At 53.1% G+C, this 68,893-nt stretch overlaps 3 protein-coding genes across 7 annotated transcripts in view; all 3 read right to left on the bottom strand.

Moving 5' to 3' along the window:
- Nucleotides 1–8,708, bottom strand: part of TNNT2 (troponin T2, cardiac type) — a 12,359-nt gene extending 3,651 nt beyond the window's left edge. The window contains exons 1-9 of the mRNA XM_054690686.1: nt 8,671–8,708; nt 7,611–7,621; nt 5,225–5,257; nt 3,357–3,431; nt 2,989–3,027; nt 2,319–2,352; nt 1,186–1,246; nt 795–911; nt 1–10 (exon numbers count right to left, since the gene is read on the bottom strand). The exon at nt 1–10 is cut by the window's left edge and continues 68 nt beyond it. Of these exons, the coding sequence (XP_054546661.1) occupies nt 1–10; nt 795–911; nt 1,186–1,246; nt 2,319–2,352; nt 2,989–3,027; nt 3,357–3,431; nt 5,225–5,257; nt 7,611–7,621; nt 8,671–8,708 (418 nt within the window). The remainder of the gene's footprint in view (nt 11–794; nt 912–1,185; nt 1,247–2,318; nt 2,353–2,988; nt 3,028–3,356; nt 3,432–5,224; nt 5,258–7,610; nt 7,622–8,670) is intronic.
- Nucleotides 8,709–19,291: 10,583 nt separating this feature from the next.
- LAD1 (ladinin 1) lies at nt 19,292–34,740 on the bottom strand. 5 transcript variants are annotated; one of them, XM_037496617.2, is made up of 10 exons: nt 34,585–34,740; nt 25,803–25,943; nt 24,155–25,028; nt 23,548–23,655; nt 22,697–22,740; nt 21,220–21,346; nt 20,982–21,119; nt 20,609–20,695; nt 20,300–20,368; nt 19,292–19,972 (listed from the first exon to the last, which is right to left on the bottom strand). In XM_037496617.2, the coding sequence occupies exons 1-10, from the start codon at nt 34,650–34,652 to the stop codon at nt 19,967–19,969; spliced, it is 1,662 nt and encodes a 553-aa protein (XP_037352514.1). In that variant the 5' UTR covers nt 34,653–34,740; the 3' UTR covers nt 19,292–19,966. The 5 variants fall into 5 exon arrangements, with proteins under 5 accessions (XP_037352514.1, XP_037352515.1, XP_037352513.1 ...); XM_037496618.2 differs by lacking the exon at nt 34,585–34,740 and adding an exon at nt 33,989–34,100 and having other exon boundaries at nt 20,300–20,400; XM_037496616.2 differs by lacking the exon at nt 34,585–34,740 and adding an exon at nt 33,989–34,100.
- An 8,236-nt stretch (nt 34,741–42,976) lies between these two features.
- On the bottom strand, nt 42,977–49,423 carry TNNI1 (troponin I1, slow skeletal type). Its single transcript, XM_037496866.2, has 6 exons — nt 49,326–49,423; nt 48,639–48,770; nt 46,413–46,502; nt 45,093–45,269; nt 44,071–44,180; nt 42,977–43,335 (listed from the first exon to the last, which is right to left on the bottom strand). The coding sequence occupies exons 1-5, from the start codon at nt 49,332–49,334 to the stop codon at nt 44,073–44,075; spliced, it is 516 nt and encodes a 171-aa protein (XP_037352763.2). The 5' UTR covers nt 49,335–49,423; the 3' UTR covers nt 42,977–43,335; nt 44,071–44,072.
- Between the last annotated feature and the right edge of the window lie 19,470 nt (nt 49,424–68,893).

Below are 68,893 nucleotides of genomic sequence, written 5' to 3'. Positions count from 1 at the left end.
GCCGCTTCTCCTATGGGAAAAATGGGAAGCCTGCAAGGCTGCCAGGGGGACCCCTAGTCACGGGGTGCAGGCACCAATCAGGGGAAGAGTGGCAAGGGAACCCAAGGCCTGAAAATGCACTTCCTCCAAAGGTTTTGCTCTTCACCACTCCCAGACAGGTGCAGACAAAGCTGCTCCGGGAAAATACCTGCCAGCACCCAAGCCTGTGCCCCAGCACTTGCTGGACATCCGTCGCTGTGGGATCATCTCCAACAATTCAGAAAATGCCAGGCAAGCTGCTCCTGTCCCCCCACAGCACTACCCTCTGGCCCCACCCTGGCAGCTGCTGGGTGCTCAGACAGGTGGCCAAGGCCCAGCTGCCAGTCAAGCAGCAGGCCCAGGGAAGGGCAAGTCGGTTGGAGAGAAAAAAGAGGAATGGAAATAACCTCCCTGCTCATGACTAGGAGCTCAACGCATCCCCCTTCGTCAGTGGGGGGAGTTGTGCTGGCTGGGAAGGAGGCCAGGGCAGAGAAGGGTCACAGGCATCAGAGTCATCCACAGCCAGGGCTTGGGCATAGAAGCGGGTGGGGTGCCCAGGATAGACAGGTGGTTGAACCAGAAGGAGAGACAAGGCAGGAACCAGGAGCCCCAGGGCAGGGCCTTGGGTGCAGCTGGAGCAGCAGGGTCCTGACGGACAGCCCACTTCCAGCGGTGTTAGGGGCTCCAGGGAAGGCTGCCTGGAGAAGGTGGTTGAACACAGAGGGGAAGCCAGAGAGGGGGCTTAGCAATGTTCCCCTGGGAGACTGGACACCTACGATTCTGTCTTTGAGGGAAAGGAGCTCCTCCTCCTCCTTCTTCCTGTTCTCAAAGTGAGCCTCAATCAGCGTCTGCAGCTCGTTCAGGTCCTTCTCCATGCGCTTCCGGTGGATGTCCTGGGGGGCACCACCAGGTCAGAGGTGCTTCACCCCTGAGCTCAGGGCAGAGATGGGTGAATAGAAACCACCCTTCTCGATGCAAAAGGGATGTGCAGTGCCAGAGGTGAGGCCTGCCCACAAAAGGGCAAATGTGGGCTGAACCCAGAGGTTGCAGCCTGACCCAAGGGGACACCACCTGCAGCCTCCCCTGCCCACAAGGTCACAAGGTCTCTCCCTTAGGCGCTCTTGAGTCCACCCCAGGTAGGCCTGCTCCCCTGAAACCAGAGCTCACGTCAAAGTCCACTCTCTCTCCGTCGGGGATCTTGGGTGGCACCAAGTTGGGCATAAACGGTCTATTGGAAAGAAGGAGTCGCCAGCATCAACACTGCCCAGGGTCTGGGGTGCCGAGGGGCCTGGGCCTGGAACATCCTTCCCCTGCAGAGACAGCCTCCCCGGCACAGCTGACCCCATCCATGACCTTGCTGTGCTGTCACAGCCCAGCTTACCCTGGGAACACCCAGAGGGCTCTCGCTATGTGTCATTTCTACTCACAACATACCACAAAGCAGGTACCATTCATCTTATTTCGGAAAACTGAGACTCAGGCAGAGACTTGCTCAAAACCGCACAGTGAGGGCAGAGAAGCTTATCTCAGTCTGTGGGTGGACCCCGCAGAAACTGCCCTGAACCCTTTCTAGCAATTTGGCCCCTTGCTGTGTGTCACCGGCCCAGTGTGTACTGGTCCTTTGTTTCCCCATCTGCCCTCAGACTTGTGAGGAGCTGAAATGAGACACTGCAAAGGGAAGGTGCTGCCCTAAAGAAGCAGCCTGGATGGTCCCTTCTGGTCTGGGGTGGTTCAGGAGGTCACCCAGCGGGGCAGAAGCCTAAGCTGTGCTGAGGCGCCATCTGCTGGTGGGTGCAGCACCAACAACAGGAAGCCATGTGGCCCCTACCACACCAACACCCACAGTGGTGATTTTATGTGTATGGGACTAAGCACCCCACCCCACCCCTTTGCAACTCATTGCAAAGCCTAGGCTGGCATGGTTTCATTGACGGCTCCCCCAAATTTTCTTCCCTCCTCCCCCAGGACCAGCCTCAGATACAAAGGCAGGCTCTCTAACCATCTGTGGATAGGAGGGGGTATCTGCCCAGTGCAATGACCCATCTCTTTCCTCTAGGTGAATACAGTGCCGCTGTGCCAGGGTGTGCAGTTAGTAATGGAGTGTGGAATGGATTTCATCTCCTACTCTCTCCATCAGGACAGACCTTTGTGCAGTACACAACCTGTACAACTGTACAGGTAGTCTGTGCCCAACACACTTCCAGTCCACACCCAGTGGGCCCTGCATTCCTGTCCTGTTCTAATCATTCTCCCTTGCTGGCTTCTGTTCCTCGGACTTCATGACAGGAGTGTCCACTCACCTAGGCTTGGGTTTGGACTCCTCCACTGGGCCATCTGGGGAGAAGAGAAGCACATAGTCACAGGGTCAGGAGGCCCCAGATCTGGCCCCAGCTCTGCCCTCACAATCTGCTTAAGTGTGGGCTCCATTTTCTGTTTGTACAGTATCCCCTACAGCCTGGGGATCCCTGCCATGGCCTCCTGGGGCTCCAGATCCCCTCCCAAGTATTCCTTCCTTGGTTCCCCCAGGATTTCATGGTAGCCACAGGTCCAGGAAGCTGATGGCATGATTCCAGACCCCCGCTGGGGACCCTCCTCTCCAGAAACATAGCTAGGACCCCCTGGTCTCCTTGTAAAGGCTGCAGCATGGCTGTATTCCAACATAAACCCATAAAGCAATTTTGGGAGCTCCAGGGAGCCACAGGTGTAGACGTGACTCCTGAGCACCCCACTCAGCAGGGGCCAGGATACTAGAACTTTCTTCCACTGGGTCCCTAAAGCAGCTGCTCCAGAAGAAGGGCAGAGGCTTAGAGACCCTCATCCAAAACCAGCATCACCATGAGTTCTCTCCTTCCCTGAGCCTCTCTCCCATACCTGCCCAGAGGAAGCCCTGTTGGCAGTCTCCCCCCAAGGTGCTTGGAGGGGTTCATTTGTCATCCCAAATCTTTTCTCTTGGTGTCTAATAGTCCTCACCTTCAGTCTCTTTAGCTTCTTCTTCTTCTTGTGCATCTCCTAAACAGAACAAGATTAGTCAACAAAGATATTTCTTCTGAGCCCAAGTCCCTCTGCCAAGGGCCAGCCCTTGAAGAGGTCCTAACTAGAGTGCACCCTGCTGGATTATGAAGCCAGGGAGCTGTCTGTCACATGCCATGTCCACATCCATGGAAAGGAGCACACGGTTCTGGCTCATAGTTAGGACAATTTCAGGTCAGACACCACAGTCGAGCATAGTTGCACTGATCAAAGAGAATGTCCCAGGGGAGTTCTTATCACCATGGCAACGGCTTTGAGAGATTGTGACACCATGAAAGGCCCCCCACACCCTCACCACAGAGCCTTACCTTCCACATTGGTCTCCTCAGCTTCATCCTCACCTTCAGCTTCACCTTCGGCCTCTTCTGCTTGTTCTTCCTGCTCTGGAGAAGCAAACCAGACATAGTGAACAGCCAGGCCCTGCCTATGCCAGCAGACATAGAACAGAGTGGATGGGGATATCCGGGTTCAAGATGAACATGGGCATAACCAATGCGAATGCTTGGGACTGCTCAGTTCTGGGTTGAAACCAGAAGTCAGCAAACAATGTTTGACCCAGGACCAAATCCGGTCCCCAGATCATTTCTGTGAATAAAGTTTTATTAGAATACAGCCACAAACATTCATTGATGTATGGCCTTTGGCTGTTTTCATGCTACAAGAGCAGAGACAAGTAGTTACAACACAGACTGTGTGGCCCACAAGACCTCAAATATTAGAACCTGTCCTTTACAGAAATAGTCTGCTGGGCCCTGGGAAACCGGGTCAGGAGGGCATGAAGGCGTTTTGTTCTAAATCTGTCTCCTTGGGAGTTTGGGATCAGAAGTGGCCCTTTCCCAGTGTGAAGACCTACTCTGCTAGTGTGATGAGGGTCTAGCACCCTGAGGCAGGAGTCCCAGGTTAGGGTTCGATGGGCAGAGGGCAGGCCCAGCAAAGGACCCTGCTGGGGGTAGGGGGAGTCCCTGACTTTCTCTGCCTGACTTAGCTCCCCTTTCTCCAACAGCCCCCCACCCCACTCCCCTACTTTCTGCCCAGTGATCAAAGCCTGTGGTCTGCTCAAGGGGAGGTGTCTGGGAAGCTCCTGCCCTGGTCATGCTAAAGACCCTTTTCTGTATCTAAAAGAAACCAAAAAGCAAGCTAGTGGGAGTTGGGTTGGGTGTCTAGAAAGCTGGCACGAGTTTCCATCTTCATATTTGTTTCACATACATGGCCCCCACAATGGTGAAGTGAGACAGCGCAGGGCTCTTCCGGGCAAGTTCTTGGTGGAGGCCTCCAGGCAGTGGGAGGGGAAGGCCTCTGGCTGAAAGGAGCCCATAGGCCAGAAACCTAGGCCCACTCTTTCTGCCCCCATCCTTCTTGTTCTCTTTCCCTGAGTCTGCTCTGAGGCCTGGAAATACCTCTTCTTTGATTCCTACAAAAGCCTTGCCTCAGAGAAGGCCCTTCTAGAATGGTGAGAGTAGAGAACAGGATGGCAAGGATATATCCAGTTGTGGAGTCCACCTCCAGGCCACCCTGTTAACACCTTTCCCCATCCCATCTGATGTTTCATTTCTTGTAGACACCCCCCTCAGGGACCCCCCAACACCCCCAATGACAGGGCACTGACTGCCTCCCAGGCCACCCACCCATCATGGGACATCACTGTGACAAAGCTCCTTCAAAAATTAAGCCTCAGTCTGTCTCCCTGGCCCCAGTCCTATCATTGGACAAGAGGACAGTCCCAGCTCTTGTCCCCAGCAGGACACCGCTGAAGGCTGACATCATGTCCTTTTTGCTCTGGCCACTTCCAGATCTCCCAGCTGCTCATCAGATGACTTTGATGCCAGGTCCTCATGCTCTACCCACCCTGCCTGGGAGCTGTCCAGCTCAGGAGTGTCCACTACAGAACACAGATTGGGGCAGAGTCAGTCACTCATGCAGACTCATGTGGTGTAGGATGGGCGACAAGCCATCCTGGGCCTTCCAACCCCCAGCCCAGGGTGGGATGGTAGCCGGGGAAGGAGCAGTGCCCAAAGAGACTCAGAGAAGAGCTCGGAAACGCAGGCCTAATCTCTCTGAAGATGGATGTGCTGGCCCAGGCCCCACCTACCCTCTCCCACCCCCACCCCCTACCCCTTCTAGAAGGTGCTCAGAGGACAGCAGGGGGGGAAAGCACAGAGCAAGCAGGCTGTACTACCATCGTCTTCGTCCTCTTTCCAGTCTTCCTCCTCTGAGGTTCAGGCAGCAGCAGCGGCAAGGGGAGAAGCAAGACAGGTTAGTCTGGACACAGAGGGATAGCGACAGAGTGGTCAGTGCGCGGTGTGCGGAGTGGGCCCTCCAGGCCGGCTGGGTGCTCACTGCCCAGCTACCACCGGAGCTCCATGGACAGCCCCCTCCCAGGGGCCTCCCTGGGTCTCAGGGGCCTCGTGAGTGAAAGGGAAATGCACTTGGCTTGAACCACAGAGGTTTCGGCCTCTCAGATCCACTTACACACATCTTTTTCTCCGCACAGTCTGTGAACTCACAGGCTCAACCTGCAGGCTCAGAGGGCCCAGGATAAGTTACATGTCTATTTTCGGCTGCGTGGGGTTCAGCTCCCCTAACCCCTTGCCTGGTCCCAGGGTCAGCTGTAATTGTCCTCACTACCCCTATGGAAAGATTAAGGGCTTGAGTAGTCTGTGGGGAGCAACAGGCCGCTCCTGCCCTGCCTCTAGACATGGGACTCTGCTCCCCTCTCACAACACCAGAGGCCCCAAAAGACAGAGTGGGCAGCAATTAACTCACATCAAGTGTCCCCCTGAATCATCCTCTTGGATATCACCCAAAATGTGTGCCGTTTGCAGGATCACAGCTCGGAAAGCCCCACAGGAGAACCAGCGCCAGGCGCTTTGCCTCTGTCCATGCAGCTGCCCTTCTAGGGGAGACCTGACATAGGAAGCAACTGCATCTAGAACACCCGCTCCAGGACGGAGCATCCAGCAATGGGCTCCCTCTCACTCTGGGAGGAGGTGACATGACTTGTCCACACCCGGGCTTAGGGGACAGGCACGCCTCTGCTGCCTTGGTCACTCACGCCAGGGGCCCGCGCGCAGGAGGCAGCTGTCGTCTGTTCAAGCAAGCAAGGCAGATGCGACATTGAGCCCAGCGGGTTGCTCGCAGCAGGGAATTACCTCGTTAATTCACAGCCAACCTCTGCTGGTGTAGCAAGCAGCCTGGTCCCCAGTCCAGATGTCCGCATCTCAAACCTCACCCAAAATGCCTATTGTGAGCTGGCAAAACCCTCAAGCAAGGGAAGACCCACCACACTAAGAGTCTTGTGCAGGGAACACAGCAGAATCTGGGGGTAGATTTTTGATCCAAAGTTATTTCAAATAGCTCTGAAGCGATTGGGTTTCCTGGGAAACCAAAAGGGACCCACAGCCCCTCTGCTTCTCCTGTGAGCTCCTCTTATGACGCCTCTTAAACCAGACGCCCCTGAACAGCCTGAAATGTGCAAGAGGTCCCCCATTTTCCCTAGAAGACACAGGAAGCAGGACCAGCAGCTACTGACCCCACCCCAACTCTTGCCCTGGACCTCTATGGTGTCCTCCCCTTGACGTTCACACTCCGAGTGCTGATGGGGTACTTCTGAGTGTCTGTGGGGCCACTAAGTCACTTCTGTCCCGCCTGGGGTACAGGAACAGAGGTGCTGAAAGCGTTTTGGACCACTTGGGGCCAGGTGAGGCTGGAGGGGAGCCTCTTCATCACTCCTGCATGACACGCTCAGGAGGAAGGAAAGGTCAGGGTCGGCTGCAGTGGCCAGATGGGCCATGCTGGGCAGCGCAGCTGTCAACATGGAAAAGCAGGAATCACAAGGACCTACAGTCCCACCCCCCAGGCAGGCAATAATAAAAATATAAATTTTCCTGCTAAATGAACAATTTTCTATTCAGAATCTTACTTGAAAAATTACAAAATTGATTGTTTTTGTGTATGGCAATGGTATTATGGTTTTTCTCAATAGCCTCCTTTAGAGACACATTTTGAAATATTTAAGCATGAAATGGCATGATATCTGGGAATTATTTTGGATACCTGCTGGGAATCTCTGGCAGGGCACAGGTAAACAGAGATTGATATTTGACAAAGCTATGGTGGGGGGACGTTCTTAATTTGCTTCTTTAACATGCATTTGAAACTTTTCCAGGTAAAATAAAATTAAAGGAAAGGAAAGCAAATCTAATATTTGGAAAAAGTGGTGATGGTGTTTGAACAAAACGGCGGAGTAGAGAGCTTTAAACCTTTTGCCTTAAGAGCTGAGCAACCAAGGTTTGGACGGATTCTGCTCAGGAGCCGTGGCGGCGGGATCTTTGCCCAGCTGAGAGAGAGGGGACAAGCTGAACAGGCTAACTGTTTCCCAGTGCCCCCAGCAACACTGGGTCCCAAGGACAACTCCTTTGTGACCTTCTTCCCCCAGGCCCCATATACCTTCCACAGCTTCTTCTGTTCAGAGGAGATGGTCGCCGCCAGGGAGAGAAGAGAAGAGATGGGTCAGTTCCAAACCAGGCTGTCCTTCCTCCAAATGAGTGGAGGTGTGTGCTTACCTTCCTGCTCCCTGCAGAGCAGAAGATACTGTCAAGAATGCACGAGCACACACAGACACACACACAGAGGCACACACACAGACTGGAAAAATCCCATTTATTTTCTGCATTGCCTAATGGAGTTCACGCATCTCCCCCTTCATGCACCCCTTAACCCTCCAGCATCCTGGTGCAGGGCTCCATCTACTGACCCTGAGAACCTCTACTTTAGCCAGTTTGGTCCCTCGGAGTTCTGCAAGTCACCTCTGAGCTCTCCCGGGCTGTATCCCTTCTTGAAAGTCCTTCCCACTTTCTTCTCTCTCTGTCCAAACCCCATTTGGTAAGACCTGCCTCCTCCATGCAGTCTCCTCTGACTGCTGCAGTCCCCAGAGGTCCCCTCCCCCATGCAGCACTACACACAGCCCAGTTTCCAGATGGGCTCCAGTTTACTGGTGGCTTCCAACTCTTCACATCTCCACAGACAGAGAAGAGTCAGTTCCATAGGGGCAGGAGCTGTTGCCCACACCTCTGTTATCCCCAGTGACCACTCCCCAGAGACCATAGTGGGTTGGCTGACAGTGACCCAGCACCTGCCACCCCACAGGGTGCCTCCAGCACAGGAGTGTGGAAAGGGCACCCTTGGGAGGGTGGCTCTTGGTGATGGGAGAATGCTGAGCTCTGGTGGGCGGGGGGCCGGGGGGTCTCATGGCATGATCGGCTGTGTCTACTGGACAGTCACTGAATCTTTCTAGATCCTTTATCAGGAGACTCAGCTTCTGGGTTCTTCTCTCCTGGCTTGTCTCCTAGTTCTGCAAGTCACCTCTGAGCTCTCCCGGGCTGTATCCCTTCTTGAAAGTCCTTCCCACTTTCTTCTCTCTCTGTCGTCAGCAGCTGAAACTGGTTACTCCCTAATGGCCCCCAGCCTGTGGTTAGCTTGGGGTCCCCAGCCCCAGACAAGGAAACGAAGGGGATATGTCCCTTCTCTAGTGCCCAGACAGGCACAGCTATGCCCCACCCCAGGGAGCTCCTGGGCCAGGTGGGCAGAGGGCAGCACCCCAGGCAGTACGTTCTGTGTACTCACTGTTCACACTCTTCCAGGGCCTCCTCCTGGTCAGACATGGCTTCTGCGTGCCCTCGGGAGAGAAAGATGTCCCTGTGAGCGGGAGGGGCAGCCGCGCTCCTCGCCACAGCAGAGGATCCAGACCAGAGAGCGCTGTGGTGTAAGTGCGCCTCTGTCCGTGACCTGCAGTCTGTAGCGAGCTTCTGCCTCTTGAGGGGGTACGACACCCACCCCACAGCAAGACCACAGCCAGCACCCATGTCACTGTCCCAAAAGAGCAGACTTTGGCATTTCAGCGTTTGGGTCAAAAACGGTGACTCTCGGGCCTCCCCTGGTGGCGCAGCGGTTGAGCGCTGGGCTGCGAAGCTGCCCACAGCCTCTGCAGCACCGGTTCGATCCCCGGCCACCAGCAAGGGTCCCATGTGGCGCGCAGACCTCTCCTGCCACGCCCGCTGCTCCCCTCAGCAGTGTATTTCATCAGCCTGCCTGTTCTGGTGAATTCTCTCACCCTCTCGCGCTTCTGACTGTACCCAGTGCTTGTATAAACAAATAAATAAATCTTAAAATAAAAAAAGAGAGAGAGATGGCTGAGGTTTTCGAGCTGTTGGCTGATCACACATGAACTCACACAGGCTAAAATTGTGCTGAATTTCACACACACACACACACACACACACACACCCGAGTACAAGTTGGGGGGATCTATATAAGGTCATGGATTGGCTGTGAGCGCTGGATAAAGGGCAGTGCACACAGGGATTGTCATTTCTTACAAGCACAGGCCGATCTATCACTATCTCCATAAAAATTCCTCTTAATAAAGTTTCCCTGGGAAACTCGGATTGAGAGGACCCCACTGTGATGCAACAGACAATCCAGATTCAACCTCCTCCCTTGCGAAAGTCTTTAACACAACTTTATTTTTTTTAAAGATTTATCTTTATTTATGCATACAAGAACCGGGTGCAGACAGGAGGTACAGGGGGTGAGATGATTCACCAGAGACAGAGTGGGGAGCAGAACAGGTGGATCTACTGAAATACACTGCTGAGGGGAGCAGCGGGGAGACAAGAGAGGTCTGCTGCGCCATGTGGGTAGCTCCCTGGCTGGGGATTGAACTCGTGCTGCAGTGGCTGCCGATAGCTTCATAGTGCTGAGACTTAACCCCCACACCACCAGGGAGGTCCCTTTAACACACCTTTAAACACAGTGCAGGGAAGACCCTCATCTTCTCTGTTGAGGTGTCTCTGCACTGTGGAGACACAGGGACACCCCTTGCTGCGGGGGACCTTTGCATGGACCAGGTGACATGGTGGCCGTGAAAGGCATTGCACCTGCCAGGTTTCACTGGAACTTCTGTGTCATTACAGAGAGAGGGGAGGGGGAAAGAGCAGGCACTTGAGTGTGACTAATCAGGTTTTAAATGCTGGCTCCATCTCACCTTGCATGTGACCTGGGGAGGGCACCCGGCCTCCCTCCACCCCAGTTCCCGCTTCTGTGAAACTGCTGCTGTGAGGCTTGGCGCTGCTGTGGCTGCCTGGCCAGAGGACACACTGGAGGACTGACTGTGCGCACCAGGCCCTCTTGTGCACTCACCACCCTGCTCCTAACACAGTACGCTGACCATTGAGGGAGGGTGCCTTCAACCCAGAAGGGCTGCCAAGCCAATTACTCTAGTCAGGTCTGAAGATAGGGAAGGGGAAAGGCTGAGGCTGGGGGTCCCACTAGGGAGACAGTCAAGAACTCCCTGTAAGAGGTATGAAGTCCTAAGTGTCCTGTGTCCTCACATCCAAACCTACCTGCTTCCAGACCCTTCCTCACATAACTTCCTCGCAGACAAGATAAAAGATCACCTTTTCTAGTGAGAAAACAAAAATAAGAGAAACCAGAGGAATACTGGTCATAAGATCTGGGCTGAAAACCCAACTTCTGCTGTGTGACCAAAACTAAGTCACTTAACCTCTCTGGGCTTCAGTTAACTGATCTAGAAAATAAATAAATGTCTTAAAGAAACAGTCGCCGAGTTTCTGAGGATTGTAAATCCCAACCCTCAACCCTTGTCCTCAACATTTACTCAGAATCTTTTTTCCATCCCAAGCTGTCAGCCCCGGCCCCTTAAGAGAACTAGAAGACAGGGGAGAAGGAAGGAGGAATCGGATGCGGAGAAAGGAGGAAGAAGGTAACTTCAGCCTCCCGGATCCTCCAGAGGAGGAATTGGGGAGGTCAGTGCTCCTCCTGCACTAGGCCAGGAATGTTCTTTGAAATTCCTTCCGCTCCAGGCAGCCCCTCCCCAAATATCTCTTCATCCCACCAAGGGAAGCTGAGAAACTAGGAGGTATTGCTGCCTCCACCAGTCCCAGTACAGAGCAGGTCTGTTCTCACGGGCATGTTGGGGTGCAGTGGGGCAAGAGTCACACTTGCAGGGTCGGCGGGGGGGGGGTAGGGGGAGGGCAGCGCTAGACTCAGGGATAATACTTGGGGAGCCAGCAGTTGAGCCCACACCTCTAGAGGGTTCTGGGCCCCTGAGCCCTGTGCTGCTGAGCCTGGGCTGTGGGGCCATGCCTGGGGTGGCTCTGGGGAAGCGGCCAGAGACCACTGCCTGCTTCGGGTGTCTGGTCTTCATCAGGGCCCTCTGTTTCTTGGGGATGAGAACTGGACAACCAGGGCCAATGGCACTGCAGTCTGGCTCTGCTCTGTGGGGCCCAAGAAGGACCTTCTGGACCAGGACTGACCCCAAGTCTGGGTTCCGACAGGGACTCTTGTGCCCCACTGCTGCTCCTGTCCTGACATCCCCTCAAATGTGTGGCTCTGTCCAGGAACCAAGACCTCCATTACCACCAGCCTCACCCCGAGGGGACATAGGCTGATTTGGGGTCAAGGGGCTAAGCCCCTGGAAAGCTGGTCCCCACTGTCTGCTCTCCCCCTTCGAGCATCCTGCCCGAGCCTTACCTCAGAATAGGAGCTGCTGACAGGGCCTCAGGTGTCTGCTCAGCCTGGGCAGGACTGGGGGAGGCAGGGGCTGGGAAGGGCTTTAAGCGGCAGGCGGGCTGAGGCCTGGGGAGCCAAGCCCTGCCCTGCCCTGGGAGGAACTTGCAGCAGGAGACATGGGAGGGGGGACACCCCAGGGGTGGGAGGCACCATGGGGAGGGGTGTTGGCTATTATTTGGGCAGGTGCCAGGCACAGACCTAAAGGGACAAGACCCCATGCCTTATAAGCCCATGTGCTGGGCCAGTTGCTCAAGACGCTATTTAAAACCCCAGCAGATATGCGGGGACACAGAGGGAGCTGGCCCGTCACATAAACCAGCTGTCCCTCTTAAGAGCCCTGATAAAGCGCATGCCAGTGCCCTGGCCTGAAGGTAGGAGAGGCGTGGGGTCAGGCTGAAAGCCCCTCTGAGACCCTCCAGAAGCCTCAGGAGCGGGGGTCAGGGTTGGAGAGGAGGCTCATGTGAGCCCCAGGGCAGATGAGGCTCAGGCTGCCGGCTGCAGGGTCTGTGGCCTCAGTAAGACACTTCAGAGAGGGTCTCCTCTGTGACCCCAGTCATGGGACAGACACGGTTCCTCCTGGGCTTAGGGGGGGACCAACCTGGACCACGAGCCAGACACAAGGAGGAACCGCCATGGAGGTGCAAGATTTATGGACCCAACTGGAGGAAGGTGCAAGATTTATGGACCCAGAGGGGAAGAGTACAATGATAGGGACAGAGGCAGGAGGCAGGGGCCTGGCAAAAAGATGGTCAAATCTGCTGGTTGAGGGGCCTGGGGTTGGCAGAGTGTGGGGGACGCAAAGTCAGCTGAGGGAGAGGAGCAGCGCAAGGTCGGAGCAGCCAGAGCAGGACCCGGGCACTCTCGAGTATGGACTGGGCAACCTCGGGTGGTTAGTGTGTATGCTAGGGAGTGTGGGCCTGGGAATCCCCAGGGGCAAGGCCCTCTCTCTCCCGTAACCTCATAATAAAGAGCGATCTATATTCCATTACTCATCTGTACAGGAACTGATATTTGAGGTCCCTGCCAATAATTACAAGGGTAAAAAATGGGTAAAAACATCAATTCCCGCCAACCACGGGAGACATTTGCTTTATCGTGCATGAATGAATCAACATGAAGGGGTCTGTGCAATGGATGCTTCAGCAATACAGTGAATGAGCAACTGACTAACAATATTATTCTGAAAAAGAAAGGCAGAAAAAAAGGGCACATACTGAGTGACCATTTCATGCCTGGCATTTTGATCACGAGCTGTCAAAATCTGGATGAATAAGAAATCAACTTCATGTATAACTTAATTATATTTTTGCATAACTGTTAACTTATTTCAGCAAAATAATTGTTGTTTTCTAAATATTCACCAATTTTGCATTTTATTGACAGAAAAATCCTTTAACAAAATTTGTGCTAAATGATCATTCTCAGAGAAATGTTGCTTGAATTTTTTCAGGTGCAGGTATGGACTCTGCTACGGCAGGAGTTTCTGGAATTGTCAAAGACATTCCTAAGGCGTCTGTACAATGAAAGTGAACAGTGAATTTTATCTCTGTCAAACATGGATTTGGGTTGCGTATTACAAATTACTTCAACAAAGTGAAGTTAAAATAATTTAATAAAATGTCAAAGTCACTATCACATGTCCTGACCCTCTCCATCTCTTAAGCTGTTATCTCTGTCCACATACGATTTAAGTGCCACTTGCATCAAAAACACCACTTTGTTGTCTGTATTAGTCACAATTACCTATTTCTCTTCCTTTTCAGCCATAATTATTATGTCTAATATCAATATTTTAAATCCAAATTTTTGTATATCAGTATTTTAAGTCCAAATTATCTAACTAAAAGTAAAAGTTAAAATGATAAAAATTAGTCGCTCTTACAGCAGGTTCAAAGCAGGATCCTTTAGAGCCAGCTGCCCCACGACTCAGCCCACAGGGCAGGGAGGGAGATAGCTGTTGGTGCAGTGGGCTGGGACAGCACATTTCAGATGGTGTTTCTCTGGCGCCTGATGGTGTTTGCCACAGTGGGCCGAATCACATAATAGATGCTTCAAGGTGAGAACCACACACAAAGGCCATACATTCGTGTGTGTGTGTGTGTGTGAGTGTGCACGCACCTCGAGGGCATGGAGACAGTGCAGGAGTCCAGCACATAAAAATACACTTAAATTATTCTTATGCCTTGTGTCAACCTTGCAACATTGGCCTCGTGAAATACTTCATCTATGAATTGTTTGGATTTTCCGTGTGAAAAATCATCTCATCTGAAAAATCGACAGGCTATTTTTTCCTTTCCAGCCTTTATGCTTCCTCCTTTACATGCCTCATTGCACTGCTCAGAAATGTCAACACAGTGTTGGAGACTGGAGAGCAGAAATCTTGTCCTATTTCCATTCCCAGAGAGAACACTGTCAAAATTTTAACCATTGTTTGGGTTCCTGGTAGACAACCTTTTACAGAGTAAAGAAGTTCCATTTTTTACTAGTTAGCCAAGAGTTTCTTTTCTATTTTTTTTCAAATCACCACCAAAGGTGCTAATTGGCAAGAACTGATATAAGAAAATAACACTGACTGAGAGGTTTAGACAACAGAAATGTATTTTCTCACAGTTCTGGAAGCCTGGAGACAAGGATCAAAGACTGGTAGATTTAAGCTTTGAGGAAGATTCTCTCTGTGTTCTCACATGGTCTTTCCTCTACAAACGCATCCTTGGTTGGCTGGTCCTCCGCCCCCTCCATAATATACTCTGTAGTATGACATTGTCTTCATTATATTTCTCGGCTGTAGCTCCAGCATTCAGGAGATCACCTTTTTATTAAGCTGTTATTCCATCCTGTTTCTCCATATTCGTGGTTGTTTGTTTAAAAAGGCTTAATTTGTACATTGCTTGGAAATTTTGTTTTCGTATCACTTAAGCACTCAAAGGTGTAGTTTACATATATATGACTTCTGAAAATAAAATGACACTTTTCACACACTCTTTTTGTTTTGTAAATATATACCAGACACATGAATGTGATCAAAACAATCTTTGTTGGTGAAATTTCCTATGCACATTAAGTTGGAAATAAAGTTGACAGCTCAGTGACTTCCAATGCGAAAATGACTGGGCGCCACCTAGTGTTGGGATTTTGCAACTACCAACCTGACCCTTTAAAATTGCTGTTAAAACCTAGCTGCTAAAAACCGGGGTGCTGTGGTGGTGAGAGAATTACGGGAACTACACCTGAGGGGAGAAATCAAATATTGTACAAAATGAGCAATGATGTAAGAAAATAAAAAATAAACCAAAACCCCTACATTTTTGAAATGCTTTTTTCTTGATATATTTGTAGTGACAAATAAGATCACGAATAGAATGCATGTGATCTCAAAATTGTCATAAAAATAGTCACAGGCAGGCCTCCCTGGTGGCCGAAGGGCTAAGTCTTAGTGCTGTCACCACTGTGGCTTGAGTTCAATCCCCAGCCAGGGAGCTGACCCACATGGCGCAGCAGACCTTGCCTGTCTCGCCCGCTGCTCTCCTCAGCAGTGTATTTCAGTAGATCCTCCTGTTCTGCTCCCCATTCTGTCTCTGGTAAATCCTCTCACCTCCCACCCCTCCCCCACATCTCCTACATACACTCCAGTTTTTCTATGCAAAAATAAAAAAAAAAAAACAGTCACAGGTTACTTAGATATGAGAAACAGATGCTTGACTTCAAATGCAGATTTCTGGGCCTCCCTGGTGGCGCAAGGGGTTAAGCACAGCACTATGAAGCTATCCGCAGCCTCTGCAGCAAGAGTTCGATCCCCGGGGAAGCCAGGGAGCAACCCACATGGCGTAGCAGACCTCTCCTGTCTCGCCCGCTGCTCCCCTCAGCAGTGTATTTCAGAAGATCCTCCTGTTCTACTCCCCATTCTGTCTCTGGTGAATCCTCTCACCCCCCCACCCCGTACCTCTGGCCTGTACCCCAGTTCTTGTATGCATAAATAAATACATCTTTAAAAAAAAACACAAATGCAGATTTCTTCCTTACTTAAATCGTATCAAAGGAACAGCTAGATAACTGGAAGAGATCAGAAGTCGCTGTATAGTCAGTGGGCTACCTGATCCAGACAAGATTATAGACCAGAGTAGGTGAGGGGCAAGTGGCATATTCAAAGTACTCGCTGCCCCACTGGGCGAGGTCCAGCAGGATGGGCGGCTATGCACTTTGATGCTGCCTTTTATAAAAGAGCAGAGCTGGTCTTTTACCCAGACATTCCCCTACATCCAAAGATCAAACTGGGTTTCACATTTCACTTAAGAGAATTCAGTATTGCCACATTTTAATAAACACAAATACTTTCAAAACAAATCAATCTGTTTTTTATCTATATTCGAAAATATTAATCTTGAACAGGTCACACACGAAATCCAAATGACTGAGCAATCCTTGGAAAAGGAGTATAAAATGCTGGCTTTGGTTCAGATGTCTTTGATGTTGTCATTCTCTCCGGAGCCATCAGCTGGGTTGCACCCTGATCTCCAGGACCAGCTCTGGCTCTTTCGTTTCTTTTCTCGTTACCCGGGAGCCCGCCATATGGCCTCAGACTTCTATCTTCATCTGCATGGTATATTAAAATTCCCACTTTATTCTCCTGTACCTTATGTTTGGGGTATTTATCCACACATTTTTCTCAATTCCTCTTGGATGGGACTTAACCGTCTAAACACGTCACATCTGGTCATCAGTTTCCCAACAATGTGATGACTTGAGCATTCTTGTACATCTTCTTCTAACATGAGCTCTCTCTTAGATTCATTCTCTCTCGTACCTCTGCATCTAGTGTTACCTCCTTTTCCTTTATACCTGGACTTAGTGGGGACGGCCACTGTGAATTGTCCTGACTTCCATCCAGGTGATGGGGCTGTGATCCATCCCCGGGGCCATAGGAGGCTTGGAAGCCTACTGGCCTGCAAGGGAGGGTCTCCAGACAGCTCTCCAGGTGCTGGTGTGTCTCTTATAAGGACACTGGTCATAGGTGACTGGAGTCTCACCCTTGGGTCCGCATTCACATCATTGCCTCCGGATGCAGTCACGGGAGTCAGGATCTCAGTAGGGATGGGGGTTGGGGGTGAACAATTCAGTCTAGAGCAGAGGAAGATTAATTTTACCAATGCTATTTCTGCATTATTAGAATAATAAAAAAAACTGTCATTTTTTTAGCTTGGTATTTAACTTTTTTACTAGACTTGTTATAGGCTTCATTTTTAAAATGTATAGTATATGTTTGTGAAGATGTACATATATGCTAAAATTAAAATGATGATTAAGGGGACTTTTAATATCAGGTCAAGAGAGTGGGTGGAGAGTTGAAGCAGCAGGCAGGCTGGGGCCTGGGGAGCCAAGCCCTGCCCTGCCCTGGTGGGAGGCACCATGGGGAGGGGTGTTGGCTATTATTTGGGCAGGTGCCAGGCACAGGCCTAAAGGGACAAGACCCCATGCCTTATAAGCCCACGTGCTGGGCCAGTTGCTCAAGACGCTATTTAAAACCCCAGCAGATATGCGGGGACACGGAGGGAGCTGGCCCGTCACATAAGCCAGCTGTCCCTCTTAAGAGCCCTGATAAAGCGCATGCCGGCGCCCTGGCCTGAAGGCAGGAGGGGCGTGGGGTTGGGCTAAAGCCCCTCTGAGACCCTCCAGAAGCCTCAGGAGCGGGGGTCAGGGCTGGAGGGGCAGCTCATGTGAGCCCCAGGGCAGATGAGGCTCAGGCTGCCGGCTGCAGGGTCTGTGGCCTCAGTGAGACATCTTAGGGTGGGTCTCCTCCATGACCCCAGTCATGGGACAGACAAGGCTCCTCCCAGGGGGGACCGACCTGGACCACAAGCCAGACACAAGGAGGAACCACAGTGAGAAGCAGGGCTCTCCTCACACAGCTGGGTGTGTGGGGGCAGTGAGGGTGTGCAAGCTCATTCCTCTGGGCTTTCAAACATAGGTCAGCCCAGATGTGTTAAGGTGACCGCACTGCCAGCTCCAGAAGGTCAGGGCCCAGGGCCTTTGTGAAGTGCTAGGGACACATTAGGGCTCAGCACAAGATGTCAAAGGGGGTGTGGGTGAAAGGGGCAGAAAAGCAAGTCTGGTAGCAGCTGAGCTTGCTCATCTCCATCTCTCCAAACCTTCACTCTCCATACCCTGACTCTGAGGAAGGAAGGCCTGGCTTTTGACCTGGGCCTGTCCTATGTGCCCCTGAAGCCCAAACCCCTTCAGCAATCCGCCATCTTCTCAGCATCTCCATGAGCACAGAAAGTCTGTCCCTCCATCCTCTGCCTCCCTCCTCCAGCCTCCCTGATCCTCACACTCTACTCTCAGCCCTGCTGTCCTGGGAACAGCCCACTGCTGCCCACCTGACGGCCTTGACAGTGTTCTGCCCAGCAGCGTGGCCAGCTGCTCCTCAGTGCTCTGCTCTCTGGCTCCAGCACCATCACTCAGCTGAAACTGTCGCCTCCATGGTCCCAGGGGCTCTGAGCCTGAGGACGGATCCTACCTGTGGACTAGTCTCCCAGCGGGTGGCCGTCATGCCCCCAACACATGGAGGCAGGGCAAGCAGGAGCCATGTGCCTGCCAGGCAGCACCCCAGAAGAGACACAGGAAGCAGAGGCGACTCAGGGCAGGTGAGCCAGGAACCCCGCCTTCTGGAGCTATGCAGGAAAAGTCTCCTCCTCCGCTTTCCCTTGCTGTGTGTCGGGTCCTGCAATCCTCTGGGACTGTTGCTCCCTCATCTGAGATCCTGTCACTGGGAGGACAGGAGCCCCAGAGGAAACCCCCTAGATCCTGAGCATTCCTGGGAGAGTGGGCAGGGACCTGCTCCATGCCCAGAGGCTGCTCAGACACCTCCTCCAGGAGGCTTTCCTGGCCTCCTGCCCTCCTTTGTCCTCCTGCCTGTCATCTGTGTGTGACTGGTCTCCCTGTTTGTTGGCTGTGTCCCCAGCAGGAATGGGGTCGGGCCCTCATGTGTAGGGTACATGGACACATGGGAGAAGGATGCCAGATCAGGTCCCCAGATGCTCTGCCCAGCAGCTACCCTCAATGGGGGCCCCTGCAAGGTGTATGGGAATGAAGGGCTCACTGCAGAGGCACTGGATACCTGTATACCCTAGTGACCTCAGACCAAGCCAGTCCCTCGGTCTGCTCTCGGGCCTCCACCCTGGAAGGAGGCTGCAGGGAACTTCACTGAAGAACGCCTTCGTGAGCACAGCTGGCCTGCTGGACCAACTCACATGTTAGGGGACTTCCCAAAGTTCAGAACAGGAATATTCAAATGCTTCAGGTCCCTCAGTTGAACTCCAAGTTCCACAGAGCCAAGTTCAGGCCCCCCAAGGCTCTGAGCATGGCCCAGCCCACTCCCAGTCCAAGTTCCTCAAACTCTCCTGCTGAGGCACTTGCGTGGTGTGGGGCTTGGGGTACTCAGGGCAGGGTTCCTTGTCCCTACCCCCAGCTCAGAACAGGTGTTGGGGGCAGTCAAAGGAGACCCCGCTGCAGTCAGGCCTGCAGGGTCCCTGGGAGTTGTGAGGCCCTGCAGGTCCATGGGATCCATGAGTCTGATCCCAGGGGGAGGAGGGGCTGCTGGGAAAATGACTGACACCCCCAAAAACAAAAACAATCTCCACACACTGCAGATGATCCCTGATATAAAGCAGACTCCAGGAGGAGTCTATTTTTTAATGTATAATTAGTCACTTATTCCTCAAGTGAATGAGTTTAACCGCATCTTTTCCTGAGATTGGTTTTTCAGAAGAGGTGAGAGAGGTACAGAAAGGCACAAGTCTCTCAGCCAAGGAAGTGAGGGCAACCAAGCAGGGGTGGGGCCCATGTGGGATCCAGGGCAGCTCCCTCAGTCTGGCCGAGTGGCCTCCGCAGGTTGGAGCAGCCCAGGGACCTGGGCGGAGGCCGCAGGGAGGACGGACATCACAGGCACACAGAGGCAGCTGCCGGAGGTGAATCAGACAGGTGACCTTGGAGTTGGGGGTCAGCTCTACCCTGGCCTTGGATGTGAGCCAGAAGTAGGGGTCCTCTCTGGAAAGACACCCCAGGCCCCACAGTGCTGGTGGGACCTCAGGCTGTGCCCTGGGAGACATGGAATCCCACAATGTGCTGGGCCTGCAGCAGGACAATGAGGCCAGGGCACACCTGCCTCTAGAAGCTGGGCTGGGAGCAGCTGGCTGAGTCTCCCCAAAACTTCTGGTCTCAAGTGGAAGCAGAAGGAGAACAGGGACAATGAAAGACAGGGATGGAGGCAGCGGCCTGGCAGGAGAACGGTCCCCTGAGAAGCGGCCTGGCACGTCTGTCTGTGAGGGTCTGCTCGTCACACCTGCGGGAAAGGTCCATTAGAACAAGGGAAGGGGGCACCTTGGGCGGGGAGGGGGAGTGCGTCCCTGGACAGGAAGGCACCCCCGCAACCACGCCTCACGTCCACAGTGGACCAGAGACTCCAAATCTGCTGGTTGAAGGGGCTGGGGTTTGCAGAGTGTAGGGGAAGCAAAGCCAGCTGAGGGAGAGGAGCAGTGTAGGGTTGGAGCAGCCAGAGCAAGACCTGGGCACTCTTGGATGTGGACTGGGCAACCTCGGGCAGTTATTATGTGTGCTGGGGAGTGTGGGCCTGGGTATTCCCAGGGCAAGTCCCTCTCTCCCCCCTCACCTCAACATCCAGGTAGGTCTCTGCTCTCACTTGGGTCTTCTTGGTGTCTGTCTGCTCTTTCTGCACCTCCTGAGTGGGGGCACCAGGGTATACACTAGGGACTAAGGCTGGCTGTGTAAGGGCTTGGATCCCTAGGCCCCACCCCTTCAGAGACAGAGGACCCCAGCCCATCCTCCCCTCCGCTGCTTCTGGGCCCCAGGCTGCTCCAGCCCACACCCCATCTCCAGCCTGGCATATCTGTACCACCCACTGATCAGGCTGTCCCCCAGGGAAGGCCCAGAGAAAGAAGACTTGGCCAGGGATGGCTACCTGGGGGTCCTGCTCTTCAGGTCCCTGGGTCCTGCTGATCCACAGGTTGATCTTTGAAGTGACCACTCCTGGGAGTTTCAACTTCTCCTGAAAACAGAGGCTTCCATCTCAGGGCTGGGCCGCTGGCCACAGCAAAGCAGCTTCACAGGCTAGTACTGTCCCACAGCACACACCACACACACATCCCCTCCTCCCAGGAGTGACCAGCAGGCCAAAGGAGACATGGACTCAGGAACAGGAATGGCCCCTCATATTAGCAGTAGGTGACCCCACAGTCGACACACGGAAACGGAGTTTTCCAGCAGCACTAGAACCAAGCTTTAGGGATGGGGACCTCAGGCCTCATCAAGCTGAAGACACCTGCTGGCCTCACCTTCAGGCTGGAGGCTGTTTCTGCTTGGCTCTGCCCATTCATCTCCTTCTCAAAGAGGTGGCGCTTGCTGGCCACAGTGGAGGGAGCCACAATGAACTCTGTGCGGGAGGAGGCTGGATACTTGACAGATTCTGATCTCTGGGAAGAGAGAACACGAGCGCTGGCCCACCAGTCTGAGGTGCCTGGAACCTCCACCTCCCATTCCAGTGTCCAGGCCTCTGTAAGAGCCCCCACCCACCTGTACAGCCGAGTTGTATCTCCCTAGCCTGTCCCCAAACTTGTTAGTGTTGGACGGGACCTTCACACTGGCACTGCGGGATGGGTCCTTAAAGCTGGCACTGCGGGATGGGTTCTTAGAGCTGGCACTGCAGGATGGGAGGACAAGACAAAGAGGATGACAGACCAGGCCTGACCCCCGAACCTCAGGAGAAGCCTCCACCCCACCATCTGGCAAGGAGAATATGGCTGCCATCATCGAGCCAAGCATGATTTGACCAAGGTGAAAATCTACAGACTCCAGGGACTTGCCCTGCCCTCTAAAACATCCCAGTTAGGACATTACCAGGATCAGAACTATCTCCATCACTCCCCATCCCATCCCTTCCACCTCAAAAATGTCTCTTCACTCAGGCTTTTCCTTTCCATCCTCCATTAAACTGAGTCACCTTCTGCCTACTCCCCCTGGGGACCCCAAGTTCTCTCCCCCAAGAACACTCCTACCCCAAATAAAGCCCATCCTGTCCTTCCACTCCAAATAGGGACCAAGGTCTTGGCTCAGCATCCAAACTCACGGTCTGGTTCCTGCCTCTCTTGAAGCGCCTTACACACATGCTTACATTTCAGCCAACCAGACGCTTGATGACACCCACCTCTGTCTCCTAAAGGCTGTTCCCTCTATTAAAAAGCCATTCCTTTGCTTTTCCACCTGGACATCTACCACTAGCTCAAGTCCATCTGGATGTCTATTCTTCTGTGTCAGATTCCCTGGCTCTGGCTGGCTGAGAGCTGCACCCCAGAATCCCCCAACCCCTAGCTCATCTTCCTACCCTTCAGCTCCAACAGGGGCTCTTGTGAGCTTAATGATCTGAGATGAGTGACTTCCAATGTGTCTTATTACTCTGCCCCACACAGCCCATCCCCTTACCCCCTAGGGCCTGCCAAGGGCAGCCAATCTCCAGGGGTGGTTAGGGGTACTAGGTAGAGGAGGACAGGACATCTCGGCCCATCCACACAGCTGAGGCTCAGAGCCTTTTCTATTTTTGTTTTTATTTTAATCAAAACACAGTCCTTAGTCTACTCATACCAACACCAGGTATTGAAGAAAAGTGGTGGTGTTCTCCTTAAATGCAGATTCACAGGCCTGCAGCATCAGGTACTAAAGCTGACTCATTCCCTGTGCTGGTCACAGTCTCCCTCTTGGAAAGCCCTCCTCTCCTCCCACCCCACACCTCACACTAACCGCCCCCCCACCTTGACAGCCCCACCTGCCCTCCTCCACAGAGCTTTTCCCAATTCTTCCCCTGCCTGTTCCATCTCATCTGGCCTCAGTCTCTGCTAATCCAGCCTCTGGGCCAGATCTGGAGCCCAAGACCAGGAGCGCACCCCTCCTGCTCCTGGGGGCCTGTGGCCCAGGCTAGCACAGGGAGAAACATCCCAGATGGCAGATGCCCAGCAGAACAGCTGAATGTGACAGCCAGAGCTCCTAGGCCCCTCACCTTCGGGTTAAGGGTTTTTCTATGTTGTCTTCTTTGAAGTTCATCTGAAAGGAGAACAGAAGAATGGTGAGTGAGGGGCCAGGGCAGCCAAGGCTGCCTCTCAGAACACTGCCTCCTCCTCAGACCTCCCCCGACTCCACTGCCCCACCCCAGCTAAGCCTCCAAATGCCCCTTCCCCTGTCTAGGGGAAATCTGCCCTCTTCTACCAGGTAGGGTCAGAGCCCCAACTTGGGGTCCCCCAGGACATCACAGGTCTCTGCAACCACCTGTTTCGTCTGCCTCCCTGCTGCCCGAGCCCGCTGTGGACAGGGACCTGCATCCTGCTCCTAGGGCCCAGCACACATTAGGAGCACAATGCACAGTCAGTCCGAGATGAGTCGATGACTCAAGGACCCAAGGAAGAGCCAATAAAACTTGGTATGAGGTAAGATGAGTGCCCCCCCCCCATATCACTTGTATATGGGGAGGGCAAAGCAGAGGGCTCTAGGAGAGCTCTGCTGCTCTCTGTCCTATTTTCCCCTCCTGCACAGCCTCCTGTGTAAGCCCCGGAGCAGACCAGGCAGGTGTGGGTCTGAGCCAGGGTCGCGGCCCAGTGCCAGCTTCCTGCAGCTCCCTCCTTCCACACTAGGTGGGGCTGCTCAGGCTTGTCCACACATGATTTCTAGATCTTTAACCTGCTGACCTTTATTGAATGCAAACTTGTGTGCTCTTGGTCACCCAGCAGGGTCCAGGGCCCCTCCCTATCCAGAGGATCCTCATGGAAGCTACATGAGGTCCCAGGCTGCAATGCACACTGGCTTCCTTGGCTGGCCCTCCATGGGACTGGAGACAAAGATGCCCTGGGTTCTCACCCGAAAGGAGAGGGTCCTGGGGCTGGAGCGTTGGAGGGAACTGCTGTAGGTGGCCTGGGTAGGCGAGATCATGTCCCCCTCTTCCTCTTGCTGGCTGGGTATTTTCACCTGGTGGAGCAGGGGGAGTGTTTTTTAGGAGGGAGGATAGGGACCTACCAGACCCGGGAAGCCCCAAACCAAGCTGCCTTGGGGAACCCTGGTGGCCTAGCTCTGCCCCAAGCTGCCTTCCTCTGCTCCTCCTGCCTCTTGCCTCTGCTGTGGACCTACTGGACACAGTCCTGAGGGGCCAGGCCACCAGGGAGAGCTTTCAAGGAGAGCTGCTGAGGCTTTCTAAGTGTCTGTGACCCTGGAATCTGGGCCCTGGATGAGGAGGTGGCACTGAGCACCAGGTGCTTCCCTTCAACAGCTGGAACCCTGACCAGATGCCAGCAGCCTGCCCTGCCTCAGTGTCCCCTATTCTGATAGTTCCTGAAAGCAGGTAGGGAGGGAAGAAACTGCCAAGGCCAGCCTGAAGGTGAGTGGTCAGGAGTCAGCAGAGGAGTCAGAGCCAGCTGGGCAGGACTACAGGGGAGGGTGGGAGGATGGCAGGGGCAGGAGCTGTGCCCACCTCGAGTGTGATGGGCTTGAAGTGGGAAGTAGGGAGGCGGGAGGGCCTCTGCTCTCCCTCCTCTGCTGAACAAGGGGGCTTCTCCTCAGGAGGGGCCTGTCCTCTCTGCTTGGTGATAGTTGGCCTTCCCCCAGAGCCTGCCTGCTCTGGGGCCCGGGGATGCTCCGGGGTCTGGGGCTGCTCCGAGGCTGCCACCCGCTTTGGGGTTGGCTTTGTCCGAGTGGCTGGGGTCTCCTGTGACACCTGCGGCTTGTCAAACATCTGTGATATGGCAGACACTCTTCCGCCTGCACCTAGTATCTTCCCCAGGGCTGGCGACTTCTCTGACACACTTCGTTTTACTACAATCGATTTTTCCTCTGAGGTGGACCTTTTCTCTGATGCAGCTATCTTTTCCTTAACAGACATTTTCTCAGGGGCAAGGCCCTTCTTGGAGGTTTCCTCTGAGGCCAGTCTCTTTTCAGGTGATAATGTCCTCTCGGGAATGAAGGACTTCTCTGAGACTGGGCTCTTCTCTGGAGATAGGACCTTCTCAGATACTCGCTTTTTCCCCTCTCCTGGCTCTCTGCTGGCCGAGTGCTCCTCCTCCTTTATCCAGGGGCCCCTCCGCTCCTGGCTCAGTCTGCATGGGAGGGGCTTCTCCACCTCCTTCTTGGGCACGGGGGGCTGCTGCTTGGCCTGCCCCAGGCCAGCACCGCTCCATCGTTTCTCTGCCTCCGGCTGCTCATGGACAGGGGCCTGTGCCCCCTCCACCACCTGTCGCCTCTGCTGCCGTTCCTGTCGAGTCCGGGAGATGGACTGGAATTCCTCAGCCTCATTTTTGGAGGCTGCGGGTGGTGACGTGGGTGGCTCTTCTTCTTCCACACTCAGCAGCCTGCACCAGAAGACCAGAGTGGACAGGAAAGGGAATCAGAGATGTGAGAGGTGGAAGGACCCTGAGCAGGTGCAGATGGCGCAGGTCTACCCAGTAGGGAAGGACAAAGCAGAGCCTGACCTTCCCCACCACCGTCGCTTAAATAAGAATCATTTTATCTGCTATGTATTGGGCTTTGATGCCTGCGAACAAAGCCCTCTGAGCTTCATAAAGCACTTAGGAATCTCTGTCAGGATCAACCATTCCGTGTTCTGACTGACAAACACTGATTAAACTTCAAAAGCGGCAGGCCCTGGAGGCCAGAGGGATAAAGGCCATCTCCACCCTTGCTTAGATTAAAACCAGAGACATTTGGGGATTTGCCAAAGGTCACACAGCCAGTAGTTGGTGGAGCTGGGGGTAGCACGCAGACTTCTGTCTGATGTGCCGTCCACACGCCTGTCAGTCACACGGGTCTGAGGGAGGAGGCGACAGCCATGGGAGGGTGGAGCCCAGGACACATACCCTGTTCTCCTGCCCCTGGGGACCCAAGGGAGCACCACCCACAGTGCCTGGCCTTCAGCAAAGGTGATTCTTGTCCTCCCTCACTGTCCTACTCTCCATGTGATCCAGGCCTGTGAACTCATTGTCTGAGCCTCAGTTTCCAAATCTGCAAACTGATTTACACAGTGCTGGCTCTCGGGAGACTCTCATACCCGCCCTCCTCCTCCTTCCCCTTGAACCCTCAAATCCCAGTCTGTAGGGAGAAGACATGAGGCCTCCCCAACCCAGCACCTGTGTGGGGGCTGCTGGTCTCCATTGGGGGTGGGCCCAGACGCCACATCTTCATCTATGCTGGCGCTCTGTAGGCGGTTTCGTCTGCGGCGCTCTCGTTCCACCTCCTCCTCGTCCTCTATAGACCACGCCTTGGTCAGGCTGGGGGGAAGGGAGAAGGTCAGTATAGTCCAGGGAACACCCCAGGGCCCACTCCCAGGTGGCTGCATGTGGGGCTCAGAGAGACCGAACCCCTCTGGGTTGCACCCTCTGCACATGCTGTAGACACTGGAAAAGCTGGTGTGAATGAGTCTAACACACTTTTCCCCAACCTACTGTGAAACAACGCAAAATAGTTCACTGGTCACTGGGCATATTTGCAGGCTGACGTGAGATTTCAACTATAGTGGAGAAAAAGATACGAGGTATTGTCTGTTTCTCCTTGTAACTTTTTGAGATGTCTACTAGAAAATTTGAAATGTTAGATGTGGCCCATATTTGTGGCCTGCAATATGTATCATTTAAATATTTACTTTGGAGCCTCCCTGGTGGCGCAACAGGTTAAGTCTCAGCACTATGAAGCTGTTGGCAGCCACTGCAGCACCAGTTCAATCCCCGGCCAGGGAGCTGACCCACATGGCACAGCAGACCTCTCCTGACTAACCCACTGCTCCCTTCAGCAGTATGCTTCAGTCAATCTACCTGTTCTGCTCCCCACTCTGTCTCTGATGTATCCTCTCACATCCCCCCAACACCCCCCCCCATAACTCTGGCTTACACCTCAGCTCTTGTTTGCATAAATAAATAAGATAAATCGTAAAAAAAAAAAAAAAATCTACTCAAACTGCAAAGATTTGACCAGAGTTCCTCACCTTCGGCACCCAGGGCCTTGGCTGATCCATCCATGTGCAGAGCTGACCTGCGTGGGGACTGGGAACAGACCCCTGTTCTCCCACCCAAGGCTGTAGCCCCACACCCATGCATGACTCCCCACATGTTCCCCTGGGGGAATAGCCACCCCAGATGAGAAACATGGGGTGTTCCTACTCCAGACCCCAAAGAGGGATATGATACCTCCCTCCCTGGGGGTGACTGGCAATGTAGGAGGGTGAGCCTGGAATTCCCAAGGAGGAGGTAAACTTGACAGATTCCTCTTTCATTTTACTCTTGGAATTCCTAGAGATTAATCCTCAAAGGACGATCGCAGAAATTTGCTCATCTACCAACTCCCACAGGATTTCTTGTGAGGGCAGACTCACAATAAGACCAATTACTCCTGCAAAAAATTCCATTGTCTTCCTGTACTTTCCTGGAGCTCTTTGAGCCTCTTTCCACCTTTAGAACCAGCTTCTTCTTGCTCAGGAGCAGGGGAAGCCCCTGCTTTTAGCCACCAGGCACCTGCATTCATAGGAGCTTGTAGCTAGCCGGCCACCCTCCAGTCCCCTGTCTCCTCCTCCTCACTTATCTGCCCAGCCTGGTACCTGTCCATCCAAACACCCATGTGCTAGGCAGCCTCCCATTTCCATCCACCCACCAATCATGTTCATCTGCCTCCCACCAGCCCGCAGCCGCTTCCATCCACCCACGCTTCCAACCCAACCAAGAAGAAAAAGCTGCTGCTATGGGTCCAGAGTACACCAGTTACATGAGTTCACAGAAGGCTGCTGGGTCCCATATCCAACTACCCCTCATGCATACCCATTAGCTACTGCTGCCTTGTGAGAAAGAAACACACATGTGCATCAGTAACTCCCCACCAGAGACAGAAATCGCCCTGCTGTGAGAGAGACACTGGCAAGGCCAAGACTACCAGGTGGAAGCTGGGGTGGAGCTCAGTGGGTCGGGATGTCAATAGGTGATGGGGAAGGGGCAGTCCAGGCAAAGAGGAGACCCCAGCAAGCCTGAGGTGGGAAGGACGGGCTTGTTGGGGGTGGAGAGGCTGTGCTTCCCCAGAGCAGGAGAAGGGTCCATCAAGAGAGTGGCAGGGGTGAGGCCAGCAGGGTGCATCTCTGTGGCTCCCCCAGCACTGTCTGGGAGCCACATCAGAAGGGTCTGGAAAAGGCCTCCCCCTTCCCTCCAGTGTTCCACAGGCAGTGAGAGCAAGGCCTCTCCCAGGCCGCAGTCAGACACCAAACCTGCTCTCCCGGCCTCTCCAGCAGCCCAGCCCTGCTCCTTTAGGGCCTTCCCTGGCTGCAGGTTTACCCCCAGGCCAGCAAGCCTCGAGTTAATAGGAAGAAAATGGGGGTGGGGTAGGGGGTGGGGGGAAGGTGCAAGTAGGTCCACTGGTTTATAAACTGAATTGCACATGAACTGCATCTGTGGCACCTCCAAAAGAAAAGGCCTCCAGGGCGTCTTTTGCAAGGCAGGGTCACCAGGCCCTTCCTTCCAGACATTGCTCCCCTTCTTCAGTTTCCTTCCTAAAATAAGGAGGACCAGCCGCGTGACTACTCCAGTCTTTTTTTCTAGGTCCAGCATCCTATTTGCTGATCCATCACTCACTAAACCAGATACTTTTGAGCTCTGACTGCATGGCATACGTGGTCCCTGGGACCAGGATACAGGGACAAGAGGACAGAGGACCCGAAGGGGCGGTGGGTCAGTGTGGGAGAGACAGTGCAGGTAGGGAGTGCCGTGAGTCCCCAGAACAAGGTAAGAGGTCCGTGAGACAAGGCCCCTGAGGGCGGGAGAAGGAGCCCAGAGCCAGGCCTGGTGGCAGTGCCCCAGGAAGAGGGTGCACAGAGAGGCCAGAGCAAAGGTCCTGGCAGCCCAGGGATTGCTGGGAGAGTTGGGTGTTGTCTCTGGAGAGCCAGGGTATGCCGACACTGAGGAGGGACAAGCTAGGTTTTATTTTAGTCTCTGACTGGTTTATGGAATAAGAATGGGACAGGGGAAGGGAGAGGAAAGGGGTGGGGTGCATCTCAGCCCGAGCCCAGCCGGAGCCGACTGCACCCTGGGGCCAGGGGCGGGTTCGGACACCCTGACGACACAGCCAGGGCATCCTGATGGGCTGGAGGGCGGTGAGGGGTGAGATCGAGAAAAATCAAGGAAAATGTGACTTTAACTTGGTGCTGCTGTTTATGCTACGAGGGAAAAGGCTAGGGAGGAAGGAGCTTGAGGAGATGTGGGTGAGGAGGCAGAACAAACAGAGCTGTTTCTGGTTTGTTCAGAGTTTCTTGGGGAACCACCAGGGAAGCAAAGGCCATTTGGCCAGGGGCAGCAGGGACGGCAGGGAGATGATGGCCCGGGGGGAGGACAGGTCCTGCCAGGCACTGTGGAAGGGTAAGGACCACCAAGATGGAGAAGCGAGCACAGCCCTTCCTGGTCCCCCAAAAACAGCAGCTTGGGGAGTAGGGCACAGCGGTCCTGGACAAGGAGAGAGTGGAACCAAGAATGAGGAACTGGTGACCACCAGCGACTCCTTTGAGAAGTCTTACTAAAAGCAAATAGAATGGCACGGCAGCCGGTAGCCGGAGGAGGACAAAGAATGCTTTTTTTCACTTGAGGTGAAACCTGCAAGAATCACACAGCCTTTAAGTGGTATTTCTTCGACAAGGTAGGCAGGAAGGAAGGAGAGTGGAGGAAAAACAGGGAGATTTGAAAAGAAAGTGTGAAGAATTCCTGCTGGTAGAGAAAAGAGCTGGGTGTGGGGAGCCTTTCAGCTCTGGCAGCCACACCAGTGCCACCAGGAAGCAGCAGAGATGCCAGGGCTGAGAAGGTGTGGACCTCAGACCTGAAAGCAGCAAATCTCTGTGGTGATAAGAGCAGAGAAAGGAAAGTGAATCTCTACCCAGCAAAGATAAGTAACTCCCCAACATGCAAGGAGCTGCCTGTAGAAGGGAATTTTCTAGAACCTCCCAGTTCCGACCGACAGGGTAGCTGTTGGTGAAAACCTCAGTTCATCCTGCTGTAGTCGGGTTTCCTCCATGGAGGAACTCCAGCAGAGGCCATAGCCTTGACCATAGACAGGAGCTTCAGATGCCCTGTCTTCAACTGCCGATCATTCATTCATTCATTCATTTGTTCACTGCGTACAGACTGATGATCCTGGATGAGCCAAGCTCTGAAGCCCCACCCCTCCTCAGCTTCCCTCATGCAGATTTTAAAATGTTAACTTAGCTGGCTCTCCTCTGAGGCTCTGTTTCCAGGCCCCCTCCTCTGAAGATACCCCTGCCTTAAGTCCACAGTTGGGGAGCAGCTCTTTCCTCCAAAGCTGAGGGTCTATATCCTGGGGAAAGTGGCCCACCAAGTTCCTCTCCCCACCACACCCACAGCCAGGTGGGGCCAGGCCTCCAGGATTCCTGGGTCCTGAGCAACCCCCGTTCCCACACACTCCTCTCAGCCCTCAGGGAAGCCGCTTATTTGTTTATCCTCCGGTGGGGCCCTATATGGAGTGTGATCTGTCAGAGCCTGGTCTCCTCAGAGATGACTCACTCTCTGGGTAGGTCCTAGCCCTGAGGGGTCTCCAGGGCTGGCGCCTACTAGGTGGGGCCCAGGTGTCCTTGAGTGTCCCCCAGCTCCAAAACTCCACAAATCACCCCAGGTGACATGGTCGCCCCCCCATGTGCTGCTCAGAGACCATGGGGGCTGCCTTCAAAACCTGGTACCCCAACAAAACGTAAAGCTCCCATACCACCACTGCACCAGGGAGGAGAAATGTCATCTGCAACATGCAGAGCCCTTGGCCTCTGAAGACGAGGAAATAGATAGAACTGGAGGGGACGGAGGGACAAAGTCCCCAGGAGGAACCTGTTGGAACCCAATAATAAATAAATAACAACTAGGGCTCAGATCTGTGCACTCAAAATACAGGTGGAATATTGTGGCCCCTAGTAAATCAACACACAGAGGACTGGAGGAAGAGGGGAGGGCACTAGCAGCAGTGCCACTGTCATGCCAGGCACTGTGCTAAGTAGTTTTCAGATACCATTGTTCTTAACCTCACAGCCACCCAGTGTGATCCCCATATTGCAGATGAGGAAACTGAGGCTCACAGGGGTTAACTTTTCCAGAATAGCACAGCTAATAAGGAGCCAAGATTTCAGCAGAAGTCAGTCTTGCAAAAGCCTGTGCCCTTCACCACAAGCCCGAGGGCCAGGAATGGGTGTCCTGGGAGGGTTGGTCCTTAATCATACTGAGCACCGCCAACCCCTGAATATTCAGGGAGCTGAACAGGCCTCTGAAGGTGCTGGTGGAGTCGCCTGGGAGAGCAGAGGTTTGGGGAAATTCAATGCATTGGCCCTTTGGAGCTTCTGAGTCAGACCCTGGCTCTGCCACCCTCCTGGAGTCCCAACAACTCACCCTGGGCAGCTGCCTCCCACCCCCTCCCTCTCAACAACCCTCTCCTCCACTTCCTGGCCTTGGGGGTTGGGGGGACATTCCACCTTCTCAGCCTCCAAGGAGTGCTACTATCCTCCCTACTCCTGACTGCACTAATGCCATTGCTTAGCACTGGGATCCTTTTTCCTCAAAATAATTCTAGAAGCATCTGCCCCATTGCTCACTGAAGTTCTTGCTTTGGTCTCTCCCATGGGGCTGTGGGCTAATCATCTATTCTGGGAAAATATCAGCAGCAGGTAAGTGCATTGTTATTGTTGTTTAAATGTTATGTTTCAGAGCACAACCTTTCTTCCCAAATTGAACCGCAAATATAGAGCTATTATAGGACAGACAGGTCAAGGCTCAGCTGCCTGGTTCAAGTAGGGGAAGGATGTGAAGCATCTGGGTTCTAGGAGCAGGAAAAGGATTTGTAAGAAGGAGAGCAGAAACAAGGGAACCCAGGCCTGGCCCTGGGCTGGGGGCCCTGCTCTGACCAGGGGCCAGTCTTCAGCCCCTGAGCAGGCTCCACTTCCACACACAGAGGGTCTCGTGGGTGAGGTCCCTTCTAGCAGTGATGGTCTAAGGAAAGATGTCAGGGTTGCATTGAGGGCAGAGAAGGAGCTGAGACACTGAAGACCAGCAGGGAAATGATTAACCACCTGCTCGTTCCTGGCACTCCCAAATCCACCCCTCACCCCCCACAGACAGGCCCAGCCCAGCTCCTCCTCACCAGGCTAGCCCAGGGAGAAAAGGACAAGGCCACACTCAGGGCACCGAGCCAACTCACTACTCCTCCATTCCAGGACCTGAGCAACTAAATTTCTAAACTCATTAAAAGAACAGGCTGTGGGCTGGCCACAGCTCCACACCTGGGCCCTGGGGGGCCACACTGCTCATGCCCTCAGCACAGTCCTCCTTAGCCAGGGAGGCTGGGCTGGGGGTGACTCAGCCTCACCCGCCTGCCGGCCACAGAGGCTGCTTGTTAGCGGGACGGGAGCAAGCAGGATCAGCCCTCTGTTCCAGGCAATGCTAGCAACAGCTTGTCTCCAACTGGAGACCAGCAGGGGGGCAGCATGGGACTCCTGGGACAGGACTGGCTCCCCAGGGCTTCCCTGTACCTACTTGGGACATCCCATGGGATCTTGGTCCCACCCCCGCTGCCACATGGGACCGTGTCCATCTGTGCACACAAGCTAAGGCCAGACCTTCTCCTATTTGAAAAGTTCCAGTGCCCAGGCTGTCCAACACACACACACACACACACACACACACACACACAGCCTCTGCATATCCAGGCATGCACTCAGACACAAAATCACATACACCCCACCAGAGTGAGCTCCTGGGGAGGCAGCATCTGTCTTGTATTTTTAACCCAATACAATACTGAGTCTTCAAGAAATGTGCAAACCAAACATGCTGGCACTCCCAAGGCCCCAGCTCAGCAGCATGAGAACCCGCCACCCACACAGAATCTCCTCACTCCACAGGCCATAAGCATACTCGCCCCCCACATGTCCAGGCACTTAGAAGACCACATACTTCGGCACAGGTGCCCACACTGAGAATCCCAGACACTCCCACATTAACCCCATGCACAGGGACACACATTCAGAGTCTAAGACCTTGGCCCCCCCAGCCCCACCCTCAGTACAGACTTTCCTTGGGTGTGCCTAACCTCTAGGGTAGCCTGGCTTGCTTTTCCAGAGCAAGTCCCTCCATTCCTGAGGCTTACCTTTTCCCCTCTGTCAAACCCATGGCCACTGTGTGGAGACACAGGGGTGACAGGGAAGTGTGCTTCAGCAGTATGACCCTGGGGATGTGGACCCCCAGGGCTAGCAAATGAGCTGCTGTGGGAGGCTGAGACCCTGGAGAGTTCTGCAGTCCTCCAGAGCACTGGAGGATGCTGGAAAGCTACCTAGATGGGGAGCATGAGGGGTTACACCTGCAGAAATAGCCCTGGTCTCCAGCCTTAATACCTAAAGCCCACCTGGAAGGGGCCAAGCAGCAACTTCCACCTGGTTAGAGCTTCAGGACTTAAAGGAGCAGGCACCCAGTTCCTTGCTCTTACATGGGTTTCAGTTCCCTCAGGGTGGAGGTGGGGTGGGGGTTTTGTGCAGTAGGGCAGTGGGGCTGCAGAAGGTGAAGATGCTCTTGTGATACTTTTGGGGTGGAGCTGCCTCCTCAACAACCCCCACCCAGGTTTCTCTGACAGGATGCCCAGAGGCAGGGATACTGTACTCAGTGCCCTGACCTTGGGGGGACCGGCTCACACATAAAGACTGAAGCACAGAGGAGCAGCCACTATCTGAGGTCACCAGACACACACCAAAATACCATTCTCAGAATTTGAATCTCATTCGTGAAAAGGGGATCTGTCCCCTCTGGTCCTACTCACTAGTCCCTCTCCGGCTGACCCCCCAAGGGGGTGATACCCCACTCCTGGCACACTCCCTCAGCAAAAGGGGCCCCTCCCCATGGTCCACTCTGCAGCTTCCTTCAGAGACAGAGAGCGGCAAGGGAGCCTTCCCTCAGGAAATGAGACTTGGCAGGAACGCAGAACACCTCCCCAGAACCCCAAAAGTCTCCTTCCCTGACAGGGGGATACCCAGGGGGTGCTCTAGGCTGGGGACCATCCTTCCCCAAGCACCCTGCGTGCCCCCAGTCCCCAGCAGGGAGGGAAGGAAGCTGTGGAGGAGTGAGAACACCCACCCTGTCATATGAGGGCACCCCAGTTGGGCCCCAGTTCTGTCCCCGGAGGAGCAGTAAGGTGGGATGCAGAGTCAGTGCCAGGCTCCCAGGGCGGGAAGATGCCCCAGGAGAGGCAATTCAATGGTGCTCCTAGGCCCCCAGCTCCTGCCCTGCCAGAGGCCGGGGGAGGCGGCGCTCACCTGGACAGACTGGACAGCCTGGACTGCCTGGACATCGAGGAGGACGAGTCCTTCCTCCTGACAGACATGCTGCCGGAGCCCGTGCTGCTGCTGCTGCTGCTGCGTGCGTGGCGCTCTGCTGGGACGGCCGCCGCCTCACCTGCGCGCCCCTCCCCCGCCGGCCCGGCCCGGCCCAGGTAGGATCACATGGCCACTTATATCACCGGGCTCCTGCCCCGCGCCGCCGCGCTTGGATTTGCCGACCTGGGAGCGGCCTCTGGGGTGTGGGCGTAGCAGACAAAGCAGCATTGATCTCCGCCCGGGCCGGCCGGACCGCGGGGCCACCAGCCCAGGTAGATGGTCAGATTGGCTACCAAGGGACCGGAGGACGCGAGGGCCAGCGCGGGGCTGGTCGGCTGCCCCGGGCGAGGGCGGGAGACATCCTGCTCAGAACCAGTAGAACCAGCTGGGCGCTGGGCTGCCGTGGCCCTGGGTGCCGGGGAGTGGGGCGGGGACCCACAGATCGGGGTCAGACTGAGCTCACTGCTTGCTGGTAAACCACTTAGCCTGGAGAAACCCAAGAGCAGGAAACTCAGCAGAAAAGTTAGAACAGGTACCGTAATTTCTGGTGGTGAGCGCCCTGCGCCTCCCGGTTGCCTTCCGCGAGCCCCCTCGCCGGAACCATCTGGATTTATCTCCCCTAACAGGCCCCAGGACTGAGGGGATGCACCGCTTTCCCGCACAGCATACAAAGCACACCCCCTGTAGAGCCAGCCCCTCCCCACATGGATCCTGAGACTCAATCCAGCAGCACTGAGTGCGCACAGCCCTGAAAATGCAGAAGTCAAAGGCACCGTCCCTACTGACAGATACTGGACTTTGGGCTGGAGGGGCAGAGGAAGCTCAGCTTTTCCCTGGAAGGAAACAGGGAACACAGATTGCTAGGCCAGAACTGGGGAGCAACTTGAGGTGGTGCAGATACCACCAGCCCACCTGGCTCCCTCTAAGTGCCCCGGGGGGCTGCCAGGTGCTTCCTATCCAGGAAACAGCCTCAGAGGGAGGGTCTGTTGCTGAGCAAGGAGGATCTTATCTTCCCTGATGGGTCAGAACTGCAAGTTCAGCAGCAGTGGTTCCTGCTCTGAGAAGATGAGGTGCCACACCAGGATGCCCCAATGGAGAGGAGCCCAGACCACCAGGCTGCTGCTGGACCTCGGTCCCCAATCTGGCATCCCTTTGGCTCTGATCCAGACCTGGTGGTCTCTCCTGTGCACTCCAGTTCTGGATCACAAGCGAAGGGCAAACCCTTTGCTGAGCAGGAGCCACCCACACATCCAGTCTGCTCATGCAGCTCCTGCCCCCCAGATGCCTCCTCCAGGGAGCATTTCTCCTTGTTGTAGGAGGCCAGGAGGCCAAGGACTGAGTGGTGGGGAGAATCTTGGAAACCTATGAGTTCTGATTCTGCCAGCGATGAGCCGTGTGACTTGGGGCAAGCATGTGACTTGGGGCAAAACGATTCACTAAAATCATTTGTGCAGTAGAAATCATAACAATACCTTGCCCTGCTTCCTTCTAGGTTGTGGGGATCAAGTGGGTAGATTTGGGCACTGGCTAAGCAATGGGAGAGTTGACAGGACACAGAATTTTGAGTAGAGACTGTGGCAGCGCCCTGAGCCCTTTGCTCCTTCCAAGGAAAGAGAAAGAACAGTAACCTATGCCCCTGGGTACCCCTCCCCGGGGCCCTAAACTTCAGGGTCTCTGCTGTCTCCCTGGAGACCCAGGGAGTGCCCTTCCCAGGGTTTGTCAGTGGTGGCACCTCAATTTAGGAAGAAAAGTACTGCTGGGTATTCGAAGCCTGGCACATTTGCTGTAGCCAGGGGGCAGCTAGGTGTCTTAAAGTCCAAAACCCAGCACCCTGTGGATGGACATAAAAACCTAAGACAGGGAAGGTTGGCATGCAGATGACTCCAGGAGTTGGGAAAGTAAATCATGCACATGCCAGCACCTGTCTCTTGAGGCAGGGGTCATATCTTCATGGGACACATCCTACGTACAGGTCCTGATGCCTGACTCGGGTGGTAGTTCCTTGGGGCTGCTGTAACAAAGCACACAAATTGTGTGACTTAAGCCGACAGACACTGATTTGCTCACTGTATGGAGGCCAGACGTCTGATCAAGCTGTCTGCAGAGACGTGCTACCCCCCCAAGGCTCCAGGGGAGAACCCATCCTTAGCTGTTGTGCTGTTCAGCCAACTGGTGTTCTTGGGCTTCCTCACTTGGCAGTTGCTCCAGTTTCTGCCTTCGTTGTTACAGGGAGCTGTCCTCAGTCTCTGTCCAAATTCCCCTCCTTATAAAAACTTCCATCGTGGGGTAGGGCCCACCCTCATCCAGTATCATCCAGTATGTCCACATTTTAACTTGACTGCATCTGTAAGTCCCAATTTCCAAATAAAGTCTCATTCACAGGCACCAGGAGTTAGGAATTGAGTATATCTCTGGGGGTGGGGGGGGCATCATTCACTAAAATCAGTAGGTAGTTTTGACACTTGATGATGCAAAGATGACAAGAACCTAGTTCCTAACCTCTAGACATCCCACTCTAGAAAGGAAGACACACACATGCCTGTGTACCCACATCTTTACTTCCATAAGAAAACACACACACACACACACACACACACACCCCAAGCTTCATGCAAGTAAGACTGTGCAAAAAATTGACTTTGCGTCACCAGGAGGGATGAACTTGAGTGGAGACACTGGGGAATCTTTGAGAGGAAAGAACACCTGGGTTGCATCTTACAGGTGAAGTAGAAAAACTGTTGAGGGCACAAGCCATGGGGGACAGAATCAACCAAGTGACAGGGCCAATGTAGTGTGTGTTTGTAGAGTGGGGACATGGCTGTTGTCCCTAAAGCATAGTGTGGTCTTCATGGCTGAGGGCGAAAGTGGGGGTGGATAGATAGTGAGGAGCTGGCGCTCAGGATCTGGCCTTTGTCCTTTAAAATATGTGAAGTTGAAGAAAATGGAAGGAACTGATGGCTGTTGTGTGGAAAGGCCCATAAGACTTGGAAAGACTTGGCAAGATGTCAGACCAGAATGGGGACACCACTTGGGGGACTCATTTGGTCTACAGCCCACAAAAGAGATGGAGGGGGCTTGAGCAAGGGCAGCCAGGGCTTGGGGGAGCAGGTGGAGAAGTGTTGACAAGAGCTTTGGAAGGCTGAATTGTTAGGTCTGGTGAAAGAAGAGAATCAAGGTGACCCCCAGCTCCCTAGCTTGAGCGGGTGAACGTGGGTGCCACAGGGGAGATGGGGATCCCAGAGGTGTTTACCAAGGAAAGTGACTCAGGACCACCAAGGGTTTCTCAGCCTTAGCGATACAGCATTTGGGGCCCAATAATTCTATTTTGTGGGAGGCTGTGTGCTGTAATGTGGTCAGCAGAATCCCTGGCCTCTACGCACTTGGATGTAAGTTCCCTGGAGGAATAAGGGGGTGCTGTCCATAGATTGCATCTTGGGGTGTGGGAGCTTAGGAGCAAGCTTTGCCCAGTGTTTTCCTCCAGCACAGAGGGTGAACTGCAGAGCAGGCAAGAGGAAGTTGTGATTCCTGGGTATGAGGATAGGGTTTGTGTTGAAGTATCTGTGCCGGGGCATCCCTGGTGACGCAAGGGGTTAAGTCGCAGCACTATGAAGCTCTCTGCAGCCATTACAGCATGAGTTCAATTCCCCTCCAGGGAGGTGACCCACATAGCAAGGCAGACCTCTCCTGCCTCGCCAGCTGCTGCCCTCAGCAGTGTATTTCAGTAGATCTGCCTGTTCTGCTCCCCACTCTGTCTTTGGTGAATCCTCTCACCCCCTGCACCTCTGGCCTGCACCCCAGTTCCTGTATGCATAAATAAACACATCTTTAAAAAATAAAAAAAAAGACAGAAAGAAAGTATCTGTGCCCATGTCCTAACTCCCGTGAGTCTTGAGAACAGGAGAGTCTTACCCAGCCCAGCATCCCCCGCGACACTGCACTCAATAAAGATTTGGAGAATGGTACTAACTTGCTTTGGGATGACAAACAGGAAAACCCGAAAGAGCCCAAGAAGCTCTGCTGAGTGCAACAAGTTCTGGGGGAGGCTCAGTTGGGGGTTCTAAGCATCCAGGACCTGGGCCTCCAGGATCTGGCAAAACCAGCTGTGGAGCATAGCAGCGGTCAGTGAAAACGTCATTCATGATGCCCCAGGGCTTACACTCCCAAGGAGAGAAACTCTTGAACACCAGAAGATTCACAAATAATCAAAGCAGTGCTACTTATGGTAGCAAAAGATCTAGAAACCCCCAAAGGCCTATGGACAAGAAAAAGGATGAATAAATGGTGCTTACAATATGTTGTCATTTCACAGTCCTGAAAACAAACTAGTTAAATATATCGGCAAGGGGAGCCAGAAGGGGGCTAGAAGGAGAAGAGGGATGAACTTTACAACCTTAAACTCAAAGAGGAAAACGCAGGAAGCATGCATCCCTGTTATCAAGAGAGCCAAGAGAACAATGAACACAAAATAAGGCTCACACTTGCCCGTGTGGGGACAAAGGGGCTATGAACAGAGCTGGCCTGCAGGGGCTTCCAAAGCATTTGTGACACCCTAGCTTTTTTTTTTTAAGATTTATTTATTTATGCATACAAGAGCTGTGGTGCAGGCCAGAGATGCAGGGGGGTGAGAGGATTCACCAGAGACAGGCCAGGGAGCAGAACAGGCAGACTGATGAAGTACACTGCTGAGGGGAGCAGCGGGCGAGACAGGAGAGGTCTGCTGCGCCATGTGGGTAGCTCCCTGGTGGGCCAGGGATCAAACTCGTGCTGCAGAGGCTGCAGAGAGCTTCATAGTGTGGTGCTTAACCCCTTGCGCCACCAGGGAGGCCCCTGCGACATCCTAGCTTTTAAAATGAGTGTCTGGCATGTGGATGTTCCTTTGTAATTCTTTAAACTATAAGCCTGTGCTGGTCACATCCCTTGGGGAGAGTCCACCAAGACAAGGCTGATCTCACTGGGATTTCCAAAGTAAAGGTCAAGGGTTTTCAAGACTTCCCAGCCAACCACAGGGAAAGGGGTCATCTCTTTCCTCCCCTCAGAACAGAAGTCAAGTTCTGGAATCCCCCACCTCAACCCATCTTTGAGGCTCATAGGGCAGCTTCTCCTCCAAAGAGACCAGAGTGGGGGCCCAGGGAGGTCCCCAGCCCCAGGCTAGCAGATTGGAAGTCGTACCCTGACCTATCAATTCTATTCCTGCTCATACGTCTGGCAGGGTGACTGTCCCATCCCTCTGGGACAGGGTGGGAGACAAGTAAATGAGTTGCTGACACCTGCCCTGAGGAACCCAGTGCAGTGGTTCCTGGTTTGGGGTTTTTACAAACGATGTTAATTTTGAATATGACTATGAATACCTGAATGGCCTTGCCACTATGCTAGTTTGTGAAGAATGTTATAAAGCAATTGCCACCTACTATCCTCCAACCTCTAAACAAAGGATATTTTACTGCTAAAATAAACCAGTGATGGTGTGCACACTCCCAGAAGGCAGAGCCCTTTGCATGGGGCGCTTTAACTCGATGAGCACTTCACCCGCCTGCCCTGGTCTCCCCACGATGCAGTTGGGCATTTGAAACCTGGAACACAAAGAGTCAATCAGGGGAACTGCCCCTGGGAAGCACATGTGTGCTCACACTCAGGTGTCCCTCACATTCAAAGGTGGGCAAGCCTCCCTCCAGCACACACACATGCACACACACACACTCGCCCCAGCAGCCCCTAGGTTGGAGCTTCTGCTCTGGCACCCAGGTGAGGCCATGCTCCTCTCCTGAACTTGGAGCAAAGGACCAGGTTTACCCAACTTGTGCCAACCAGGGACAAACCCTGTGGTTGGCGCTGGGGCCAGGCAGGGTGCTGAGCCAGGCCCAGAGATAAGCCATCTTCTCAAGTCCCCGGCCTCTGCCTCTGGCTGGGAGAACAAAGCTCTGCCCACACCCAGCTTTCTTAGTAAACTGGGTCCAGTTAGGCTGTGACCTTGAACAAGCCATGTTCCCTCTTGGCCTCCAGGCATTGATAGTTGCGCTCTGTGCCAGTGCCTGGTTATAGTGGCTCATGCCGCTCGGCCTCAGGAGTCCAGAAGTAGAGTGTGGGGAGTAAAAGAATACCATTGCCCCTTACCGCCAGGGAAGGGCCTGCAGGCTGCTGTGTGGGAGATTTTTGAGGAGAGCCCCTCTGGGGTCAGGAGGAGGCTGCTAGCTGCATTGGTCCCAGCGACCTGTCCCAGCTTGGTCACCCACCTGGAACAAAACCACCCCCCTGGCTGCCCAGACCAGAGCCCTGCAGGGAGTCTGACTCACTTTGTAGGGGGCCATTAAGGCTAATGTTTAACTGGGCTCCTCCTGCAACAGAGCACTTTACCCCCACAGCTGCAGCCCTGGGCTGCCAGCACTGCTGTGAGGTGCCCAAGCCTCTTGCCCCTTGGATGTGGGACCTCCAGGGGAAGGAGAGGCGGCTGCTGGCCTCCGAGGGCTCTGGGTCTGGCAGGGGTGTGGCAGGGGGCATTCTGCCTGCTCTATCTTGGTAAGAAGGGAGGAGCCCTGGGCCCCTCTCAGCCACAGAGGGGGTACTCACTTTGCAACTCATTTGCATGTTTCCGCCTTTGGTGGAGATCTTGGATTACCCAGATCCCAGCTGTGCCCTTTCTATAAAGGGACGGGTTGGGCCCTGTTGAGGCAAGTCTGATCCCAGAAAGGGCAACCCCCAAATACAGGTTGCCCTGGATTCCAACCACAGAGCTCTACAGCTATCAAACCCTTGTAACTTAGGAGGAGTTGCAGTCCCCAGGGCCTCCGTTTCCTCATCTGTAAATCTGAGATAATGGCATCTACTTCTTAGGTTTTTGTGAGAATGTAATGATATGATTCTGATAAAGCATAGTATGGTATTATTATTAAAATATGACTAAGAGTATGGACTCTAACAGACTGCCCAGTTAAATCCCAGCCCTCCATTTGCTGGCTGTGTGACCGTGGGAAGTCATCAACCACTTCAGCCTCAGCTTTCCATCTATAAAATGGAATAGGAATTGTTCCTTCCCCACAGGTTTGCTGTGGAGGTTAAATAAGTGGATTAAGGTGCATGGCGGCGCTAGCATAGGGTGGTGCACCCTAAGTGTGGCCCATCTCCTCCACGAGAGGGGGCTGGCATGGAATCGGGGCTCTCCAGTCCCCGGTGCCCACACCCTGGCCCTGTTCATGGCTATAACTGACCTACAGCTCCCCCCACCAACACACACAAACATAGATGCGCCTCTACCCAGAGGACCCTGCAGCTCTTGCAGTCTGCCCTCTCCGCGCCTTTCCACCTGGCTGGGCTAGCGCTATAGCCTCTCGGTAGGTGGCCACGTCTGGCCCTGTGGGAAGCAGGAGGAACTGGATGACCCACAGGAGGCCTTTGGATGGGCTTCCCGAGGGCCCTTGCCGACCTCGCCCTCCTCCTCCCCTGCTCTCTGCACCCAGGGGTGTGTTCTCAGTCAGGCCTGGGTAAGGTCTCCCACTTTTATGGAGCAGGGTGGAGACCCGGATCTGCAGGGCTGCACCTTAACAGTTGGCTGGCAGGCAGATAGAGATTTGGCTTTGGAACTTGAGGCCAGACACTATCAAAGGGCCGAGAAGAGCAAAGTCGGGAGGCTGTGCTCTGGACCCGGGCCAGCTGGGAGGAGCCTGGGCGCCAGGGAGGGGTGGGTTTCTGGGGCTGCCTGAGCACGGAGCCCAACCCCATCCCCCGTGGCACAAACTGGCTCTGTCGGTTCTCCAGCTTCATGGAGGAGATTGGGGGTGACTGGGTGTGTCTGTGCCGGAGGGTTCTCTGTGCGATGGGAGTTGTGCTCTTGTATCTTTTTGTCCACTGGGCTGTTTATAGCAAGCAGCCTGGGCAGAGAGCTGCTGCCCCTAACGCATTCCAGTGGCTCTTCCCTGGAGGGGCTGGCAGGCGGGGAGCCATGACCCAGGGAGCAGCCGACACTGCACTTTGCACCCAGCTTCTCGCATTTATGGCAGAGGGGACAGAGGGCAGAACAGGGACCGACTGTGCTGGTGAAAGGGGGCTCCTTGGACAGCTCAGACTCTGCTGGGGTGACCACAGGTCCAGGTCTGGAACCAGCCAACTCCTTTGTAGATTAGCAGGGGAATCCCCATGACACCGCCCTAAAAAGCCAGGTTCCACCTGGCCCACAACTTTGGCCTTTGATCCACAGAGGTCTTGGGGAGGGGTGAGACCTCCTCCATGGGTCTTGGGGAGGGGTGAGAGGCGCCCCCAATCTCCTCATTCCACCCTGCAAGTTCTTGCCCCTCGCTGGGATTTGAGCCCAAACGTCAGTGGGATGGAGAAAGGACCTGACATGAAAGACAGACAACTGGCAGCCCCAACCCAGGGAAGGAAACAGTTCTACGGGGCATGATCAGTTCAGAAGTGGAAAGGGAAAATAATTGGAAGACTAGTCGATGAAGGGAGGGAGGAGGACCCAGAGAGCCTCAGGGACTCAGGCGAGTGAAGGAGCCACCTGGTGGCCAGGCTTAGACCTGCAAGGAGTCCCTCCCGGCCTGGCCAGGGTGCTGGGCAGCTCCTTCCCTGGGCCTGCAGGACAGATGAGTGGTTGAAAGTACCCTGACCTCTTAATGCTGAATGGTCAGGGACACCCAGGGGACACTGGAAGGAGGTGATCCAGGTTTGCAGCAGGAGAGTGTGACATCAGGCAGACCAGGGGCTCTGAATGAAGAGGCCCATCTTGATGACAGTCATAGGGCTGTTTCAGAGGTCAAGGCTTGGGGAGCCAGGGGTCCGGGTGGTGAGGGTGTGCTGTGTAATGCTACCCAGACTGGGCAGAAGGGGTCCAAGGGGAACTTCTTGGTCAGTTACCAATTCCTCAGCCCTCCATTCCGACCCCAAGCTTCTGCTTTCCCTCCGAGTGCCCAAGGCCAGGACACAGATGGGCAGGACACTGGGTTTTTAATGGGGAGGCTGTGACACCATGCACGCATACACACAGCAGCGAGGAGGAGGCGCACCAGGCTGGGGTGGGTGCCCTCACGTCCTCGTCTTCAGCTTGGCTGCTGGGGAGACCTAGGGTGCCTCCCACCTGGGGTGAGGTCTTCAATAAGGGTCACACTGGTGTTCTCCTCTCTTGCGTGTGTGTTTATCCCATTTCCAAAAGGAAGAAATTCAGGCTGGAGGGGAAAGGTGAGGCAGGCTGGGATGCAGAGAGATGGAACCTGATGGAAGAGCGTGAAGCGAGAGCCCACACACAGTGTGGCAAGCGGCCTGCGGGACAAAGCGGCACGGAGTGTTCCCAGGACCTGTGTGCAGATACGAGTCCCTCAGTTACCCACAGCACATAGTCCCTGGATTCCCACCCCTCCCTCACCGTCATCCCTAGGGACTCCTAAGAGCCTAACCTTCTCAGCCCAAGGCTCTAAGCTCCTCTAGGCATCCCCCTCGATGTCCCGCCATACCATAGGTCCTCCAGAACTGGCTCTTACACCATCTGCCCTCTGACACCCACCTCCTTAATAACTACCCTTTGAACATCACTTCCTCCAGAAAGCCCTCCCTGACTGGCTCTCTGTCAGACCCTGGCCCAATTGCATATCCCCTCATGCTCTCTGCAGCTCTGAAGTGGCTAATTTTGCCAATTTTTCCATCAATTTCCTCAGGGAATGGATGGTCTTTGCAAGGATCACCTAATCTGGTGGCTCTCCAGTTCTTTCATGGAGTAGAGGGCCGGCTCTACCCAAGTTTCCTCTCCAGTGGGGCCGGGTGGGACTGGATCATTCACCTGCCAGGTGGTGCCTGTGCAGCTGGTGCCAGGACCACAGTGGAGAATCCTTAATCCATACACCCCCATTCTATAGATGAGGGGAGCAAATCATGCCCAAGTCTCAGGGTGCTGCAGCCAGAACGGCTAGTGGGAATGGCTCCCACCAGCGCTCCTCCCCTACGCCACGCCAGGCCCAACCCTCCGGCCCTGTCAGGGCTCCCAGTTATCCTTAGACGCTGAGGGGCCTGAGGAAAGGGGTGCTGGTCTCTATTACCTCTACTGTGAGGTCGGAGACTTAGCAGCATCAAACATCTTCTTCCGGCCTTCCATCCCGGACATGGCCTCCACGTTCTTCCTCCAGTCACCTACCTCCACGGGCCGCTCCTGCAGGCAGGCCACACACACGTCAGCGACTTCCCAGCCAGGAGAGTAGCCAGGACCCTCCGAGCATGAGAAACATGGTGGTGGGGAATCAGCCTCTTCAAAAGACAAGGAATTAAGACACCCTGGCCCCACTGAGGCCACAGGACATGGCCAGAGAGGGGACACCGGACAAGCAGTGGCTCCACAGAAGGAAGCAACTGCAGGGCTAGGAGTTGTGGTGACTGTGACGGAGTTACGGCCCCTTCCCACCCCAATGAACCACAGCCCAGCCTTGCCTCCTGGGCCCAGGGGGGGTCAGATGCTCAGCAGCTCAAGGCCACCACTTCCAGGAAGACAGCCTTTTCCTGACTTGGGGCTCATTTTCCATTTCATCGGCAGTCCTGGCCACCTCTTCTCTTTATGAGGCTCCTTGGGTCAGAGATCACACCTTTCACCCATGTTTCCCACAGAGCCTGTCAGTTCTGGGCATAAATGCTGTGAGTTCAGTCAGTTTGAATGACTGTTGCCAAGGGGGTGACTCAACTCCATTCTCTAAATTTCTGTGCTTCTGTGCCCTAGGACCACCCTGGCCTGCCATCTTTTCCCCATTGTGACCTAGGACAGTTGTACCCCAATCACCTAGTGTCACAGTCTCCTCGCACTGGGAGCAGGGTCTTCACTTTATCCTGTGGTCTACTTTCTTTGTCCCAGTTCCTTCCTTAGGCTGAGAGGGCCTGAGGGAAGGGATCAAGCTAATCTTCATGTTCCCAAATAGAATAATAAGACTTCCTCACTGGTCTCCCAAGAGGTTCTAGAATGTTCTAACACCCCGACTGGCTGCCAGGAGACATTTCGGGTCTACCTGAGGGTATGTGAGGGAGCTGCAGGTGGAGGTTAGACGGGGTGAGAGGTTCTGAGGAGAGGGGCCCTCACCTTCTCAGTGTCTTCCTTCTTCACAGACTTCAGGTTGGCCCGAAGATCCATGGACACCTTGTGCTTGGAGCCCAGCAGGGCCCGGAGCATGGCGTCCGCTGAGACCCGGACCCTGCGCAGGGGCGGGCGCTTGAACTTCCCACGGAGATCCAGCACCTTCAGTTTCAGGTCCTTGATCTGCAGGCGAAGGCGGGCAAGGACTCACTGGAGGGGGTGCTGTCACAGAGCACCCTTCCTAAGGATCTCAGACTTCCAGGGGCTTCCAGATTCTAGAGTTCCAGCAGACCTACGCCCCAAACCCTCCAGCCTTCAGGTTGGCGTGCCCCCCTACCCAGGACACTCATATCCAGCACCCCTTTGCAAACAGCCATCACTCATTTGTGGATAACGAAAGAGCGAATCCATTTTTGCTCACAAAGCCCACCAGCAGTCCTATCACAGCAGCCCCACTAAGCTCAGCACAAGAGTGGTTTGGGAGCCCTGTTTGGAGTTTGGGTTGTTTGTTCTATTTCCTGATGCTAACTCAACTCCCACCCCCACTGAGCCTTCAAAGCAATTCATTGAGGGCACAGCCTTGGTCCAGCAGGGCAGCTAACGTCCCAGATCCCAGACCCTGGGGGGATTTCCAGGATGTGCTCTCTGGGGGTAATTTGGGGAAATAAGTGACTCTGCATATCATCCTGGTGGGGAGAGGTGAGCTAGAGAGGGAGTGGTTTCTGGTGTCCCTTCTCACCCCTCATCTCACCCCTGCTTAAACAAGGCCCAGAAGCATCTCACAACAGCTTCAGGAAGCCCTGCCTTTCCCCCTACTCTGCCACCTCCTCCTGAGCAGGGTCTGGATGGAGCTAATACCCCAGAGAACATCGAGCACTAGCGTGAGGGTCAGAGACCAGTGCTGTGTGACCTGGGCTGAGTTACTCAGCCTCTCTGAACTTCAGAGCCCTCAGCTGTAAGGGGCAGCTAATAGCAGCACCTCCTTCATCCACAGGCATGTAGGGAGGATCAAAGGACAGAGGACACAAGAAAGCCCTTCACAAAGGTAGGATGTTATTAGCAGACATGTGATTATTTATGTGGGTGAATAAAGAAGGCAGCTTCTGTTAGAGAAAGAGCCCAGGTGGCAATATGGGAGAAAGTCTGTGCTTTTCATCTGTGTGACTATCCCCTCTCCACTGAGGGGCTGGAGGATGGGACTTGAGCTTCCTGCTAAGTGGTCACCATCCCCACCCTGCACCACCCAGGCCATCCCCATTGCCCCAGACTTCACCGCCCCCCACACACACCTGCTCTGACCTTGCCCTGCCCCGGCTTTGGGCTCACCTCCCTGGTGTTGTGCAGGCATTTGGCTTCGATGTCATATCTCTCCTCATCCACAACCTCCACCTTGGCATGCAGATCCCGGCACAGCTCCTGGGGAAGCGGGATCAACCAGGAGGGAATGGAAATGGGTGAAGAAGAGCCGCTCAGTCTCCAGCCTCCCTCGTCTGCCTCCAAGTCCATCCTGTGCCCTTGGTCCTCCCCCAGCCTCTTTGCAAGACCTTTGCTCTAGAGAGACACTCACAAGCCCCTTCGCTCTGAGGCTTACAGGCCCCATTTTCCTTTCTGAATGCCGTAGTTCCCTAGAAAAGTTTTCTGTTTTTTTTTTTTTAAAGATTTATTTATTTATGCATATAAGAGCTGGGGTACAGGCCAGAGATGCAGGGGGTGAGAGGATTCACCCGAGACAGAGTGGGAAACAAAACAGGCAGACCAACTGAAATACACTGCTGAGGGGAGGAGCGGGGAGACAAGAGAGGACTGCTGTGCCATGTGGGTTGCTCCCTGGCTGGGGATTCAACTCGTGCTGCAGAGGGTGCGGATTGCTTCATAGTGTGGTGCTTAACCCCTTGCGCCACCAGGGAGGTCCCAGAAAAGTTTTCTTATATAAAAATATGTTAAGAAATATTGAAGCTAGGGCCTCCCCTGGTGGTGCAGCAGTTGAGCGCTGGGCTGTGAAACTGCCCGCAGCCTCTGCAGCACCGGTTCGATCCCCAGCCACCGGTGAGGGTCCAACATGGCGCGAAGACCTCTCCTGTTGTGCCCACTGCTCCCCTCAGCAGTGTATTTCGTCAGTCTGCCTGTTCTGCTCCCCGCTCTGGCTCTGGTGAATCCTTCACCCTCCCGCGCTTCTGACTGTACCCAGTACTTGCATAAATAAATAAATAAATAAATAAATAAATAAATAAATAAATAAATCTTAAAAAAAAAAAAGAAATATTGAAGCTATATTGAAACAAAAAGAATGAAATAAAAATAAGTAGTGACAGTACTACCTGGCGAGAACCATTTTGTAGATTTCCTTCTTGTCTCTTCTCTACAGTCACTGGCATTTAAACAATTACCAATGTTTCAAGAACATTACAGGCCCCCACCTGTACACTGCACAGGCTCTCTGTAAATATCCCAGAGCACAATGACTATTTCTAAGCAGTTTAAAAATGTTTCTTAAAAAATTACATCACAAACTTAAATCTGAAACATCAAACTATAAAATTTCTAGGGAAAATAGCACAAATCAAAAAAACCCTGATAAACTGGACTACATGAAGTTTTAGACATTTGTTCTCCAAAAGATATTGTTATGTAAATAAAATCGCATACCTGATAAAGGATTTATATGTAGAACATATATAAAAAATTCTCAAAGTAAGGGACAAAAGATTTGAGATATACAGGTAGGGAAAAATATGTACAAGAAAAGATGCTAAACTTGATTAGAAAAGCCAAGTGAGACTGCCATGAAACACCATCTTGCCTGAATGGCTAAATTATAAAACTACCATATCAAATGTTGGTGGAGATGCCTATCAAATGGAACTCTCCAATAGTCCTGGTGAAAATGTTTTAGAAAACAATTTGACAGTTTCTTAAGAAGTTAAATACATACTAGCCACATGACTCCCTCTTAGGAAGCATGTGTCCATCAAAGACACCAACGCAGCTAGCAGCTTTGTTTGTAACAGCCCCAAACTGAGAATCATGTAAATGCCTATGCACTGGAGGAACACTTTGCAGCCTATGTCCATACAATGCAAAACTATACTTGATAAAAAAGGAATGAATTATTAAAAAAGAAAATAAAGCAATTATATGCACATTACTGGAACTTTTTCAATGGTTGGCACAATGGCATTAGGATAAAAAGGGGTTATGAAGATGAAATTGCCAAATATTTGTAAACTAACTTTGTATGTATGGAATCTTTGACCTCCATGGAGATTTGCAAAGACTGAATGTTCAAGCTCCTGAATATTTTTTTTCAAGTGCTAAAAAATTAAACCAAGCTGTTTAAAAAGAAAAAAAAAAAGTGATGTCCCCATCTCTAGAGGCAGGCTGGGAGAGACTTGGAGAAATGGAGTATCCCAAGTCCTACCCACCTCCCACTTGAAGTTACAGAGCTTAGAACCATGGTCATGTCAGGTTCCTCCTATTGGTCCTGGGTCACCCAGTGGAGCTCCCTAACCCTCTAGCTCCCTTGTCCCCAGGTCTCCCACCCACAAGGCCCACCTGCAAGGCACGGAGAGACAGGCCACGGGTCTGCAGCGTGGGGATGCGCTCAGCCAGGTAGCGGGCCTTCTCAGCCTCCCGCTCCTCGTGTTCCTGCTCCCAGAACTCCTTGGCCTTGGCCAGCATCAGGCTCTGGACCGGACAGAACCCAGTGAGCATGGGACAGGGACCCTGGACGGGACCCTCAAGTTCCCCACCCACATCAGGGCCTGAGGGGACAGTGAACCCAGGCAGGGTGAGCTCTGGCCTCAGCTGGCCCTGAGGGACTGTGAGTGCTCCTATATGTCAGGACCCAGATGGCGCAGCCCTGGGAGGGTGTGAACAAGATGGCCACCATGTGGACGGGCGCCATGGACAGCAGCCAAGCCATATGGGAGCTGCACTGCAGGAACACACCCCTCTGGTGCCCTGACAGTGCTTCTCCATGGTCCTCCTCTCTGATCCACCTCTCCTCATTTAGGCCCACAGAGGCCAGAAAGAACTTTTTAGCAAAGTTAAACGAGTGCCTCTGCACCAAGTCGATGCCCACCCCGAGCTGCTCACAGCCTCCTTGGGAACCCCAGAGTGCCACAGTCCAGGCACTGGCCACTTGGCAGTGACCAGGCTCCCTCCGCCTCCCTGTCACCCTTGGTTGCCTTGTCAGGCCCTCCACACCCTCTGCACCCCGCCCCAGCACCCAGCAGTCACCTTTAGCATGAGTTTGCGGGATGCGGTGATCTTGGACTTTCTCTGAGGGGAGAAGCAGGAGAGGTGGGTGAGGCAGAGGCTGCAGAACTGAACATCTGGTTTCAGCCAGGATGTGTGTCTTCAGGCTGATAGTCATCACCCACAGGCCTCGCCTTAAGGTCCCTCCTTATGGTTTACACCCTCCGGTTCTGAGAATGGCTGCAATCAGCTCCCCTGACCTGGGGTGGAGCCCTAACTTCCAGTTTGGGCTGTGCTACTGATGGGCTCTCGCAAGGTGTGGGGGTCAGGTCCTTCCTGAGTCCTTCCATCCTCATCTGTGAACAGGGATGCTGAGACCCACCTGACTTGGGGCAGAGTTACCACAGACAAACGAGATCATGGGTGTGCAAACCTTCTGAAAACGGGGGGCAAGATGACCGTTTAGTATTCTGGGTGATGAATGAGACCCTGCGACCTGTCACATCAGAGAACAAGCTCTGAATTTCCTGAATAAAGCAGCACATCTTTTCAGACATGAAAACTTGTTTCAGCATTAACGGTGCCCCTCTAAATCTTACTGATGTGAAGTCACTCTTCTGATTCAAAGCACCAACCATGTTTTGCCGACTGGACATGTTCTGAGTCTCCAGTCCTGGAGGCGGTCCCCCCCGGAGGTGGAGGTTGTTTGGCCCTAACTAGTGAGACCCTGATGCCTTCTGAGCACACGTGTGTTTTCTCGCCATAGCTCTAGAGTGTTCTTCTAGTGTGGGGAGCAGAGGTGGTTTGAGGGAGCACTTTTCTCAGGAGAAAATGAACGAGTTTAGTAGGTAGGACGGTGTGTCTAATCTGATCCTTCTGAGTGGTCTCTATCCCTCATCACAGTCCCAGTTTGGGTTCATTTCAGATCAGTGTGAATGGGGAGAAATGGCGACTCGCTAAGGTCATTCCCGCCCTTGGCGCTCTCACTACGATGGCCCCGGGCAAGTGTCTCCTGTACTCTTGTTTTCCCACCACTGACCCCAATCCCTGGGACTCACTTTAATATGAGCCTCCACAAAACCTAGACACTCATACAGCTATTGGGAAAGGTACAGTTGATTCTCACTGAGTATATGTGCTAGATGCTCCACCGGGGATGCTGCTCATCCCCAGCCTTGCCCACCGGAGCACGGCCCCCACCCATGTTCTACACCAGCTGTGTTCTCAGCAGCGCAGATAAATCCGGATTGAACTGGGTCAGGGTTATCCAAGACTTGAGGGGGGTCTAAGGACACCTCCTTCAGTGTTGGGCCAAAGAGCAGGGGCGGAAGAACCCATCGGTTCCCCCTCCCCCTCCAAGTGTGGCTTTGCCAGGTACTAGTCCTATGAGGGCTGGACGGACAGGGCTGCTCTCAGAGTGGGGTACAGATGCACACTGAGCCCTACCGCAGCCCCAGCCCAGGACTGCCTTCCAGTGACACTGCACTGGGGCACCCACTCCCTGGATCCTGGGGAACCCCACATCCAGAATCCTCACCCAAACTTCACATTCTCTTAGACATTTGCTCTGTCACTGGGCACTCCACTCCCAGCCTTGACCCAAGTCCTCTCCTCTCCTCAGATGCTCAGCCCACCTTCACCCTTCTGAAGACTTAACCAGAACAAGAGGTCCCCCAAATATCACTTACCTCACTTCAGGCATCCACCACAGGAAACGGGCGGGGGGAGAACAGAACACAGAGTAAATATGAGCAGCAGTAGAATCGTGTGGGCAAGCTTGGGGGGCAGGCAGGGGTGCACCAGAAGGAAACCAGGCATCAGGGAGGGGGACCAGGTCAAGGGTTCCAGCAGAACAAATAAAAACCCAATGACCCTTCAGGCTGCTAGAGGCTCTTTTGGGAGAAACTAGCCAGGATAATGGGGAGGTGGAAGGTCTGGGAAGTCTGGACACAGGATTCCAGCAAGGAAGCTGCCATCCCTGGGCTTAGGGGGAAAATGGGAGCTCATCAGTTGGAGCCACATAAGCTCACGGCCCGGAATGTGTGATTCACTTAATCAGGAGAGACAGACTGAAATTCAGGCCAAAGGTGTCCTTGGCAGCCAGGAATCATGAGCTCTGCTCAAATGCTAGGAGACTCATGGCCACAGCGCAGACACAGGTGCTCCAGCTGTTCCTGTCTTAGGAACTGCTCCAGGTAGTCCCTCAACTATGGGGCTGAAATCCCCAGCAAAGGACCTGGCCTTCCTGCAGCCACAGTGGGGGTGGGACGACTTACACTTCTGGCATGATGGCGGCAGCACCTGAGGGCACAAAAGAATCTTTAGTGAGGGAAAGTCCTCACTGCTGCCCCTCCACGCAGCTTAGCCGCCCTGCGGGGTGGAGTCAGACAGCAAGAAGAAGGCAGACTCAGTGGGTTCTAGCACATATAGACGGGATAGATTCTTGTGCATTTATTTTTTTCATCTCCTCCCCCACCCGCCCCCATTACTCACTTATTCATTCACTCACAAGACAAAGGAGTCTTATAAAGACACAGAACAATGTAAGAACCAAACTTGGTTCTACTGGACAGGTGTGTCGGGCAGAGTCTTGCAGACTGCAGACCACAGGTCAACTCTGGTCCCAGCCTGTTTTTGCTTAAAGGGTGTGAGACAAGACACAACATGACCTTGTGTGACCTGCAAATCCCCTGCATTTACTCACTGGCCCTTTCCAGAGAAAGCCTGCCAGCCCCTGAGGGCAACAGAATGAAATCCACAGAAAACATGGTTGGAAAGTAAGCATGAACCTCACCCACCAGGCCTTGAGAAACAGGCCAAGTTTAAACTCTGTCCCGTGGATAATGAGTGGCCACTGGAGGCCACAGAGAGAAGGATCTGGAAGATGAATGGTACAGAATGAAGATGGGATACAGGTGGCTGCTGCATGGCACAACTCCAGGGCATGGCATTCACACACGATGGGGGTAACTGCCCAGGGGCTCTCTGCACAGCTTGCAAGGTGCTGACCCTGCTGGAGGAGGTTTGGGGATACAGGACAAGCTGTGTTCTTCTCTAACATTGAAAGGACTTTCCTGGGACCTCTCTCCAAAACTGGAGATTAGATCAATTGTTTCCACTTAATATTTAGCAGTTGAACCCTTTGTTCAAACCAAATTTTCCTTGGAAGGGAGCAAATTCAATCAACAGGAACAGGCTGCACTGGCTGGCCAGGAGCCCTGTGGCCCGCTGGATCCCTGGCCATGGAGCCAGCCTGAAGGTCCCTGACCCAGTGACCCTGGGTCTCCGTTTAGCCCCAACAGTTGGGGCCCCTGAGGCTGCAGAGGGACAGAGGGGCGTGTTCTCAAGTCTGATGTGACATCTCGCCTGGACAAAGAGCATTCCAGTGGGAGGGGGAAGGGGATTGTGGAAAAGACCAGCAGGAGGGGGACAACTGGGGTATGACAGGTGTGCAAGGCAGGACAGGACCCTGAGCTGCTGTGAAGGGAAAGATGGGGGAAAGTGTGTATTGGGGAAAGGGTCATGGTGCAAGGGTCAGAAAGTGGGATTTGGTCCAAGAACCTGGTTAAGTATGGGGGAGGCCAAATTGAAAGGTCACTGGTGAAGTGACCTCCCAAAATTTCATTCCAAGTCACCCTCTTCTGCCTTAATTCTCTCTTTTTCCTTTGTGCCCCTGAAGCATCCTCTCAACCCCACGAGTTGGGCCTGGCCACCTCTCCTGAACCCTCCCCTTCCCCCCTACCCCCAGGGGAGAGTGAGGAGGGGGCAGAGGAGGGGGACAGGGAGTGTGACCCCAGAGTCTCAGCTGTCACCCTGGAGCGCAGAGGGAGAGTAGGAGCCAATCCATAAATTCCTGAGATACTTGGCTGAAATTAGATTTTTATCACCAGCTGTTTATTCTGAGGGCTTTGCGCCTCCAACGACACTGAGGAAGTCCAAACAGAAACAGGAGCTGGTGAGAAGCGCCCCGGGGCTCATCTGTCCACCATGTCGCCCTCTCATGTGTCTAGCCCGCAGAGGGCACTGGACCTCGGTGAACAGGGCTGTGCCTCACCCTGGGTGGGCACGTGACCCTGTCCCCCGCACCTTCGGAGAACCCACTCTCCCAGAGCAGGGCCCACCTGCAGACACCCAGTCAGGCCTCCTGCCAAGCTCCAGGCCCTGTCCCCAGCCTGCCCCTCTGTCAAACTCGAAGTCAAGGGGTCCCCAGCCTGTGTTTTGACACCTGCCAGACAGGACCCTTTGACATGTCCCTGGAAGGCAAGCAGGGACCTGATAAGAAGTCAGAATGTAGATAGTGAGTGGGAGGGGGAGCAGCATTCCATCCCCCACAAGTAGCAAGCTAGGAGATAATTCAAAAATTCACAGTCAGAGGGAGGGAGCAAAGGACCTGGGGCTTGACCTCAGCTTTCCCATCCCCGAGGCCCCAGGAGGTGGAATGAAATATCACTAGACTTCAAGGGTGAGGCTACGTGTATGTTTGAGTGTGTCTGAGTGGAAGTGTGCAAGGGATCGTGTGTGTGATCTCTTCCCACACCTAATAATCAGGGCCACAACCCTAGTTAAGTTTATGTTCTTCCCCCTACTCCTCCTCCCTGACCTTGGACCCCAGTCCAAGGGCATCTCAGTCCCCCTTGACAGCCCATTAACATGGGGTGTGATCCCAACTCTGTCTGCCACACACTCCACCCCCATCTTCAACTCCAATAGGAAAGCCCGATCTGAGAGCTGTGGGGGGACTGCCTCCCCAGTTAAAGACGCCCACCCCAGCCCCAGTGGCGGAGCCCACCACGGGAGTTGCCCTCAATTATGTGTCTACAGACTCCCCTGTCTGCAGCCCAAATGCTATCATCATTTGCCTTCCCCAAAGCGCCCTCCCCACCCCAGAGTGGGAGAGAAGGCCTGGCAGTTGGCTTTCACTGGATGGATGGGCAAAGGAGCGCAGCGTGTCCCTCAAAGACAGAGAACAAAGGGGCAAGATGGTTTCCTGGGTGGGCAGGCACCGTGGTCTCTGGGCTCCCCGGAGGGCCGTGCGCAGGGAGCCTCTTCCTCGCCCACTGCAGCATCCCTGTTGCTCACCAGGCACTAGCTAAGCTTCCAGATGCAGCCCCTCTGGACCAGCCCCCAGACCCCCAGTGCCACCCCTTCCCCTGGGAGCCCCTCCCTCCTGATTCCGAGGGGAACCTGACTGAAGACACCCCCAGGCTCTGCTCCTGATAAGAGCATATTGCGGACCCCTCGGCTCTTCACTCCCAGACTGAAAATGAGCCTTTACACGTCCAACAAGAGTGTTGCAGAAGGACAGACATTCTGTGGGCCTAAGCGAGCAAACCCAGCTGTACAGGGAGAAATGCCTCCCTCCACCTCCAAGGCCCGCTTTCTCCCGAAACTCCAGGCTCCTCCTCCATCCAGCCTTCTGAGCTGTGGACACTCACCTCGTCCCGTCCGTGAGCTGGGCTGCCCGCGTCTCCAGCTGACTGCAGACTGTGGGGGAGAGCTCAGGGGAGGCTATGAAAACCAGACCAGCAGCAACTGGCCAGTAAAAATAGAAACGACCCACCACCCCTCCTCCCCCCCAACACAGACAGACACACACGCCTCTCAGATCAGACACACACAGACACACAGGCGTGAAGACGCTGGTGAGCAAGGCTCGGGAGTGCACACAAATCTGTACACCACAGGCTGCCCACAGGGTACACCCGGCACCCCACCTAGGCAGTCACCAGCCAAAGGAAGGGAGAGCGATGAGCCAGCAGATAGGGCACTGAGCATCCGAAGGGCCAGGGCCAGGGGTGCAGGGGGCTGGGGCTCCAGAGAGGTTGCAGGAGAGGGGGGGCAACAGGGACTGGGGGAGTGGCTACCATGCTGACCATTCATCTCTTACAAGAAAATGTGGAAACCAGGCCCTGGAACCCACACTCTAAGAGTCTAGGAGCCAGAGACTCAGTGGCCCACTGTTAAGCCTCCTTGGTGACGCTGGAACATAAGCACCAGGATGCGGGACTTGGGGGGTAGAGAGAAGAGGCTGCACGTAGACTCCGGGGTGTCCCGGGTGGAGTTGAAGTCACAGCCATGGGCCCACCTTTGTGCTCGTGGACTCTGGAGTCCCGAGACACTCCATACCCTCTCCAGGTGGGTGCCCAGGAGTCTCCGTTCCCTGGTTCCAAAGGGGATCCCGTGTCTTCCACCAGGCACCCATTCTATGCCTGGAACTCGGGGACTCTAGCTCCCCTTCTCCTCTCCCTATCCTTTGTCTCCAGTTAGATGCCAGCAGAATCCAGGGACCTAGCGCCCGAGGGGCTGCACCTGTTCACCGGGTATTTTTAGGATGGGTGACGAGCACATAATTCCCACCCTACTGGCGGAGAAGGACAATGCCCGCTATGTTAATCCCATGGCTATTATGGTCGGTCAGCTCATAGGTCAGGAGCCCAGGTTGGGGCAGGACAAACAGGAGACTGACCCTCTGGGGGGGCCAGGGAGAAGCCTCACAGGCAGCTGGGGAGACACGCGCAAGGTGCCACGGAGAGGTAAAGCCCTGCCCTCTGACACTGCTGTCCTGGTGCCCAGCTGAGGTTGCTCTAACTCAACCCTGGTCAGCTCAGCTTTGGGGAATCTCCAAGCTAGAGCCTCCCAGGGAGAAAGATCAGGGTCTGGGACATTTTGGGAGTTGAGGTACAGGGTTCCATATGGAGGGGCTGGGATAGAAAATAAAGACAGGCACCAGTTAAACAGCTGGGGATCACAGAGGAATAGGGGGGCAGGGCTGGAGGATGAGTCTACTGGAATTTATTTTGTTTGTGAGTCTTATAAGATCTTAATCTGCACCTCCCAAAAATGAATCAGCGACATGATTTTTAGAAAGACCAAGAACAGATTAACAAACCAAAGAGCAAAAGCAGGTCAACCTAAGAAGCAGCGCTGGGAGCTCACCCTGGTTAATGGGCCGTCAAGGAGGCCGAAATGCCCTTGGAGTCATATGCTCTCAGCAAGACCTGGCGATGCAGTCCCCGCGAAGCTCCTCTACAGGGGCCACGGGGCATCGGGGCCTCTGAGGGTTTGGTTGCTGTTCATCCTCGAACTGTTGAGGCAGAGAGGGGAGGGGACTTCATCCCAGCGCCCATGAAACCACATAGTGTCCTGAATCTGTAACAGGGCGGTCCCAGGGGAAGGGAGGGTGGAGCTGAGCAGGGAGGGAAGAAGCTGGAGAGGAGACTGGGGAAGGAAGGAAGCAGGATGGGGAGCCAGAAGGAGACCTGGAGGAGGCACATGGAGCAGAGACATGTACAGAAGCTGCTCTTGCTTCTCGGTCTCGGACTGGTTGAGACAGACGTGGGTGAGAGACCCGCGGGGAGGTTGACAATGGCAGCTATGATTTTGATTTTGACTTGGCTCTTTTCCTTTCAGACTTACTGGGGGCCTTCTGTCCCTTTTCTATGGTCCCCACCTGAAGGTGCCTTAGACTTGGGGCAGGCTTTGGGGCCTCAGTGGCCCTGCTTTGGGCCAACTGTGTTTGGCTGGACATTTACCCACAAGGGGATGGGTAACTTCAGGTACTTAATTTGGAAACTTTATTCTTTCCCTTTTCTATGTCACACACTAATTCTATTAAAGTTCCTTTCCACTGAAGTTCTTATATGTTTGCAGGGGATGGCAGAATCTATCTAGAGCAGGCAGATTTGGGGGTTCTGGGGTACCCCTCTCCCTGCCCTGTAACAGATCCACCTCTCCACCCTCAGTCCCCCCAATCTGCCCCCAGCTCAGGCATGGAGAGGAGTGGCTTCGTCTCAGACACAGTTTCTCCAGGTCTCTCTCCTGCTCCCGCTGGCCTCTAGAGACCAGATGGTGATACCAGGCATCCTGCCCCTGCCCCGATCTCCCTTGTGTGTGGAGTAGGTACAGTCCCCAAAGGCCTGGAATCTCTGGCAGGAGGCTGCCCACACCCAGATAAGGGGCCCCCACTCTCTTGTCCTGGCCAAGTTGCGGCAGCCTCCCCCACACTACGGTTGTTCTCACAAAAATTCCCCTTCTCAACACTCGTGGGTGCAGGGACCAGCCCACCCGTCTCCCATTCTGCCTGCAGAGCTGTGCCTGGAGCCTGAGGCTCTGGCACCCAGCAGAGAGGACCCTCTACAGACAGAGCCAGAAATGGTGCCACAGGCTGTGCAAACCCTAGGCACAGCCTGACATAAGGACCAGCAGGGGAGGTGGGAGAGCAGAGAGGCTGCAGCTGGCTCTGAAGATAGAGGAAGGGATTGTGAGCTGAGGAATACGAAGGTCTCTGGAAGTTGAAAAAGATGTGGAAGGCTCCCTCTCCCTCAGGGCCCCTAGGGGAAGAAGGGCTGTTAGCCCAAGGGAGGCTGATTTTGGACGTCTGACCTCCAGAAATGTGGGCTAATGAATTTGTGCTGTTTTGAATCATTACTTTTATGTTGATTTGTTACAGTAGCAATAAACTATTATGTCTGCAAGAACTGGCTGGGCTCTGCACCTCATGGTTGAGGGTCGAACTTGCCAACAGGATGGCAGAGCGGGAAGACCGGCCAGTGGGATCATTGTGCCCTTGAGGAAACCCGGAGAGCAGGGGAGTGGGCCAAGTCTTAAACCCCAGGCCGGAGCATGTCAAGCTGCCCCTCCAGTGGACTCACTTCCTGGCTTTGGCCTGATTCTAACCCCTGCACTCTCCCTCCTTTTAACCCCACCAAACCCAGTCACAAAGCTAGAACCTAATCTACCACGCTACCAGGTCATTGGGGCTATTTTTGTGAACTGGAAAACAGCGCCCCCTCCTGGTGGATTCAGGGATTCAGCACCACAGTTCCGTGTGGCTCCTAAGGATCCACCATATTTCCACCAGCTCCTCACCTGGTCCCTGCCTGCTCCCAGCCAGCTCTCCAGTGGCAGTTCTAACCACTAATACCCTCATCTTACTCTTTCCCCTGGCTTGGTTGCCTGAGGTCACTGGGCCTCCTCTAATCCATGTTGTGCATGGTTTTGTGTGAAATGCTAACACTGGTCTTGTTCATATGCCTAATCCCGGGCTCCACCCCCAGCTCTCCATGGAACTGTGAGTTCCTAGCTCCGGCTCCCATCATTAGCCCTTACCTATTGCAGGCCTTCCAGATTCTTGCCCAAATTTAAGGGCACTGCAGAATTGACCCAGCTGCGCACAGTCCTCTCCCAGCCTTGGCTTCCTCATTCACTAACTAGGTTAAAGGTGCATGGTGACCTGCTGCCAAGCCTGGCCCCCAGGGGACACCCCATCCTGGCACAAGACTGACGGCATTCCATGCCTACCTTAGCCTCTCCTTAATTCCAGGGGGAATCCAGGCAGCCTGGAGCAGAAGCCCAATCCCAAGGAATGGCCCGTGTGGACCAGGCACTCTCAGATCTCCTGGGACTTTTCAGCTCAGTGGAAAGTTCCAGTATGAGAACAGTTGTCAGGTGAAGGATTGAGAACCTGGCTTGGGGCCTCCCTGGTGGTATAGGGGTTAAAGACAGAGCTATCAAGCTACAGCCAGCCACTGCACATGAGTTCGATCCCCGGCCTGCCAGGGAGCAACCCACATGGCTCAGCAGTCCTTGCCTGTCTCGTGCGCTGCTCCACTCGGCAATGAATTTCAGTAGATCCGCCTGCTCCCCACTCTCTCCAGTGGATCCTTTTACCCCCTGTACCTCTGGCTTGCACCCCAGTTCTTATAGGCATAAATAAATAAATGTTTTTTTAAAAAAGAGAGAACCTGGCTTGCCAGATGTAGGGGAGGGGAGGGGAGAGGGTGGTGAGGTGAAAGGAGGCTTGAAGAGGTTTCCAGCCTCTTGTTCTCCTGGCGCCCAGTTTCATTGTCTCTGACAGGAGGCCATGGGTTGTGGAGTCAAGGCCCCATCCCCGTGGCTGACACCTGTCATTGTCATTGTCTGGGAGGCGCAGAGCCCAAATTAGCAAGTGACAGGGCTCAGTGCTTCTGCCTCCCCCGCTGTCATGTGCCCCTCCCCACTGCTCAGGGCCCCGCCAGGTGACAACCCACACAGGCTGCCTCCCTGCCGATCTGCTCCAGCCCCTCTTAAGCCCACCAGTGTTCCAGGGCCAGGTTTCCTGCTCCTGAGAGAGTAGGCAAAAAACTGCAGTCTGAGGAGACTAGAACAGAAGAAACAAAGGACTGAAATGTAGCCTCCTCAATTTCTGTCACAAATCAGCCTCACCAGCCACCAGGCCCATGGCATTAGGGACCAGGGATGCACAGTGAATGGACACAGGGCCCTGGATGTAGATAGCCCGGCCTCACTACTGTAACCAAGTGCCCCGGCCCTCCCAGCCTCCAACTTCCTCCGTGAAGCAAGGTGAGTTCTGGCCAAGTGGCAGGCTGCCGTGGGGCCTTGAATTCACATGTGGAAAGGGCTTTGCATAGGCCTGGCACACGCAGGCCCTTAACAAACACTAGCCCTTGAAGCCTCAAGGTAACATTCTGAGGTAGGCGCTATTATTAATCCCATTTTACCCGTGAGGAAACGGGTTAACAACTCACCCAAGGTGCCCCAGCAAAGAGGAGGCACAGCTGAAACCATGCCCAGGCCTCTGTCTCCTTAACCACCTGGCATGGGGGGCGCCCAACACAGGGGCCACCGTCACCACCTGGAGACCTTCATCTCCAGTCCGTGTGGTGACTCTCACTGGGACCTTGTAATGGACAAGACTTGGGCCTCCAAAGCCCATGCAATACACTCCAACAGTAAAAACTGTAAGTGGGGCCTCCTGGTGGCGCAGGGGGTTGAGCGCTGCACTGTGAAGCTGTCCGCAGCCTCTGCAGCGTGGGTTCGATCCCTGCCAGCCAGTGAGGGTCCCACATGGTGCGGCAGACCTCTCCTGTCTTGCCCGCTGCTCCCTCAGCAGTGTATTTCGTCAGTCTGCCTGTTCTGGTCCCCACTCTGTCTCTGGTGAATCCTTTCACTCTCCGCACATGTGGCCTGTACCCCAGTTCTTGTATAAATAGATAAAAATCTTTTTAGAAAAAATAATTTAAAAAAAACTGTAAGTGACGCTTTTGATTACAGATTATCTGCCTAATTGTAAGCAATTTGGCTGCATAGCAACAAATGGTATTAACCATGATTATCAAGGCTGAGATAGAATCGCATTGTCCTTCCCTCCTCTCCCCCAGGGAGGCCCTGGTGGGGACAGAGATGGGGTGTGAGTAACATCAGGCCATCTGGAAGCAAGAGAGAGACACAGCAGGGAGAGGCCCCACCCCATGAGCCCCAGCAGGGTCTGGCACTAGGGAAGAGCCCCCACAGCTCCACTTTTTTTTCTTTTTAAGATGTATTTATTTATTCATACAAGAGCTGGGGTACAGGCCAGAGGTGCGGGAAGTGAGAGGATTCACCAGAGACAGAGTGGGAAGCAGTACAGTTAGCTCTACTGAAATGCAGTACAGTTGGCTCTGCTGGAATTGGCTCATGAGCAGGTGTCAAGTTTGGTAACTGGGAAGCCAGCTCGCTCTCTCGCTTTGCCATCCCTCTGCACCGCCATGTACCCCAGCACTGCTGCTCAGCAAGCAGAGCATCTCCTGCTCAGTCCCCAGCTTGCCTACACCTCCACCCTGGCCACAAGAGTGCAACTGCTGCCTCAGCCAGTGTCGTGGTTTCCCACTGTTTCATGTAAGAGCACGCAGATTTCCAAAGCTGAAACGCTACTGCCCTGTTCTCCCCACTGGATGCGGCTCATCCTTCTAGGCCCCAGGGAAGCCACCTCCTCCTGGAAGTCTTCCCAGACTCCTCAGCGCCATTCCAGTCACTGGACTTTCTGTCTGAGCTGCTCACTGGCTTCTGGGCTTTGCGTCTCCTCTCACACGGTTTAGTTTTCCCTTCCCTCTCAGGAGGCAGGCATCGGGCTTCTACCCTGCTTCTGTCCCTCAGAACTCAGGGGGACAGCAGAGCGGCCTCTGCCACTCAGCTGGTTCTCAGCTTTATAGTGCTTCAAATCCCCTGCAGGGGACTCAGCAAGTACGGGAGGAGAGTAGGGTGAGGCCAGGAAATCTGCATTTCTAACAAGTTCTCAGGTGATGTTGATGATCTTGATTCAGGAACCCCTCTTTAAAACCACAGCAGGAGAGGTCTGCTTCACCATGTGCGTCACCCCCTGGCCAGGGATTGAACTGGTGCTGCAGTGGCTGGTGATAGCTTCATAGTGCTGAGACTTAACCCCTTGCGCCACCAGGGAGGCCCCTTGTTTTCTGTTTGTTTTTTAACTAAAGGTATATGAAGATGTAGATTAAACAGAATAAATTTTCTAAATTTGAAAATGAAAAATATTTAAATCTTGGCAAATTTATATCTAGCTTTGTGGGCTTAACAACTCCAAATACGTACATTTTTCTGATAAGATCAGCAGTACTGTAAAGAATATGATTTTCTAGATCTGTGCATAGTGTATGAAATGTGTTAGTATTTGGAAGATCTGTATAACTCACAACACCAGTATTTTCCAGATGACCAGTATATGGTGAGACAAAACCACAGATGGGTATAAGGTCTATCCAAAGTGTGGACAAACCAATGGATTTTAGCATAACAGACTATACAAACTTCGCTGATAAAGTTTCAGAATCCAGACTGCAGCTAACTTTTAAAAAACTGGGTTTCATGTTGTAACCAAGAAATTCTCTGAATAAAAAGCTATTAAAATACTCTATTTTCCAATTACATGTCTGGGAAAGACTAGAAATTTTTATATACTTAAAGCAAAACATATTATAACAGATTGCCTGTAGAAGTACGTGTGGAATCCATCTGTGTTCTACTAAGCCAGACTTTATAAAGAAATGTAAAATAATGCCACTCTTCCTAGAAGCTATTTTTGTTTCATATCTATTATAAATATTTTATTTATAATAAATGACATTTTATCTGTAGTATTTATGTTTACTTTATTGATAACATTTATAAATACTATATTTGTGTTTCCATAAGATAGGCTTCTTATAATTATTAAATGAAGTGGTAGTTTAAAATTTCTCCATTTTTATTTTAATATGGCAAATATTGATGGCTCTGAATGACTTCAGCAAAAGATCTTTAGAGTCCTCAAAAAAGAATTAAAGGGGCCTCCCTGGTGCAGGCTTAAAGTCTCAGGACTATCAAGCTATTGCCAGCCAGTGCAGCACAAGTTCAATCCCTGTCCAGGTTCTGACCCACCTAGAGACAGGGCAAGCTAGGGTTATTAGGCAGTTTTAGGGACAGTGCAGGAGGGACCTCTGAAGAATTTAGGGAGGCTTCAGAATAAGGACAACCAAAGAAATATAACCAATTCCATTAGGAAACAAACATGCTAGGACCAGGACAACATTGTTAACGCTGGTCCTGTTTTCTTCAGGTGTAAAGGGAGGCGGAGATTGGAGAAATGGAGATGTTAATTTATGGTCACATTAGAAGGGCAGCTGTTTAACTTCAATGCAGGGATGCCATCCAGAAGACTGGCCATAAATTTAAAGATGCAACAAATGGGAAAAGAGAAAGCTGTTGGATAAGAATGTGAAGATCCCCACTCAGTAGCAATTAAGTGAGAAGCGAGAACTAACCAATCACAGAGAGACTGGGGCAGCTTAGAATAATGAGGGAAAAGTATATATTCCCTAAGACACGACTCCACTTTGCTTCCTTGCCCCTCCCAGGCCTGGTTCCCTGGCCTGGGCGTCCCACTTTATTTCTGCTCTTTTTCTCCTCAATAAACTTTTTCTCTAAACAAACCTGCCTCTTCTCGCTTGCTTGCCTGAGCGTCTGCGAAGTCCTGCTGCGGCTTCGTGAGACACCAACCTGTGGGGTCTCTAGCGGCTGGGCTCAGCACTGCCCTGCAGCCTGGAATCCGATCCCGGCTGGGAGACTAGGCCTGACAATTCCGGCATCACTAGCAGAGCAGACCTCTCCTGTCTCACCCACTGCTCTCCTCAGCAGTGTATTTCAGTAGATCCTCCTGTTTGCTTTCCACTCTGTGTTGAATCCTCTCACCGCCCCCCCGCAACTATGGCCTACACCCCAGTTCTTGTATGCATAAATAAATAAAAATAAATCCTAAAAAAATCAAGGAAAACTTAAATATGGTTGTAATGCTGCCAAATGGCAACCAATAACAAATCAATAAAAATATTTTTTACTATTTAAGTTATTGAATGTTGGAATTGGCCTTTGCTAGGAGTTCTCGGGATTTTGTCGTTTTGTGGTTTAATAAAATGCCCCGAAAATGACAATTCGGGACGTTTGTCAGAAGGAACTGCGTGAAACAGCCTCTGTGTATGTCTGCAGGTGGGAAAACTCTGGGGTTAACAGGTCTGCTCCTTGAGCTGAAATTCTGGTTCTGGGAGGTGGGGATGAAATTCTCCTCCTGGCCACCAGAGGGAGCAGCCGTGTGCGTGCAGGAGTGTGTGCCCACACCTACGAGTGTGTGCGCGCGTGTATAAAAGAGAGATAGAGCGTTTTTACCTACCCACTGTGTGTACGTGATCGAGATGGTTTGTGTGAAAACCTCTCACTGGCTCGCCTATGTGAATGTCCCTTCTCTCATTTTCCCACCCTGCACCCAGGGGATAAACCGCCAAAGCCTTCCAGGCCCCAGGCCCTCAGCCACCGCCGGCGGAGCCGTCCCTCCACGAATCCCTCGTTCGCACAGGAAATCTGGGTCAATTCCAGCTAAAGCTTGGAGAGCTCAGATACAGCTTATCTGATGGAAGTGTTTTGCAATGCAGCTACCGCAGCCCCAGTTTAACTGCTTTGAAATGTTTATCTTGCATAAAGTGTGCTCTCCCTGCAGCTCAAGGCTCCCTTAAGGATCTAAGTGGTTAAGTGGTTCTTGACTTTGAGGGGAGTGAAGCTTCCTTTGAGAGCAGTAAGTTTACATACACCAATTCCAGGAGGCTCAGAGACCCTCTGAAACCCACTCAAGGACACATACGAGGGGCGGGGTGGTGCCTGAGCCCGTCGTGGGGCACAACTGTCTTCTAGGACTTCCAGGCCCTCCTTCCAGGGAGGCGGCACCTGCAGCCCGCCGCTCCGGCGTGGCCAAGGGCGGTGCTGCGAAGGGTGGAGCTTGAGGGGTTGAGAGGGAACAGGAGACGCTGCGGGCACTAGAGGGCGCTGTGGAGCAGGGAATGCGGGGACCTCTTCCTGACTCCTCTGGAGATAAATGTATGAAGAAAATCCCACTTTTTAAGGATATTGAGGGTCCCAAGATGTTTCACAGCCTGTGACAAATACTCATTTTCATCCACACCTCCACCGCTTTGTGCAGCCACCTCACAGTAACTCAAGGGGTGCAGTCTGGGATGAAATGCACACTGCTCTGCACTTTCTGTTGTTACCCCCTCTCTCTGCCTTGATAAATGGGAATTCTTCCTAATTCAGACTGAAATATAGACAGAACAGAAGTCTTCATCTCCCACTTGTCCACGTGAATATATAAAACACTCCTCGGGCCTCCGTGGTGGTGCAAGGGGTTAAGTCTCAGCACTCTGAAGCAATCCACAGCCACTGAGGTGTGGGTTGGATGCCTGGCCCGGGAGCTGACCCACATGTCGCAGCAGACCTCTCCTGTCTCCCCCACTGTCCCCCTCAGCAGTGCATTTCGGATCCACCTGTTCTGTTCCCCACTCTGTCTCTGGTGAATCCTCTCACCACCACCCCACATCTGGCCTACACCCCAGTTCTTATATGCATAATTAAATAAATCTTTATAAAAAGAAACCTCCCAAACCTTTGTAGTACACTTAATAACATGTGTGTTTTATTTGCATACTGAGAAATTATAATTAATGCTTGGAGCGGGGGCTCAGGGAAGCTTCACATAGGGGGTAACCTCTGAGCTGACTCTTTTAGGAAGTATAGGTGTTCATCAGGCAAACAAAGAGAAAGGCCATTGCAGATGCAAGGAACAAACTGAGCAATCACACCGTGGCATGAAAACGCACCGGGCCCAGGAGCAGGGGGACCACAGGAGTTTGCTCTTACTAGGGTGTGAAGGACTAGGCTGGGAACAAGCAAAAGGAATTGGAGCTAGGAGTGGATGTGGGGTGGTAGTAAGTCACAAAACCTAGTCTGCATGCTGGAAGCCAGAGATCCTGGACTTGATGCCTTTTTTCCTTTTTAAAAAAAATTTTTTTAAAAGAATTGTTTATGCATATAAGAACTGGGGTGCCGGGCCAAAGGTGCAGGGCCTGAGAGGCAGATTGACTGAAATACACTGCTGAGGGGAGCAGCAGGCAAGACAGGAGAGGTCTGCCTCGCCATGTGGTATCTCCCTGGCCAGGGATTGAACTCACCAGCAGAGGCTCCTGATAGCTTGATAGCGCTGAGACCCCTGTACCACCAGGGAGGCCCAACAGAAGTTTTTAATTTCTGGTTGTGGGAGCCTGCGCCTCACCTCTGGGTAGCCCCTCTTCTCTGCCTTTGAAGCCTCCTGGCTCCAATCAGCCTCGGACCTTAGCTCAGTGTGAGTCACTTGTGTTTGCTCAGGCTGGGTCAGATAAAACTGTGGTTGTGAAGAAACCGCAAAGAAAAATTAGATATGTTTTCTTATATATTCCAGGATCTGAGAACAATTTAACCATTTAACCTCGTTTTAGCTGGGCCAGGAGTTTTGGGATTCAAGGAAGCAGGCACAGATGAGGACAAGCACTCTGCTAAAAACAAGAGGTTACAGGAAAGTCAGGAACTGGAGGGTAAGAACACCACCCCCTCCCCTTCTGCTCCAGAAACAGGCTCCAGGGCTCACTCCCTGGCAGGAGACTTGAAGATTCTGATCCAGGGAAATTGACCATCCCAAGAGAAGCATTGGCACCCAAGAGTCCATGAGACTGGGAGGGGTGTCCCAGCTTGATCACTCCAGAGTTAGAGCCTGAGACACCAGCTCCCCCGCACACACACACACACACACACACAGAGCTGCGGGTCAGCAGTCTAGTGACTTGAATTTATACACATCAGTGGGCACTTATGGATTACCAGATATTTGAGGGAAATCTCTAACTTAACAGAGAACTAAAACAGGTTAAAAAGCAATCTGCAGAAAACACAGTGCATGGAACAGAGCAAAACATCTAAAACATGATGATTGGGGACTTCCTGGTGGCGCAGCGGTTGAGCACTGGGCTGCGAAGCTGCCCGCAGCCTCTGCAGCGCTGGTTCAATCCCCGGCCACCGGGCGAGGGTCCCACATGGCTCGCAGGCCTCTCCTGCTGTGCCCGCTGCTCCCCTCAGCAGTGTACTTCGTCAGTCTGCCTATTCTGTTCCGAGCTCTGTCTCTGGTGAATTCTCTCACCCTCCAGCACTTTTGACTGTGCCCGGTACTTACATAAATAAATAAATAAAATCTTTTAAAAAAATGATGATTAATAGAAGTTATTGATAGAATTTGCCCCTGTCATGGGAAGTGAGTGCCATGTAAAAAGGAAAAGAACCATTCAGAAAATAAAGAGAACTCTGGGAAATTAGAAATATGATAGCAACAAATATTTATTAGAAGGAAGGGCTGGATGACAAAGTTGAAGAAATCTTCCAGAAAGTACCCCAAAAGATGGAAAATCAAAAATTAAAGGGTAATCCAAGATGTCCAGTGTTTACCATTTGGGATTTCAGAGAGTTCAGATAACATAGGAGATAGTTATCAAAGGAATGAAGCCCGAACCTCTCAGAGCTGAGGGAGTCCGGCTCATTGAGCACCTGGCTCCGCTAATAGCAAAGGCTCAAGGCTCAGGAGATAAAGGAAAGACCTCAAGCGGCCAGAGAGAAAGCAAAACACAGGCCACATGCAAAAGAGAGAAAAACTGAACAGCTCCAGGCCTCGCCCCACCATACTAGAAACTAGAAAACAATTAAAAAAAAAAAATGCCTTACAAATTGTAAGGGGAAATAATTTGCAACTAAATCTCCAGCTTAACTATCTATCAACTGTTAAGATGGAAGAAAGATAGTTTTATTTTTTTTTTTATTTTTTTTTTAAAAGGAAGTCTACACTGATTTTTTTTTTAAAGATTTATTTATTTATTTATCATTTATACAAGCACTGGGTACAGTCAGAAGCGCAGGAGAGTGAGAGAATTCACCAGAGCCAGAGCGGGGAGCAGAGCAGGCAGAAGGACCTAAGTACACTGCTGAGGGGAGCAGCGGGCAGCAGGAGAGGTCTGTGCAGCAGGAGAGGTCTGTGCGCCATGTGGGACCCTCCTCCGGTGGCTGGGGAGCAGCCGGGGATCGAACCAGCGCTGCAGAGGCTGCAGACAGCCTCGCAACCCAGCTCTCAACCACTGCGCCACCAGGGAGGCCCAGAAAGATAGTTTTAAATGTGCAAAGCTTCAAAATTCTCTTGCCTTTTTTTTTTTTTTCCAGAAGCTTCTGGAGGTGGTGTTTCACCAAAGTGAAAGAAACAAGTGCACAAAAGGAAGGGCTCCAGGAAACTGAGGATCCACGAAGAGGCAAAGTGATTCCCAGAGTGATGGGAAGGAAGCTGTCAAGAGACTTGGGGGGAAGTGTAAGACAAAAGAAAGAAAATTGAGGGAAGGGAAAGGAGGGGGAGAAGGGGAAGGGAGGGTTGGGAGGGACATTTTTAGATTTCCTTGTGAGTTGCGGGGGTAGGGGGGTCACTCTGCCTTCAAAAAAAATGTTGGCTAATTTTGTCATCATGGACACAGACAACTAAACAAATAAAAACACAATTTATGTTGAGAATTCTCATAACAACTTATGTTATGAGAATATCAAAAGTTGTATAAAAAAGGAATGTTAATCATAACATGTAACATGGCTTGGATGTGAAAATAGTTATATAGTTAAAAACATGCAAATGTTTTTAATCTAACCAGCTTCAGATAAGCTAAACTTATTGAGAAGATATGGGAGGGGCTGTAGGGAGAGGGGCGAGAGATTTGTGCAACAATGTCACACCTAAGTGTAGGAAGGTAGCCATGGTGACCGGGACAGGTGACTCAGAGCCACAGGGACTGCAGGCAAAAGGCAGGTGGGAGGTGGCTTTTGGAGGAGATGCTCAGATAGTCAGCCAGTGTCCTTGGGAACCTCAATGCACCCCTTCAACTCAAGTGTCAGTGCCAAGGTCAGATTCTTGCTTACTCATTGATGTTTTAACAGGGCAGAGCCTGGTGGCAGCGACAGCATCGTGAAGCTTTCTGACTCTCTCTTATAACCCTGGGGGAGGGGAGTAAGCTACTTGGCCCCTCTGAACTCCATGCTCATCTGTAAAATGGGGACAGTGAAGCTGCCTTCACAGGACTGTTTGAGGATCAAATGAGACAACATCTAGAAAGAGCTTATGAGTCAGCAAGTGCATGAAACCAGATGAATGAAGAGTTGCTGGTGGGTGTTCAGGCTGAGCAAAGCCAGGTTGGGGTGTTCCTGAAGACACATGGCAGACCCCACTTCCTGCCTCCTGGCTCAGGTCCTCCAGGGATCTGCGGCCCTCTCGCCTCATGGAACAAAATAGCAGCAAGATTTTCAAGGTTCTCTCGAAGATGTCTTGAGGCCCCAGAGCAGGGCTGAGAGGCAAGTCCAGTCTTTCCTGTTCTTGGAGGTGGTTCTATAAAGTCACAGCAAGTGCTCAATTAACGGATGCTGGATGG

The sequence above is a fragment of the Talpa occidentalis genome, unplaced genomic scaffold (assembly GCF_014898055.3).
Source record: "Talpa occidentalis isolate TD23 unplaced genomic scaffold, MPIMG_talOcc4v2.1 talOcc4.8, whole genome shotgun sequence".
NCBI lineage: Eukaryota > Metazoa > Chordata > Mammalia > Eulipotyphla > Talpidae > Talpa > Talpa occidentalis.
The sequence above is the reverse complement of the archived record's forward strand: the minus strand, read 5'-3'. Positions and strand labels throughout refer to the sequence as shown.

Excerpts from the sequence above, each read along its gene's own strand:
- LAD1 (XM_037496617.2), bottom strand. The coding sequence starts at position 34,652 with ATGGTTCCGGCGAGGGGGCTCGCGGAAGGCAACCGGGAGGCGCAGGGC. Across the intron at positions 22,741-23,547 it reads CCAGGACCCTCTCCTTTCGG|ATGAACTTCAAAGAAGACAA; the intron begins GTGAGAACCCAG and ends TTCTCCTTTCAG. Across the intron at positions 21,120-21,219 it reads GATACAACTCGGCTGTACAG|AGATCAGAATCTGTCAAGTA; the intron begins GTGGGTGGGGGC and ends CTCTCTTCCCAG.
- TNNI1 (XM_037496866.2), bottom strand. Across the intron at positions 46,503-48,638 it reads TGTCTCTCCGTGCCTTGCAG|GAGCTGTGCCGGGATCTGCA; the intron begins GTGGGCCTTGTG and ends CCGCTTCCCCAG. Across the intron at positions 44,181-45,092 it reads AGAAGGAAGACACTGAGAAG|GAGCGGCCCGTGGAGGTAGG; the intron begins GTGAGGGCCCCT and ends GCCTGCCTGCAG.